This window comes from Eleutherodactylus coqui, chromosome 9 (assembly GCF_035609145.1).
Source record: "Eleutherodactylus coqui strain aEleCoq1 chromosome 9, aEleCoq1.hap1, whole genome shotgun sequence".
Taxonomy (NCBI): Eukaryota; Metazoa; Chordata; class Amphibia; order Anura; family Eleutherodactylidae; genus Eleutherodactylus; species Eleutherodactylus coqui.
The window spans coordinates 41,673,149-41,745,237 of NC_089845.1; the positions used below are offsets into that span (position 1 = coordinate 41,673,149).

Genomic DNA, 72,089 nt, shown 5'->3' on the forward strand with positions numbered 1-72,089 from the left:
AGGTGGTGGTGGTGGGTGCGTGGGAGGGGGGGTAATGGGAGCATGTAAGGTGGTGGTGGGTGCGTGGGAAGGGGGGTAATGGGCACATGTAAGGTGGTGGTGGTGGGTGCATGGGAAGGGGGGTAATGGGCACATGTAAGGTGGTGGTGGTGGGTACGTGGGAGGGGGGTAATGGGCGCATGTAAGGTGGTGGTGGGTGCCTGGGAGGGGGGGGTAATGGGCGCATGTAAGGTGGTGGTGGTGGGTGCCTGGGAGGAGGGGTAATGGGCGCATGTAAGGTGGTGGTGGGTGCCTGGGAGGGGGGGTAATGGGCGTATGTAAGGTGGTGATGGTGAGTGCCTGGGGGGGTAATGGGCGCATGTAAGGTGGTGGTGGTGGGTGCCTGGTAGGGGGGTAATGGGCGCATGTAAGGTAGTGGTGGTGGGTGCCTGGTAGGGGGGTAATGGGCGCATGTAAGGTGGTGGTGGTGGGTGCCTGGGAGGGGGGTAATGGGCGCATGTAAGGTGGTGGTGGTGGGTGTATGGGAGGGGGGGTAATGGGCGCATGTAAGGTGGTGGGTGCATGGGAGGGGGGTAATGGGCGCATGTGTGGTGGTGGTGGGAGAGGGAGTAATGGGCGCATGTAAGGTGGTGGTTGCTGCGTGGGAGGGGGGTAATGGGCGCATGTAAGGTGGTGGTGGGTGCCTGGGAGGGGGGGTAATGGGCGCATGTAAGGTAGTGGTGGTGGGTGCCTGGTAGGGGGGTAATGGGCGCATGTAAGGTGGTGGTGGTGGGTGCCTGGGAGGGGGGTAATGGGCGCATGTAAGGTGGTGGTGGTGGGTGTATGGGAGGGGGGGTAATGGGCGCATGTAAGGTGGTGGGTGCATGGGAGGGGGGTAATGGGCGCATGTGTGGTGGTGGTGGGAGAGGGAGTAATGGGCGCATGTAAGGTGGTGGTTGCTGCGTGGGAGGGGGGTAATGGGCGCATGTAAGGTGGTGGTGGTGGGTGCGTGGGAGGGGGGTAATGGGCGCATGTAAGGTGGTGGTGATGGGTGCGTGGGAGGGGTAATGGGTGCTTGTAAGGTGGTGGTAGGTGCGTGGGGGGGGGGGCGGATAATGGGCGCATGTAAAATGGTGGAGAAAGGGAGGGGAGAGAAAGACCGCATGTAAAATGGTGGAGGGAGAGAGGGAATGGCCGCATGTAACATGGTGGAGGGAGAGAGGGAATGGCCGCATGTAACATGGTGGATGGAGAGAGGGAATGGCCGCATGTAAAATGGTGGAGGGAGAGAGGGAATCGCCGCATGTAAAATAGTGGAGGGAGAGAGGGAATGGCCGCATGTAAAATGGTGGAGGGAGAGAGGAAATGGCCGCATGTAAAATGGTGGAGGGGGAGAGAGGCAATGGCCGCATGTAAAATGGTGGAGGGAGAGAGGGAAAGGCCGCATGTAAAATGGTGGAGGGAGAAAAGGAATGGCCGCATGTAAAATGGTGAAGGGAGAGGGGGAATAGCCGCATGTAAAATGGTGGAGGGAGAGAGGGAATGGCCGTATGAAAAATGGTGGAGGGAGAGAGGTAATGGCCGCATGTAAAATGGTGGAGGGAGAGAGGGAATGGCCGTATGTAAAATGGTGGAGGGAGAGAAGGAATGGCCGTATGTAAAATGGTGGAGGGAGAGAGGGAATGGCCGCATGTAAAATTGTGGAGGGAGAGAGGGAATGGCCGCATGCAAAATGGTGGAGGGAGAGGGAGAATGGCCGCATGTAAAATGGTGGAGGGAGAGAGGGATGGCCGCATGTAAAATGGTGGAGTGAGAAAGGGAATGGGCACATGTAAAATGGTGGAGAGAGAGAGGGAATAGCCGCATGTAAAATGGTGGAGGGAGAGAGGGAATGGCCGCATGTAAAATGGTGGAGGGAGAGAGGGAATGGCCGCATGTAAAATGGTGGAGGGAGAGAGGGAATAGCCGCATGTAAAATGGTGGAGGGAGAGAGGGAATGGCCACATGTAAAATGGTGGAGGGAGAGAGGGAATGGCCGCATGTAAAATGGTGGAGGGAGAGAGGGAATGGCCGTATGTAAAATGGTGGAGGGAGAGAGGGAATGGCAGCATGTAAAATGGTGGAGGGGGAGAGAGGCAATGGCCGCATGTAAAATGGTGGAGGGAGAGAGGGAATGGCCGCATGTAAAATGTTGGAGGGAGAAAGGGAATGGCCGCATGTAAAATGGTGAAGGGAGAGGGGGAATATCCGCATGTAAAATGGTGGAGGGAGAGAGGGAATGGCCGCATGTAAAATGGTGGAGGGAGAGAGGGAATGGCCGTATGTAAAATGGTGGAGGGAGAGAGGGAATGGCCGCATGTAAAATGGTGGAGGGAGAGAGGGAATGGCCGCATGTAAAATTGTGGAGAAAGGGAGGGGAGAGAAAGACCGCATGTAAAATGGTGGAGGGAGAGAGGGAATGGCCGCATGTAAAATGGTGGAGGGAGAGAGGGAATGGCCGCATGTAAAATGGTGGAGGGAGAGAGGGAATGGCCGCATGTAAAATGGTGGAGGGAGAGAGGGAATGGCCGCATGTAAAATGGTGGAGGGAGAGAGGGAATCGCCGCATGTAAAATAGTGGAGGGAGAGAGGGAATGGCCGCATGTAAAATGGTGGAGGGAGAGAGGAAATGGCCGCATGTAAAATGGTGGAGGGGGAGAGAGGCAATGGCCGCATGTAAAATGGTGGAGGGAGAGAGGGAATGGCCGCATGTAAAATGGTGGAGGGAGAAAGGGAATGGCCGCATGTAAAATGGTGAAGGGAGAGGGGGAATAGCCGCATGTAAAATGGTGGAGGGAGAGAGGGAATGGCCGCATGTAAAATGGTGGAGGGAGAGAGGGAATGGCCGTATGTAAAATGGTGGAGGGAGAGAGGGAATGGCCGCATGTAAAATGGTGGAGGGAGAGAGGGAATGGCCGCATGTAAAATGGTGGAGGGAGAGAAGGAATGGCCGCATGTAAAATGGTGAAGGGGGAGAGAGGGAATGGCCGCATGTAAAATGGTGGAGGGAGAGAGGGAATGGCTGCGTGTAAAATTGTGGAGGGAGAGAGGGAATGGCCGCATGTAAAATGGTGGAGGGAGAGAGGGAATGGCCGCATGTAAAATGGTGGAGGGAGAAAGGGAATGGCCGCATGTAAAATGGTGAAGGGAGAGGGGGAATAGCCGCATGTAAAATGGTGGAGGGAGAGAGGGAATGGCCGCATGTAAAATGGTGGAGGGAGAGAGGGAATGGCCGTATGTAAAATGGTGGAGGGAGAGAGGGAATGGCCGCATGTAAAATGGTGGAGGGAGAGAGGGAATGGCCGCATGTAAAATGGTGGAGGGAGAGAAGGAATGGCCGCATGTAAAATGGTGAAGGGGGAGAGAGGGAATGGCCGCATGTAAAATGGTGGAGGGAGAGAGGGAATGGCTGCGTGTAAAATTGTGGAGGGAGAGAGGGAATGGCCGCATGTAAAATGGTGGAGGGAGAGGGAGAATGGCCGCATGTAAAATGGTGGAGGGAGAGAGGGAATGGCCGCATGTAAAATGGTGGAGGGAGAGAGGGAATGGCCGTATGTAAAATGGTGGAGGGAGAGAGGGAATGGCCGCATGTAAAATGGTGGAGGGAGAGAGGGAATGGCCGCATGTAAAATTGTGGAGAAAGGGAGGGGAGAGAAAGACCGCATGTAAAATGGTGGAGGGAGAGAGGGAATGGCCGCATGTAAAATGGTGGAGGGAGAGAGGGAATGGCCGCATGTAAAATGGTGGAGGGAGAGAGGGAATGGCCGCATGTAAAATGGTGGAGGGAGAGAGGGAATGGCCGCATGTAAAATGGTGGAGGGAGAGAGGGAATGGCCGCATGTAAAATGGTGGAGGGAGAGAGGGAATCGCCGCATGTAAAATAGTGGAGGGAGAGAGGGAATGGCCGCATGTAAAATGGTGGAGGGAGAGAGGAAATGGCCGCATGTAAAATGGTGGAGGGGGAGAGAGGCAATGGCCGCATGTAAAATGGTGGAGGGAGAGGTAATGGCCGCATGTAAAATGGTGGAGGGAGAAAGGGAATGGCCGCATGTAAAATGGTGAAGGGAGAGGGGGAATAGCCGCATGTAAAATGGTGGAGGGAGAGAGGGAATGGCCGCATGTAAAATGGTGGAGGGAGAGAGGGAATGGCCGTATGTAAAATGGTGGAGGGAGAGAGGGAATGGCCGCATGTAAAATGGTGGAGGGAGAGAGGGAATGGCCGCATGTAAAATGGTGGAGGGAGAGAAGGAATGGCCGCATGTAAAATGGTGAAGGGGGAGAGAGGGAATGGCCGCATGTAAAATGGTGGAGGGAGAGAGGGAATGGCTGCGTGTAAAATTGTGGAGGGAGAGAGGGAATGGCCGCATGTAAAATGGTGGAGGGAGAGGGAGAATGGCCGCATGTAAAATGGTGGAGGGAGAGAGGGATGGCCGCATGTAAAATGGTGGAGGGAGAGAGGGATGGCCGCATGTAAAATGGTGGAGGGAGAAAGGGAATGGGCGCATGTAAAATGGTGGAGAGAGAGAGGGAATAGCCGCATGTAAAATGGTGGAGGGAGAGAGGGAATGGCCGCATGTAAAATGGTGGAGGGAGAGAGGGAATAGCCGTATGTAAAATGGTGGAGGAAGAGAGGGAATGGCCACATGTAAAATGGTGGAGGGAGAGAGGGAATGGCCACATGTAAAATGGTGGAGGGAGAGAGGGAATGGCTGCATGTAAAATGGTGGAGGGAGAGAGGGAATGGCCGTATGTAAAATGGTGGAGGGAGAGAGGGAATGGCCGCATGTAAAATTGTGGAGGGAGAGAGGGAATGGCCGCATGTAAAATGGTGGAGGGAGAGAGGGAATGGCCGCATGTAAAATTGTGGAGGGAGAGAGGGAATGGCCGCATGTAAAATGGTGGAGGGAGAGGGGGAATGGCCGCATGTAAAATGGTGAATGGAGAGGGGGAATGGCCGCATGTAAAATGGTGGAGGGAGAGAGGGAATGGCCGCATGTAAAATGGTGGAGGGATAGAGGGAATGGCCGCATGTAAAATGGTGGAGGGAGAGAGGGAATGGCCACATGTAAAATGGTGGAGGGAGAGGGGGAATGGCCGTATGTAAAATGGTGGAGGGAGAGAGGGAATGGCCGCATGTAAAATGGTGGAGGGAGAAAGGGAATGGGCGCATGTAAAATGGTGGAGGGAGAGGGGGAATGGCCGCATGTAAAATGGTGCAGAGAGAGAGGGAATGGCCGCATGTAAAATGGTGGAGGGAGAGGGGGAATGGCCGCATGTAAAATGGTGGTGGGAGAGAGGGAATGGCCACATGTAAAATGGTGGAGGGAGAGAGGGAATGGCCGCATGTAAAATGGTGGCGGGAGAGAGGGAATGGCCGCATGTAAAATGGTGGAGGGAGAGAGGGAATGGTCGCATGTAAAATGGTGGAGGGATGGAGGGGAGAGAATGACTGCATGTAAAATGGTGAGGGAGGGAGGTGGGGGTAATGACCACATGTAAAATGGTGGAGGGGGGGAACGAAGGGAATGGCCGCATGTAAAATGGTGGGGGAGGCATATTGGCCTTTTACTCCCCACCTCTATATGAGCCAACCCAAATAACCAATCACCGTGAATGCATAAATCCAAACAACAAATCGGGTTGCGAATGGTGTGGAGTTGGGGAGTGAAAGGCTAATATGCATGGGGGAGGGAATGGCCGCATGTAAAATGGTGGAGGGAGAGAGGGAATGGCCGCATGTAAAATGGTGGAGGGAGAGAGGGAATGGCCGCATGTAAAATGGTGGAGGGGGAGAGAGGGAATGGCCGCATGTAAAATGGTGGAGGGAGAAAGGGAATGGCCGCATGTAAAATGGTGAAGGGAGAGGGGGAATGGCCGTATGTAAAATGGTGGAGGGAGAGAGGGAATGGCCGCATGTAAAATGGTGAAGGGAGAGGGGGAATGGCCGCATGTAAAATGGTGGAGGGAGAGAGGGAATGGCCGCATGTAAAATGGTGGAGGGAGAGAGGGAATGGCCGCATGTAAAATGGTGGAGGGAGAGAGGGAATGGCCGCATGTAAAATGGTGGAGGGAGAGAGGGAATGGCCGCATGTAAAATGGTGAAGGGAGAGGGGGAATGGCCGCATGTAAAATGGTGGAGGAAGAGAGGGAATGGCCGCATGTAAAATGGTGGAGGGAGAGAGGGAATGGCCGCATGTAAAATGGTGGAGGGAGAAAGGGAATGGGCGCATGTAAAATGGTGGAGGGAGAGGAGGAATGGCCGCATGTAAAATGGTGGAGAGAGAGAGGGAATGGCCGCATGTAAAATGGTGGAGGGAGAGGGGGAATGGCCGCATGTAAAATGGTAGAGGGAGAAAGGGAATGGGCGCATGTAAAATGGTGGAGGGAGAGGGGGAATGGCCGCATGTAAAATGGTGGAGGGAGAGAGGGAATGGCCACATGTAAAATGGTGGAGGGAGAGGGGGAATGGCCGTATGTAAAATGGTGGAGGGAGAGGGGGAATGGCCGTATGTAAAATGGTGGAGGGAGAGAGGGAATGGCCGCATGTAAAATGGTGGAGGGAGAAAGGGAATGGGCGCATGTAAAATGGTGGAGGGAGAGGAGGAATGGCCGCATGTAAAATGGTGGAGAGAGAGAGGGAATGGCCGCATGTAAAATGGTGGAGGGAGAGGGGGAATGGCCGCATGTAAAATGGTAGAGGGAGAAAGGGAATGGGCGCATGTAAAATGGTGGAGGGAGAGGGGGAATGGCCGCATGTAAAATGGTGGAGGGAGAGAGGGAATGGCCACATGTAAAATGGTGGAGGGAGAGGGGGAATGGCCGTATGTAAAATGGTGGAGGGAGAGAGGGAATGGCCGCATGTAAAATGGTGGAGGGAGAAAAGGAATGGGCGCATGTAAAATGGTGGAGGGAGAGGGGGAATGGCCGCATGTAAAATGGTGCAGAGAGAGAGGGAATGGCCGCATGTAAAATGGTGGAGGGAGAGGGGGAATGGCCACATGTAAAATGGTGGCGGGAGAGAGGGAATGGCCGCATGTAAAATGGTGGAGGGAGAGAGGGAATGGTCGCATGTAAAATGGTGGAGGGATGGAGGGGAGAGAATGACTGCATGTAAAATGGTGAGGGAGGGAAGTGGGGGTAATGACCACATGTAAAATGGTGGAGGGGGGGAACGAAGGGAATGGCCGCATGTAAAATGGTGGGGGAGGCATATTGGCCTTTTACTCCCCACCTCTATATGAGCCAACCCAAATAACCAATCACCGTGAATGCATAAATCCAAACAACAAATCGGGTTGCGAATGGTGTGGAGTTGGGGAGTGAAAGGCTAATATGCATGGGGGAGGGAATGGCCGCATGTAAAATGGTGGAGGGAGAGAGGGAATGGCCGCATGTAAAATGGTGGAGGGGGAGAGAGGGAATGGCCGCATGTAAAATGGTGGAGGGAGAAAGGGAATGGCCGCATGTAAAATGGTGAAGGGAGAGGGGGAATGGCCGTATGTAAAGTGGTGGAGGGAGAGAGGGAATGGCCGCATGTAAAATGGTGAAGGGAGAGGGGGAATGGCCGCATGTAAAATGGTGGAGGGAGAGAGGGAATGGCCGCATGTAAAATGGTGGAGAGAGAGAGGGAATGGCCGCATGTAAAATGGTGAAGGGAGAGGGGGAATGGCCGCATGTAAAATGGTGGAGGGAGAGAGGGAATGGCCACATGTAAAATGGTGGAGGGAGAGAGGGAATGGCCGCATGTAAAATGGTGGAGGGAGAGAGGGAATGGCCGCATGTAAAATGGTGGAGGGAGAGGGGGAATGGCCGTATGTAAAATGGTGGAGGGAGAGAGGGAATGGCCGCATGTAAAATGGTGGAGGGAGAAAGGGAATGGGCGCATGTAAAATGGTGGAGGGAGAGGGGGAATGGCCGCATGTAAAATGGTGGAGAGAGAGAGGGAATGGCCGCATGTAAAATGGTGGAGGGAGAGGGGGAATGGCCGTATGTAAAATGGTGGAGGGAGAGAGGGAATGGCCGCATGTAAAATGGTGGAGGGATGGAGGGGAGAGAATGACTGCATGTAAAATGGTGAGGGAGGGAGGTGGGGGTAATGACCACATGTAAAATGGTGGAGGGGGGGAACGAAGGGAATGGCCGCATGTAAAATGGTGGGGGAGGCATATTGGCCTTTTACTCCCCACCTCTATATGAGCCAACCCAAATAACCAATCACCGTGAATGCGTAAATCCAAACAACAAATCGGGTTGCGAATGTTGTGGAGTTGGGGAGTGAAAGGCTAATATGCGTGGGGGAGGGAATGGCTGCATGTAAAATGGTGAAGGGAGGGAATAGTTAGCAATGATCATTAAAAGGTGACTAGATTTTGTATATCGTGTAAACATTTTGGGTAGAGGTGCCCCTGTAAAAAAAAATCCCACGTGAAAATTGACATTCAATGTGGAATATATAATATGCTGTAATAAGCCACACCCTAACCACGCCCCTGGCCACACCCCCTTTGGTAGGGGTGCCGCACCATAAAATTTTTTTACCAGGGGTGCCCCAAGGCTGAAAAGGTTGAGAATCACTGGTGTAGCATGAAATCTGCTCTGGGTACGCAACTGATTTCCAGTCAAAATCTGCATCAATGGTACCCCAGAGCTCCAGCTAGGATAAAGAAACACTCAGCATTCTTCCCTGTCTATTTTGAAACAGCCCTGTTGTTTTTATAATGACGAAAGTAAAAACCATACATCACGATAAGCCCCGCCCGCTGATGTCTTGGCACTTTGCTATAAATAAGTGGGTTTTGGGTGGAGGTTTGGGCACTCGGTCTCTAAAAGGCGGTGTGGGAGAATATTCAGACGAATCTTCGGAAGACGGTTCAAAATTTCAACTGGGTGGCGGATATTAGTCATTCTGAGGGTACTACTTTCTTGGTGGGAGACTTGGTTTGGTTGTCGACTAAGATCATAAAACTCAAACAACAGTCCTTAAAGTTAGGTCCACGGGTTACCAAATAATTGAAAAAATGAAACCGGTATCGTTTTGTTTGGAGATTCCCAGCTCTATGAGAATAACTAATGTGTTTCATAAATCTGTTTGGAAAAAGTTTGTTGATTCAGGAAATGGCTCACCTCCCCCTGCTCTGGTTGATGGAGAGATTACATTTTAGATAAGTCGCATAGTGGACTCTGGTCAGGTTAGGAAACCTCTACAATACTTAGTGAACTGGCGTGCTTATGGTCCTGAGGAGAGGACATGGGTTCTGGTTGCAGATTTCCATGCGGATGGTCTTGTAAAAAATTCCATAGACTGAATCTGAATTGACCTGGCCCTAAGGGTCCTGGGGCCCCTTCTAAAGGGGGAGTTACTGTTGTGGTGGTTCTGGAATAATTTCCTTTCTAGTAGTCTGGTACGGGTCTTGTATGTGTTTCTCCATCTTCTGGCTCTGGGGGAAGTGGGATTAGCTAAAACTTGCTGGGTCTTACCTTTGGGTAATTTGTCAGAACTATTTAACTTGGCCTAGTGCTTAGCTCAGTACTGTTTAATTTGAGTCTTGCTGTGACTGTGATATTTGTCAGAGCTAGGTGCTGGGTCTCCTGTTTGCCTGAGTCTTCTCAAAGTTAAAGGGGTTGTCCCGCGCCGAAACGTTTTTTTTAAAATTCAATAGGCCCCCCGTTCGGCGCGAGACAACCCAAGGGATGGGTTTAAAAAAAAAAACGTTTAGTACTTACCCGAATCCCCGCACTGCGGCGACTTCTTACTTGCCTTACCAAGATGGCCGCCGGGATCTTCACCCACGATGCACCGTGGGTCTTCTCCCATGGTGCACCGTGGGCTCTGTGCGGTCCATTGCCGATTCCAGCCTCCTGATTGGCTGGAATCGGCACACGTGACGGGGCGGAGCTATGAGGACCAGCTCTCCGGCACGAGCGGCCCCATTCACCAGGGAGAAGACCGGACTGCGCAAGCGCGTCTAATCGGGCGATTAGACGCTGAAATTAGACAGCACCATGGCGACGGGGACGCTAGCAACGGAGCAGGTAAGTGAATAACTTCTGTATGGCTCATAATTAATGCACGATGTATATTACAAAGTGCATTAATATGGCCATACAGAAGTGTATACCCCCACTTGCTATCGCGGGGCAACCCCTTTAAGTACTGTAGTTGTTATCCTTTTCATCTTATTTTCTGTGGTCTTCTCCTATGCCACGTAGAGTCTGGTAGTGGCCCAGGTATGTGGTCAGGTTCGCCCTTGTTGGGGCGGGTTATCTGCGCATAGGCAGGTCCCTTCCCTGGGTAAGGGTCTTTAGGGACAGTGTTTTCCTTATGGCGATTTTCTTTATTGTTTACCACAGTTTGGTGTGCAGTTGCGTAGAATTTCAGGTTTATGGATCCAGAGCGTCCTCCTCACATGACATTTAGGATTTGAGAAAATCAGTTCAAGTATGTTTGGCTGATGTGTGAAGATGGCTGGAATAGGGAAAAAAGTATCTATCATCTGATAATGACACTGAGATTATTAAGGGTAATATTGTGTGCTAAATATATTATTTGAAGCTTAAAGGTGTTTTCCAAGCAGCATTGACTGTTAGGGCTGGTATACACTGGGGTCGGAGAGGAAACACTGCTCCAACCCTGTGTGGTGGCCGTAATTGCAAGTGCAACTCTCATTGAAATCAATGGTACCGGTGCTTGTAATTTTAGGTTGGGACCCCATTGATTTTAATGAGGGTTATGCCTATAATTACAAACGCCAGCACCTAAACAGGGGCCGGAGCTATGCTTCCACTCCGATCCCAGCATATCATGGCGGGCACTGCCTGGATACCACCTTTAGGCCCAATGTCTACGGGCAAAATAGACTTTTAAAAAACGCGTGGGTATCCCACACGCATAATCCGTGGCCATAGGTAAGTATAATCTGTCTTCTTGGCCTCATGTCTGGGGGGCCAGGAGGGACCCATTGCAGGATTCTGCACGGGGAATCTGTGCGGGCCCAAATTTCCCCGTGGACATGAGACCTTAAGGTAAAAGAAACTTTTTCTTGCAGTTTTAATAAGCTACATGTAGTTTGGAAAGCAGATAAGCTTCGAGTTCAGAAATTTGGGCCAACTGCCAAAATAAAGGATAACCACAATTTCAATCAGGTTGGAACCATAACAGAGCATGCTAGAAATGACATATCCAACTAGACATAAACAACATACTGTTTTGCAATGCGGGATTCATATCACCAATATCTAGCCAATACAATCTGATGCTGATTGTTATTAATTAACTTTTTGAGTACGAACTGCAACTGAAAGGCCTTTGCCTTTATCCCTTTGTTTTTGAGGATTAAGCTATTTTAAGTGTTTAGTTAATACATTCCAAAGAGCTGAAAACTCCAGCAGATTGAATGGGAGTATTCGCTTCAGTGATTAACTAAGAGCCTTGACTTTTTTTTTGTTGCTGCAGCTATTGTGTATTACATAGGATTCTAAAAAAGAACCACTAAAATGCTAACCGCTATGGTAGTATAGGGTGCAAACCGGAGAGCGCTATCTATTGTCACTAAGCTGCTAACCTGACCGCTAGTGTAGGGTATAAACCATGCATAGCTCGACTCTATCTATTGTCATTTGTAATTCATTGGAAGAGGATGGGAACTGAAGTGCACCGCTCTTGTTTCCCAGGGAATGCAATTCAGCATGAAGTATAAAGCACCAAAGTCGATCCAGTGATAACATGCTCTGTGCATTGGATGGATGGACCTGCAGTAGGCTGCCTCCCGGATTTATCTGCATGCACGTCTCTATCCACAAGGATGATATAATGTAACTGACTGGCTGCCTTGTTTACATTTAGAAGCCTTAAAATAGATACATTTGCTATTTGATAAACAAAGACTGATACATTGCAAGACCCATTGGATACAAAACGGACCCTTAACATGTCAGGTAAGGAAACTAGTTGTATTCTTCATTGTCAGGTAAGGAAACTAGTTGTATTCTTCGTTGTCAGGTAAGGAAACTAGTTGTATTCTTCATTGTCAGGTAAGGAAACTAGTTGTATTCTTCATTGTCAGGTAAGGAAACTAGTTGTATTCTTCATTGTCAGGTAAGGGAACTTCTTAGTGGTGGATAGTTTCAAAGGTAACATTTTAATGTTCCATCATCCATAGATGGGAGCTCTGACCAGTATCGTGTCTTGCTTTGTCATAACTGCAGATATACATTTGTCGTTACATTATGCACGGGGCAACAGATTTAGACCTTTTTGCAATAGGCTGTTCGGTTATGTATACTATAGGGGACTGTATCTTAGCATTGGAAACCTACAATTTAAGCACAGCATATTTTATCCGTTAAGCCTGAGCCTTGATACATTAGTGGTAAGGTGAGCTGCACTAAGGTTGGCTGCACACGACTAGGATCCCGCAGCGGAATCTGACCCTGTGCCTGGCCAGTGACTCCGCGTACCTGTCAATCGTCTGCTTTTTTTCTGTAGTGCGAATGGTCCAGACGGTTCACCGTCTGACATGTGCAGTAGAGATTCGCCCACGCCGTCGCTAGGTGATGACACGAATGTTAATTGCAGACAGCCAGTGGTCGGACAGCTTCCATTGACAAGAATGGAGCATGCTCACGTGCAGGAAAAAGGCGCTTTTCGATTACATGTTATGGGCGGTATTTGCTGCAGAACTTGGAGGCGGACGCCCGCCCCGCATTCCGCAATGCAAATCCGGTCTTGTGCAGCCGGTCTAAGTCAGGGCGCTTTTACATCTAACGAGAAAAATTTTGACCTGAGCACATTATGACAGTTTGCACGTTCGCTCGGTCGGTTTAAACACAAAGAAAAAAAAGCTTTATAACAGGATTGTTCAGTTTACCATACTACTGAATAAGAAGGACTGAATGATTGATGTTTAAGGGTTCCTTCGCACAAGCGTATGAGCATTTGTGCGCGCCTCAACAGTGCTATGCTTTTTTTACGCGCACATCAGCGTATGTTACTGACAGGGTATGTTTATTTGTAAAAAGACGCAATTGCAAGCACAGCTCGCATTGATTTCAATGAGAGAGGCGCCTGCAATTTTCAGCACCGGACACTACACAAGGGACATAGCAGCAGGTTCCACTCCAACCCTGGTGTAACGCAGCGTCGCTGCCTGGAAGGCCCCTTTAACTTAGTTAATGGTGCTCTTCGGAGGAGACAAGGTCCTTTTAACCAATGTAAGAGTAGGTTCCCACGTTGTGTTTGCTGTAGGCTACCGTTGTCTGACTGCTCATTGTGTATAGCTGCACAGATTCCCTTAAAGAGAACCTGTCACCTCTCTACAGGGTCATAAACTAAGTTATAAATATTACTTACCGGGTTCCCTGTCACCCCCACCCCACCCCCTAACAGCACCATAACTTAGTTTTGGGAGATGACAGGTTCCCTTTAAACTGTGCATCCATTTTCGAACAATCAGTAATCATTAATGAGCTGCACTGGTTGCATTGAGCTATGTCTTACGACTGTCCCAGAGTTTGGGGATTGTCCCACTGTCCCAGGCGGCAGGAGACATGTCCAACAGGGGTGCCAGGAATGGGGTTAAGAAAGGGGGAAGAAACAACAACTTCTTATACTCGCCCTTTTTGCTTCACTGCTACATCAGTCTGCATCTCTGCAGTCCATTCGCGCTCGCTTTCAGGTAGCACTAACACAAGATCTCTGCCATCAATCCCTGTCCTAAGTAGTGCTACCTGGAAGTGTGCAGGGGACACTAGGGGTGTGAGGGCTCACTCACATGAGCGTATGAGGACTGTGTGCTATGCAAAGTATTTTTCATGCACGTTGTACGCAGTACACAGTTAAATATGCATATAACGTGCACATTTACTGCATAGTTTAACCCCCCCATAACCTATAACGGGTGTATTACGCACCGAAACAGCATATGCTCCCTTTTTTTATGTGCATGATGCACATGTGAAAAAAACCACATGTATGACTGGCCCAATATAAATCAATGGGTTTTGAGGACTACGTATTATTTGAAAATGCAGATGACACCACCCTGCTTGTGTAAAAATTGAAAGGGACCTGGAATACCTTATCAATGGGTGCAAAAGGAAAGCAAACACATGGGACTGTACCTCAACAACAAGAAAACGGAAGTCATGACTGCGATAAGCAACGGTACAGTGAACATAAAAATTAACAACGAAGTAGTCAAGTTGGTCCAAGATTTCTTCTTCCTTGGACCCAAAATCGATTACAATGAGTAATCTGGACCCGAGATCGAGAGACGGATCACACCTGGTAGAAATGCGATGCAAGGAATGGAAAAGATCTGGAAAAGCAAGGATATTAACATTGCAACAAAAACCAGACTGGTCAATACAATCGTCTTTCCCATAACGATGTATGCTTGTGAGAGTTGGACGCTCAAGAAAGCAGACAGAAGGAGAATTGATGCGTTTGCGCTCTGGTGCTGGTGGAGAATGCTGCGGATACCTTGGACCGCCATGACAACAAACAAGGTATTATTAGATCGCGAAAACCGAAAATATCACTAGAGGTCAAAATCATCAAACAGCGGCTCTTTTTATGGCCACCAAACAGTACTGATGCTCGGCAAGGTCAGTGGGAAGAGAGGATCAAGACGACGAAGAACAAGATGGCGAGATACAATCAAGGCCACCACCAACATGTCAATCGCTGAACTGAAAGAAGCCGTGAAAGATAGAAACGCTTAGAGAACATTGATTCATAAAGTGACCGAAGATTGGATGCGACTGGACGGATCATCATCAGATGTCTTTTTAAAGCACTATCATATTACAGCATATAGACATAGGTTGTTAATCTGGGTCTTGGAATCAGGTAGGAACCTTCAAACGTTACTCCGGGGATTATTCTGCCATTATGGAGTCGGGAAGGAAGTTTTTCCTCCAAATGGGCTAAATTATCGTCTGCTTCATTGTTGTTTTTTTTTGCCTTCCTCTGGATCAACAAGGGGGGTGTAAACAGGCTGAACTGGATGGACATTTGTCTTTTTTCAGCCTAACATACTATGTTACAATGTAGAGATGAGCGAATGTACTCGGCCACGCCCCTTTTTCACTCGAGCACTGCAATTTTCGAGTACTTCTCTACTCGGGTGAAAAGATTCGGGGGGCGGGAGAGTTAGAGAGAGAGAGCTCCCCGGCGCCCCCCAAATCTTTGCACCTGAGTAGCCAGGTACTCGAAAATAGCGATGCTCGATCGAGTAATTACTCGAAACGAGTACGTTCGCTCATCTCTATTACTATGTAATTGTTAATGCAGTTTTTTTGAGCCATAGCCAAAAATAAATTTAGAAATCTAAGGGAATGACTTGCACTTCTTCCTGCTGGATCTATTTTTTGCTTTGACTCAAAACAGTGCAGCAAAAACCGCAGTTGTACATCTTATAAACAGGGGTGTGAAAGGATCCACCCTGAGGCCACACTCACACACACCCCTTTTTACAGCGATTAGCGCCGCGCTAACCGCAGTACAAAGTTCTTGGATAACACTGCGATTTTCAAGCACTGTCTGTTCTATCTTCCAGTATTTTTGTGTTTTTTTAACGCACCCCATCACTCATCACAATAATGGGGTGTGTTAAAAAGCCCTGTCAAATGCTGTTATGTGCATTAAAAAAATGCAGCTCGAATTTGCGGTAAAATGCTGCGTTCCCAAGCAAAATTTAACAGAACGCATGTGTAAGAGTGGTCTTAGGCTAATTTCACACAAGTAAGAGTGATATCCGGCCGCGAAACTCGGTCCAAATATCGCGCTCTCGAATGTATGATTTCCCTGTGGATGCAAGGCATTTTTGTGTCAAACTCCTCGTATCGCTTCAGGAAAGTAGCGATCCTCTGGGATCAGCATGTGTTTCCCATTGTTCTAAATTGGAAACCTTACATCGCATTGCACTTGCGTGCACCTTGCATGCTGTGCAATGCTTTTGCCGTCCTCCATTGAAAACAATGGGTGATGCATTCCAAGGGATTGCCTAAAAATGGGACATGCCACAATTTTTTTTATTTATTTTTTACCCGCACCACGATGAGATCAAAGAATTGGGGTTCATATTAATGCGCCTTGTAATGCACAAATCTTGCGCAATTTTCTTGGTCTTGACACTATCAAGACTGGGGTTGTACCACTGGATTGGCGCATTGCCAATGTAGTTCCAATATACAAAAAGGGGTCCAAAAGTGAGCCTGGTAACTACAGGCCGGTAACTCTCACTTCAGTAACTGGAAAAATATTCGAGGGGTTTCTGAGAGACGCCATCCTGGAATACCTCAAGGAGAACAATGGTATAACTCCACACCAGCATGGGTTCATGAAGGGTCGATCATGCCAGACCAATCTGATCAGCTTCTATGATGAAGTAGGTTGTAGGCTGGACCTGGGAGAGTCTATTGATCTCGTATATCTGGATTTCTCTAAAACAGTGGTCCCCAACCCTTTTCCCTCCAGGGACTGGCCTCAAGCAAGATAATTTTTCCATGGCCCGGCAGGGCGGGGTGGGGGCGGGGCAGGGGTAGGGCTTTGGTCATATGGGGGCGGGGTTATGCAGCGCTATACACCAAACGGCGCTGTAGACCGGGGGGTGCTGCTTTGACCACTCTGCTGCCCTGCTACACTCCCTAGCACCCTCAGATATGCGCTCACCGGATCTGAAGCACTGTCCGTGTGGCCATGTCCCCACTGCTCTGCAAGAACTCTAGGGACCCCATCAGTTCTGACGGCATGGTTCCTGAGGTCCCCTGCAGGAAATACCTGCTGCAAATCTGCCCTGTGTGAACCTAGCCTTAAAGGGGTTTTGTCATAAAAAAAATTCTATACTCCCTTATTTCTCCCCCATCAGTCTCCTTACCACATCTTCTCTTCGCTGAGCTTCTGCAGTGCCCCAGGTCACCTCACGGCATGCCGACCGGCTTGTTATGAAGCTGGCATTCCTCACATTCTCTTCCTGCAGGTCAGTGAAGGATCACGTCCCTGTGCTGTAGCGTTCACTGTCTAGGAAGTAATGCTGATCTGTTGTCGAGACAGCTCACATGAGCAGTCTGAAGTAGATCGACACTCCCCCTGCTGGCCTGTGAGCTGTGATGTAATGTATATTGGCTGGCAGGAAGAAGACAATGTGTGTAACCCTACAGGAAGGAGAAGAATCAACAAGCTGGAGGTGAGGTGATTTTTCCCCATCCCCCCGGACTGCAGGAGACAGAAGAAGATTGTTAGGAGGAGACTTGCGGTTGCCAGAGGGGGCATGTGGCGTGGGCATGGTGGCGTGCCGGGGGCCGTTGTGGTGTCACCCAGGGGTCGCCTGGTCGGGTTGGTGTCCGATCTGAGGTCGGGAGTGGGGTCCGTGGCACTGCTGGGCGGAGCGTCTGCGGCCGGACTCGGAGTTCTTCTGTTAGGGGGCGTGGCTGGAGGAGGGCTGGTCTATATGCATTACCAGCCAGCGTGTCACCAAGTCCCGCCCCGACCTAGGCGGGGCTTTTGGTATTTATATTCATAGACCCTGTCAGTCCCTGCCAGTGTTTACTTGTTCTCCAGCTACACCCGCTCTGGTTTCTCTCCGACTTTGATTTAGTCTGTTCCTTGTTTGTTCTTAGTTGGTTACTTGGCACTCTAGTCCTCTGTTATTGGTACTTTTGTCTCACTGGCTACCTGGTCTCTTCTGTCCTTGTCCTGGGGTCCCCATCAGTGCAGAGTAGGGACTGCCGCCCAGGGCGGCAAGTAGGTAGGGACAGGGGAGGGGGTTGGACCTTCAGTCTTCCATTCCTTACTGACCCTGACAAAAATAGGGGAGGTGAAGATCTGGTAAGTTGACTGACAGAGAAGGAATAGGTAAGTATAGAATTTTTTTTAATTTTTTTAATGACAGAACCCCTTTAAGGTTGTTTCAGACATAGGTTTTTTTGTGGCAGTATTTGATGCAGATTTTTGAGCCTGCTGGATCCACTTCTTGCTTTGGAAGGAGAAGTGTAAGTCCTTCCTTTATATTTTCCATTCTTTTTGGCTTCGGCTAAAAAAAACTGCATCAAAATAACAGACGAAAGAAAGGTAAAGATGTGTGCTGACATATCTACCTGTGTATAACAAGTGACAGTGCATGAGAAGATCAAATAAGAGTATGGCCTAATGCCCATGACCGTATTTGCACTGCAGGAACCGGAGTGAGCATTCATCTCTGGATCTCACAGCAAATACTCCCCATAGGACATGCAAGGAAAACGGTTTTCAATGCCCACAAGCGGAAATCAACTGCGATTTTTCTGCTCACTGGGGAAAATTGCAGCGTTTCCTATTCTAGTGCGAGGCTCGCAGGGACAGCTTCCATTGCAGTACCAGCTGTGAGTCGCGGCGGATCCGCGTCATCGCCGGTGTGACTCTCTGCACTGTGCATGTGCGGCAGCTCCCCAGCCAGCACATCCGCAGAGCAGAGAGGAAAGAGAAGTGACAGGTACGCAGGGGTCACTGCCAGGGCACAGGCTCTGATTCTGCTGTGAGATTTCGCAGTCAGAATGCGACCCGGACGTGGGCATGAGGTCTATATTCACACACAGCGGTGGAGGTGTGGTTGAAAATCGCATCTGAAAAAAAACCACATGTAATCGGCTGCATGTCATTTACAAGTCAGAAACGCTATCTTTTCTCCTTAGGGAGAGCACCTAGAAGGTTAGTGAGGAGACTCAAATGGCCATGCACGCTCCTCTGGGTAATATGTAAATAAGGGAGATGGAATTATACCTCCAGAGGGTCTTACCTAATAGGTGGCAACTAGAGATGAGCGAGTATACTCGCTAAAGGCAATTGCTCGAGCGAGCATTGCCTTTAGCGAGTACCTGCCCGCTCGAAACGAAAGGTTCGGGTGCCGGCGGCGGGCAGGGAGCTGCGGGGGAGAGCGGGGCGGAACGGAAAGGAGATTTCTCTCTCCCTCTCTCCCCCCGCTCCCTCCTGCTGACTGCCGCTACTCACCGCTCCTCCACGCCGGCAGCCGAACCTTTGGTCTCGAGCGGGCAGGTACTCGCTAAAGGCAATGCTCGCTCAAGCAATTGCCTTTAGCGAGTATACTCGCTCATCTCTAGTGGCAACCTATTGTCACCTAATTCCCAGTCATTGTTACAAGGCTTGTATAAAGAGTCTAGCTTTGGCTTAAAGAAATGCTGCCTTTCAATAGGTGGCACTGTGGAGGTATTATTCCATCTCCCTTATTTTTATTTACAAGTGAAATGTGTAAAATGTTTCACCTATAAAAAATATGACACCCCCCCCCCCCCCCCACATCACTGCATTCACTTTTTCATACCGCAACACCCGTGGAAAAGGGGCCTAAGCAGTTGTAAACTGCACCTCAACTGCTTTGTGTGAATATACCCTTGAAGAAAGGCTACTGTATTTGGAAAGCTAGACCGCCCAGGTGTTATATTTACTTGTGGATGTATAATTTGTATTCTTGTACAGTGGTACCTCGGGATGCAAGCGCCTCAGCTTGCGAGTTTTTTGACTTGCAAGCAGGCTCTTTCCCGAATTTTTGCTCTGATTTACAAGCAAAAACTTGGGTTCGAGCCTGCTTGCAAGTCAAAACTTGCAAGCTGAGGCTCAGGGGGGGTCTATACCCACCGTTTGCCAGCGTCTCGTCCTCGCGATGGTCTGTGGCGCTGCTGCAGGCTGTCGCACCCTCCTGCACCCCCTACAGAGCATTGCTTTCTGGGTGCAGGCTTGAATGCCCCGCCTCCAGTAAGCTAAACCTCTGATTGGTTAACTCAGCACGGTGTCAGCCAACGAAAGCCTGCGCTGGATTAACCAATCACAGCCATTCAACGATGTCATTGTTTTGACATACGAGTTTTTCTCGGAACGGATTAAACTGGTATGTCAAGGCACCACTGTACTTGTCATGCGACATATAAGTTTTTCTCATTTTAACTTTGAATAGAACTTGCATACAGGTATAAAAGCATAAAAAACATATGGCAATATATACATATACCCTCACAAACTCCCCTAAAAACTTATATGGAGATCAAGCACCAGGCCTTGCACTCTTCCTCGGTCGCCTCTCCCTTGCGTCAGGGTTTCTCCACTGCCCGTAAGTCCCTACTCCTAGGAGGGGGGATCCCTACCTCACCTCAGAGGGAGGCCATGGATTCCCTGGGCTCATTTCTGGGCATCCATACCCTCTATCTGTACAAGTTAACACCCCACAGGGTGTGCCCTCGCTCAAACCTAAGGTCTTCTGCACTATCCCTAGGCAAATGGGAATTCCACTGACAATTCATCTTAGGAGATCGGGGCAGGCGCAGTACTAGTACATTTCTCCATTCTTCTGGTAACGTATGTAGTTGGCATTATCGGAACTGGCTCGTCATCTTTTTCAAACAAGGGAAACGTTGGTGTCACATTATCCAGTCCCTTACTCATACTCTTTTTGATCAAAGGGATAATATACGTACAGGAAGTTACATATCCTACCTCTTTCTGCTAAAATCATATCCAGGGCCACTCTATTTTGGAACGCCATGGATGCAGTGGGCCCTAACTGGTCAGCTAACCCTTGCAAAGCATCCCTGGTGTAGTTTACAAACCTCTGCTGATTGTAATAGATATAATTCATCCAATCTACATTATTATTAACAGTGACAAAAGCAAATAAGGACTCAAAACCTGCTTTGACCTGATCTCTAGAATTAAATTCATCTGGCACCCCCCTTGGCACTCCTATTACATCTATGTGTACATGTGGATCAAAGTTACCATCTGGAGCGTCAACTTCTCTCTCAGCACGATGCGGAGTTGGATTCTCACCCTCAGTGTAGTCTTCATATTGCACATTTGATTGTATTAATTTGTTCTGATCCCTGATACACGGGGCTAGTGTACAGTAGTCAAAGGTGTGTGTTGGAGGAATTGTACCACATTATAGCATGTAAAGGATATGCAGGATCATGAGTTCTTTCAGTGCGAAGTGTGGATCCCAGTGGGCTTTCCTTCGAGCTTGACTGCAGTTTGGGGTGGTGAACAACATCTGGTAAGGACCTTTAAACCGGGTTTCTCTCTCAAACTTTTTCACATAGACCCTGTCACCTGGTTTCAGATTGTGACACTCATCTGTAGGACCTGGGAGAAAAGCAGAGACTGCAGAATGCATTATTGACAATTCCTTGGAGAGGCCTATGACAAAATTAACAAGAAAATCATTTCCCAAACTCGGCTACTGTGGCATGTATCCTCCTAAGAAAAAGAAAAACTAATAGAAGACACTCAATTCAAAATTTGCCCGTTTTCTTCATTGCCTTTTGTATCTACTTTCCCACTACTCTGTGGATGGTAGGGTGTGTGAAAAGCCTGGAATATACCCAAAACAGACATGATGTGTTGCATTATTTCACCTGTGAAGTTTGTACCTTTCTTTGACTCAATCACTTCCGGTACCCCATATCTGCAGATTACCTCATTCATGAGCTTCTGTGCGGTTACCTGCTTATTTACTTTGGTAACAGAGTAGGTCTCCAACCTGAAAAGAAATCAACAACAAGCACATATTCATACTTCCCAACAAGTGGGAGCTGAGTGTAGCCAATTTGCAATCCCTGAAATGGGTAGAGTGACCCAGGCAAGTGTGATGTGGCAAATTTACTTCTGCCCTGCTGCTTACGGCAAAGATCATGCAAAATTGGACAAATGATGCAGCAGCTACAGAAAACCCAGGAGCCACCCGTCCTTGTTCAAGCGTCGACATCATTGCTGCTTTGAGAGGTGCGTCTTTCCGTGCATCAGCTGGGCCATCATGGGGGCACAGGGACAGTGGTAGGCAAGTGCTGTTGACTGTTCGCCATACGCCGTCCCTTTTTAGTCCATTTTTCCTTTTCTTCCTTGCTGGCTTGTAACTGTAAAGTCTTTAGCATATCAAAGTCCAAAGTTTTTATCAAAGTCCAAAGTTTTTATCAAAGTCCAAAGTTTTTAGTCAATGTCCAAAGTTTAGTCAAAGTCCAAAGTTATTGTTAAATTCTTCTTTTCTTCTTTTGTTCCACGGCTTGAGGGCCACTGCCTTTGCTGTGTGATCTGTGATGGCATTGCCTCTCGTTTCTCCGGTGTAGGAATTGGTGTGAGCTTTCCACTTTGTCAGGTAGAAGTAGGGTCTCCATAAGACTCTGCACCGCGGCACCATTCTTAATTGGCTGTCCTACTGAGGTAAAAAACTGTCTGGCCTTCCATATTGGGCCATAATCATGAGCTATGCCAAATGCATACCGGGAGTCAGTGTAAATGTTTGCCGTCTTACCTTCTGCCACTCTACACGCCTCAGTGAGGGCCTTTAGTTCCGCTTCTTGTGCTGCGACATGCGGAGGCATTCTGCTTTTAGGACATCTTGTTGTGTGACCACTGCATATCCAGTGTGGAGTCGTCAATCACCCTGGTACCATCTATAAAAAACAGCTCAAAATATGCATTGTTAACAAGGGCTTTCAGTAACTTTTTAAAACTTAAATTTTCTTGTTGCATCAATGCTAGACAATCAGGCTGGTATTCTATTTCAAAAAGATCAGAATCTTGTTGGGAAAAAATGTAAAAAATGGCTGATTTGCAATACCTAGATCACCTATGCCTTCTCCTCCCCCCCCCCCCCTTTGAACCAGGGTACTCAATTGTAAGAAGAGTAGCCGGGTTTTAGGTATTACAACATTGTAAAAAGATTTGATGGACGCAGATAAGGCCTGTAAGATGTTAGCACCAATAACAGAGACATGAGTTACATCAGGGCAGAATAATCAACATCTATTAATATTGGAAATGTGATATCCTTTAAGCAAATTCATTATTAATCTGTTCCTGCATGCAATGTCTTATCAAAATTGAGAGAGGGAAAAAAAACAAAAAAAACTTTTACTAGCTGCTCAAGATTCTCACCCCCTCCCTTGTGGATAAGAGGGATGAAACATTACATCCTTTACATCATCTAACTCCACCCCTTCGATACTGGCTGCTTGCTTCTTTTTTTCACAACTTCATTTAAGCTTTACAGTCTGCACGTCCACATCACAACCAAGTAAAGTCTTATGCATGGGGGGAACTTTTATTCCCAGTCAATACCTGTATCACACATTTTACATTCATCACAGCCTGAACACGGGTCACTAACTCTCATCCATCCTGGCGCTCAAGTTTGCCCCGTCACCCCCCAGTGAAGGTGTACCAGTACATACAGATGCACAGACAAAAAAAGTTTGACAAACAAACATACATCAGTTGAAAAACATTGAGGTGAGTGCTATAATGTTATAAAGTGCATGATTCTATTGAGATGAGATTGTGAATGAGCGCTATTTTTGACAAATTATGTTAAAAAAGGTTTGCTGAGTGACTGAGACATTCTATCTTTCTTATCTACTGAAGCTATTATATGTTATATTAAACGCTGAAGTATTTTAGTTTCTGTGACCCTGAGCTTAGAATGAAATCTGAAAGCCCCCACCTTTGCAAAATAACTGTTATCTCTCTACGAATATGCAAAACCAACTGAACAGAGTTGTTTTAGTTTAACTATTCCCTGCATTTGAACTAATAAATAATACATATGCTGGGACCTTGCAACATGTTCTTCATTTTCAACCCCTGTATAAGTAAGATTATACCTTAGAAATTGCTATATTTCCTGCCTACTAAGACAGTACAAATAATTAAATTCATTTCAAGCCTCCATTCCATTTAAGCAAGCAAAGATATGGGTTAGTATTGCATTCTCTCTCGCTGTTATCTTCTTGACCTTGGAAAGCTACACAGACTGCAGCTTCAAGTAAATAATCCTTCTCCTCTAAAAGCAAGCTCAGTTAACCATTTGCACACATATATACATATATACACATATATATATCCACCTAGTATGGATTATACATATTATACACCTTTTCCTCTCTCTTTGCCAACAAATCACATGCTTTGTAACTTTCTTCTCGACTTTGCTTGTTCCCCATACTTCTCTCCCTACCTAACTGCCAATGTAACCTTCAATAGACACTCTCCCAACACCCTCTTGATCACTTACTGTACTTTCCAACATTTCACTTACGGATACTTTCTTAAACAAATAATGTGTACATACTTAACTTTCTCTGACTGTCTCTCTGCTTCTCACTTCAACACTTTCTAGCAACCCTTGGTCTTTCAAGGTGCCCTTCTTGGTCCTAAAGACCTCCTCCCAGTCCCCATATTGTAATCTACCATGCGGGTCGATGTCACACATTTTCATAAGAGTTTTATTACATTTTACAAATTGGGACCCTTGTCTCTCCGTCATCAATTGATCCGCACGGCGGCAGCCCTTGAGGGGCTCTGTCTTCTTTAATAAGGTCTTACGCATATTAGAACAACAATGATAATAATAACACGCTCCATAGAATGCATCCCTCTTAAACCAAATTGTCAGCCCCTTATATACTGGCAAAACAACCGAGGGTCCCTTCTCCTATGGAACCAGCCTCACAGAATGCATCTCTCTGAAATCAAATCGTTAGCCCCATATATAAGGCAAAACAACCGATAGTCCCTTCTCCTATGAAGCCTGTCTCACTAAATGCATCCCTCTTAAATCAAATTATTAGCCCCTTATATACTGGAAAAACAACCGAGGGTCCCTTCTCTTATGAGACTAAATGAAAAGAAAGAGAAAAAAAATTCTGCAGATACAACAAACAATCTCCACTATCGTTAAAAACACTATGGACTTCAGCAACAAATAGACTAATGACTAGTCCCTTGGTGAGCGATTGGTGCGCTTATCACGGTCAGTGGTCCGTGATGGCAAACCCGAAGCCCACGAGTTACCGTGTAGAACTCTTAACCCAACCCGTCCGGTCACAAAACACAGATAGTCCCTCCTGCTGCAAGACTCTCAGTGTAAAACACAACATAAATATATGCTGGTCTTACCTGGAGTTCTGTGAGTTGATCAGGCTCGCTTTGCAGCAGGACGGCTTCCCCGTGGCGTGGATCCGGGTGGACTGCGCTGCACGGCTCCGGTTTTACCATCCCACCTTTGTTGGGCGCCATTGTCAGGGAAAATTCTGCGTACAGCACCAATCAGGCCCACCCCAATGCCCCGCTGCCGGTGGTAAAGAAGAGACACCACACACGGAGGTCTGGTATAGTTCCTCACACGGGGACATGACTGCGCCCTTTATTACAGATTACATGGGATCTTATACCCTTTGGTCTCATCACTAGGAATGGGTGATGGGCTCATTGGCTCAAATTCACCGCATAACCATATATGGGAAGTCCGGATTTCCGGCCTGAGACAGTGAAAGTTATATACGTAGTTGAACAGTCGTTATCTAGATATGGCGCTTCTGGGAAAACAGCCAAGCACACGGCCTTCGTGTTCGGTTCTGTATCATCTCTGAATTTCTGGACACATCTCTCTCAGCCTTGCAAACGTTTGGAATATCTGATGTAAGGCGACATATAAGTTTTTCTCATTTTAACTTTGAATAGAACTTGCATACAGGTATAAAAGCATAAAAAACATATGGCAATATATACATATACCCTCACATACTGTATTTTGCTTTTGCTCTAACGTCAGCCTATAATATGAAGTATGTGCTCTGCGCCTTTAAGGGATTTCCCACCCTTGAACACCATTGTGTTTTGTTTGAAAAGTAATTAATTACTTCAGCTGTGTGCACGCCAACTTCGTGGGGACACAGAGGTGGACCAGGACACCTGATGCATATGAAACATAGCTCCTTGGACTCGGATCCCTCACCTTTGTGCCCCATAATGTACTTTATGATTCTCAAAGTTGATGACACGTTCCTTTTAAAACATAAATTCACTTTCAGATGACTTTCCAGGATAAGCTGCTGTCTGTGTATTCATGAGGAATAGCAGAATTTCTGGCCTTTAAATAACTCATATTCTGCATTTATCACCAGTTTTTCCATTGGCAGACTGCATCTCTAATTTTTAGTTTTCTTTGAGTTGGGAGGGGTGAAAACTGCTGCTATGGTATTTACTGAGCAGTGATGTTATTTCAGTAGCTGTAAATCAATTACTAGTTATCTGCTGCAGTCTCTGAGCCTCTTTTTTGTCATCTTCCTCCTCCCTCTCCATTCTTCATAGACTCCTATGGGCAACATGAACCACTGCCCTCCTCCACTTCCTGTTAGGTGAAGTACTAGACATGGACTTCCATGCACAAGAATATGTCTTTGGGTGTGACCTAGAGCATGATGTGAGCAGTGCAGACAAACCAAGAGAACTCCCACCCTAGCTTGATTCTCTTCCTGAGGCAATGTTTTTGTTTAACTATGTGAGTCTGTAGCATCACGTGCGGAGTTTTTCGAGGGGGGTGAAATATAAACCCTACCCTGAAAATAAGCCCTAGCTGCAGTAAAAAAACCGTTAAATAATAATACATCACCTAAGAGATGCCGTCATCTCCGGTCCATCTTCCTCCCTGAAGCTCCCCGACACTTGTTTTCAGTCTTCTGCCAGCCCTTCCTGGATTAGAGAATCAAAATCCCTACCTGGAGGAAGGGCTGGCTGTGATTGGTTTCTGAGTGTTGTGGCTCAGAAAATCAGAGCTGGCGCTTGATGAGCCAATCACAGCCATTCATTAATTTATTGAATGGCTGTGATTAGTTCCTCCAGTGCTGGCTCTGATTGGCTGAGCCGCGTGCTCGGAAACCAATCGGAGGCAGAGTTGTCTGGAGGCGGGGATTTTCAAAGTCCTGACCAGGAAGCTATGTAGGAGAATTTCAAGCAACTGACTGCCAGCTTCTGGGGAGACAGCGCTGGAGAGGTGATGTTTAAGTGAACCAGTGAAAGTCCATGCATTTCAATGGCCACATATTAACGCGTATTGTCTGTGTGGACGGTAATCGCGGTATTCGCAATTCAAATCCAATCGTGTCCACTGGGTCGAGGCAGTGAACACGCTGGCCAGATTTGAGGAGATGAGGGCAAAGGAGGATGCTACGGTTGAGAAGTTTTACGCAACATGGAGGCCATGGTTAGACTTTAGGTCGTCCCCTGGTCTGGGGGACTGGATTTCCAGGACGACAAATGCGTCGTAAGCACTCAATATTCTGACAGCCTCTCGCGAGCCGAACGGGCCACATTGCTCTCTCTTTGGCGCAGGGGATATCAGATGTGATGATACCGGAACCCACCCACCCGTGGAGATGCCTAACCAGATCATAAGGCTCACGCAAGTCGGTCTCTAACATGTGGGCATAACCTATTTCCCAGACCACCCACACCCCATCCCCACCCCCCCGAATCCCCCTATGGGCTCCCCGGAGCCTCTTCCTTGTTTAATTCTTTTTAGTTTTTCTCTTTGTTTCTCTCTATCCCACCTCGCTGACCCCTACCTTGAGGTGGGATTGAATTTTGTTAGTTAAAAGAAAAAGGTTGGGCGGAGGCGGGCCAGCAACGAACTCCACGGAGGCGAGGTAGTGGAGTGGGAAAGTGGGCGCATCAAAAAGTATGTATACGTATTGATTGTACCAATGCATGTGATGCACTTCTGGCTTGATTATTGTTACATGCCTTTTCGTCCAAAGAAACACTTATTTGAACAAATCCAATCGTGTGAGACCTCCTTTAGGTGTTTTTTTTTTTTCTTTCATTTTAAAGGGGTTATCCAGTTTAAAAATGAAAATGAAAAATGGCAGCGAATGGGTAAAAGCAGGGGGAAAAAAACACTGCTCACCTACTATCCGCCCCGGTGGTATAACACCACAGCTCCTGCAGTCCCATGTACTTCATGATGTCAGTAGCATGGGGATATGGCCGTTGCAGCCACTGATTGGGGGTATAGGTTACATGGTGTCCACATACCTACAAAGAATGGGAGGACAGTGGAAGCTGCAGCCCTTGCATTCCTTTTTTTTAAACCAGATAACCTTTTAAAGAGAACCTGCCAGGTCCCTTATGGATCCTTCTCTACTGGCAGCATGGTATAGGGACACTCTGATTTCAGCCGCTGATTAGTAGGTTTCTCCATGTTAAGGTGCATATGGAGAAAGTTGTCAATCCTTATTTGGAAAGAGGAGAAGGACGATCACGGGGCGGGCCTCAATCTTCAAAAGGGGTTATCTTTATGAGATTGTCATTTCTATTCAGGACGGATTATGTGGAATCTTTAATGCTCAAGGAATCCAAGATTGAAAACGTTTCTGAGGCATGGGAAAGTTTATACTCCATTATTTTATGTGGTCTCCTTTGAACTGAAATTTGAGTATACAACAAAACAAGCTTATTGTTTCTTTCACCATTTTATTCACAAATGCCCGAACCATACCTCATTGCGCATACATATTTTTATTGGTTTTTGTTTATAAAATGTTGCATTGGAAAATTCTTGAGAAAAAAACCCATAATAATATTATTGCAGAGCAGCTCAATACGGTTAAAAACTATCTAAACTGGTAAAATTGCACAAAGCAGACCCATAAAAACAGCTGTACCATCAAAAAATAAAGGCGGGTGTTTTTTGTTGTTTTTGTATACTGCAGCGATACCTCAGTGTTTTCTTGCTTGTAAGAAAGTTTTTTGTTTTTTTTGTTTTTTTTAAAATCTCTCTATCCTTTTATTTTCCTCCACAGGCAGGAGCGTTCTGATTGTGTATGCTCACCAGGAGCCGAAGTCCATGAACGGTTCCTTAAAGAACATTGCAGTTGATGTTCTAAGTGAGATGGGATGCAGCGTTACCGTCTCTGACCTGTACGCAATGAAGTTCAATGCAGCAGCAACCAGAAATGACATCACAGGTGACTCTTGTGTGATGATTAAGATCTTGGAAACTGGATGTAGTTGATGGAATGATTCAAAAAACATACAGTACCGCGCAAAACTAGGCAGGTGTGGGAAAAAATGCTGCAAAGTGAGAATTTTTTTTCCAAAATTGGAAGGTGTCTGACTCCAAATTTATTCTGCAGCGGGACAACAGCCCCAAATTTAAAGCCCAATGTTGTTAACAAACTTTCTTCAGCCTAGGGGCTTATTCACAGGAGCGTATATTGGCCACCGTATCACGTCCAGCCGATATACGCTACCATCTTAGCTGTCTTCCCTCCCCCTCACCGACTCTCTGCCCCACTCCTCCACTCCCGCTATTTGCAATAGGAAGGGGCAGGTGGGGGCGGGGCTAAGATGCCACCCTCTTCCCGCCCCTTGTCCGCAGCCAGCAATGTGAGTGGGCAGGGTGGAGCTTAGCTTTGCAGGGTGTTTTATATTTCAATAAGACATTTTGGTGTAAATATAACTTATTAACTTTTATTACATTCACCCTCTTATTATTTCAGAGGAGAACGTAGGAAAACCGTGTGATGTATTTATTTTTTTTACACTCCCCCACTTCCGTGATCCAGCATCGTCACCCGGTGAAGTCGGCGCGCCGCAAAAAATCTGACTTTTATTAAATTCCTGTGTGCACGAACTCTCCCATAAATTGCGGGAGCGGGTGAATATATAAAAAAAAATACATCACCCGCCTCCCTATCATGGCCCCTAACAGCACCATAAGGTATTTATGGTGCTGTAGGGATGTAACAGGGACCATTTAAGGACAACATAGGAAAGGTAATGGTGTGGCCATCACAAAGTCCTGACCTCAGTCCCATAGAAAATCTATGTGCAGCATTGAAAAAGTGTGTGCAAGTTAGGAAGCCTACAGACTGACTCAGTTACAACAGGTCTGTCAGGAATGGGCCAAAAGTTATTATGGCAGACTACCTGAAACGTCTGATCCAAGTTAGACAATTTAACCCTTTCCAATCCACTGTCTGACGTCTGAAGACATTATGATTTAAGGCTGTACAGCTCCGATGTTGGAAGACATCCATCGGGGTTCTCTTACTGTATATTGCCAGCCTCTCTGCTGTCGGAGTCTATCCAACGTGTCACCTCATGCAGTACTGGCTTTAGCCAGCAGATAGCGCCGTTGTAAAATGGCAGAAAAAGTGTAAGCCCCCTAGGAAAACCAGGATACAAATTGGATTGGAAAGGGTCAAAGGCAATGCTACCAAATGCTAACCACATGTATGTAAACCTCCAACCACTGAGAATGTGATGAGAGAAATAAAAGCTGAAATAAATCATTGTCTCTAGTCAGTGGCGTACCTATAGGGATTTCACTTGTACCCGGGGCCCAGGGTCCTTAGGAGGCCCATAAGTTCTCTCCTCTCCATATAGGGAGCCCAGTACTATGAATTATAGTTGGGGGCCCTGTTACAGGTTTTGCATTGAGCCCCAGGAGCTTTAAGTTATGGGTAGAGGTAAAGATGGGGGGAGGGCCCCTGAGCCTCTTATTCTCATATAAACAACAAAATTAAAGTGCCAGAACTCCCATAATAATATTGAACACTTAGCGCTTATAGCAATTAACCAACATACATCACAGGCTCTAATACTAGTCAATACTGCCTGAACCTCTCCACCAGAGGTCACTCTTACTCAAGTAATTCCCAAAATGACTTATTCTCTTCTAAGCTATCTTTTCTCCTAGGCGGTGAGTGAGTGAAGTGACTTATAAGGCCATTCATGCTCCTCTGGGTAATATGCAATTCCCAGTCATTGTTACAAGGCTTGTATAAAGAGTCTAACATTGACTTGCAGGAATGCTGCCTTCCAATAGGTGGTGCTGTAGAGGTATTGGTCTATCTCCCTTATTTGCTTATTCTCTTCTAATAACAGATTACTGATAGCTTAAGAGGTGCTCCAAACGGGATTGCTCCCATTGACGGCACAAATGACCACTCCAACACACCCCTAACATGACATAAAGTAACAGTCAATGTTGAAGAAAGTTTTTCCAGCACCTTAAAAAAAAATTAAAAATATGTATTCTTCTGTATTAATCACATGCGATTAAAATGTAATGGCTAAAAATCAATATGAACTCATTTCCTACAAGTTTCAAGAGTATGGCGCTTTTAGTCATAGCAAAATTAAAATGCACACACAACACATTAAAAACAAAGCCAACCAATTAGAAACAATGTAGAAGGTCACATGATGCATATTATCCTATTAGGATATCAAGTCAATATGAAACATCAATATAAAAACATCAAATTGTTTCTGTAATTAAGACTGCGGAGGTATCTAGCATTTACCTGCTGTATCAAATAGGCTTTATGCCGTAATAAGAGGGAGAGCCCACATTTGGACTTAAAGAATAAGCCCCGTCCACCTATGCTTTAGGCTGAATGCCCACGGACATTTTTTCGCTGCGGAATTTGCGGCCAGACACCTGCTGCAAATTCCGCAGCAATGACCGTCCATAGACATGCTAGGTTAAACGTTTCTCACCTGCCCACCAGCGGAAATCAACTGCGATTTTTCCGCTTGCAGGAGAGAATCACAGCATGTTCTATTCTGTGCCGAAAATTGCACGGACGGCTTCCATTGACTGCAATGGAAGCTGTCCATTCCACGATACTTCCGCAGTGAGCACTGTGTAAGTATTGCGTGAATTGTGTCATAGCAGTGGCACATCATGCGCTGCACTGTGCATGCACGCCGGCCGAGGCACGCGCAGCGGATCTGGACAGGTGAGTATAGGGTCTCTGGGGGGCGCCGTATCTGATTCCGCTGCGAGAACTCGCAGTCAGAATCGGACCCAGCCGTGGGCATGAGGCCTAGAACTGCTGTGCAGGATGTTCTGCTATCCTGGATTTGAGTTTCTTCATGCCCTCATACTTCAAATTGCACAAAGTGCACTCCGAACCCATGCTCCTCCCATGCCCTGCATCACAGTCATCTAAGGAATGTGAAGAGCAGGTATTGGTGAGCCCGAGCTTTTATCTTGCATATTGAAGGAGAGTAGCCGTGACCGACCAGATTTGCAATAACAACGGTATGATGTACAATATCCACTGAACGGCCAACTGGCAACTCTTCGGATAACGATGCCCAAAACCTTGTTCTGGCTTATCAAACAGGTTGTGCCTTTCTCTACAATAGCCTTGACTAAAATCCAAATTTGACCCAAAAATCTCAAAATATATATCTCGATTTGGTGAAGCTGCAGAGCACAGCTCCATCTTCATCTAAATCCTTACAACAAGGACTAAAATATCACTTACAGACTAAAATCTATTACCTGCAGGACCATCTGAAATCTGGGGTCATTCAATTGCTGGCAGCTCTGCCCTTCTTCTAGCTTCCCCTGCTGTTTCTAAATGACGATCGCCACCTAGTGGTGAATAGTTTAGTTGCTACAATTAAATTCTGCCATACATAAAGGAAGACGACTGTTTGTCACTGCGGCAGTATCTCATCCCAGGCAAAGCAAATAAATAACTGCAGACCTGTCAGCAAATTCTAAACCTGGTGGGATCCACCTAACATCACACCACTCGTTTCGGGTCCTCCCACGCAGCCACCTACTGTGGCCATGTAGTCACAGAGCTGCCTTGTTCCGCACTGTCACATTCAGCTATCAATAGCGTCAGCTTTGAGAATTTAATGTAACCCATCGCTTCAATTCACCTGCCATTCTCTTTTTGTGTAAATGGCCAGAGGAGGCCGCAGGAAGTCCAAAATTCCACTTAATTGCACCTTAAACAGGTCCAGAAGATAAACCAAAAGCTGTCGCTGAACTCCTCCAATCTCTTATTCCATACATTGCATCTTTCCATATGGAACTGGATGGAGCCCACTGGGCTCTAGCGGCACAGTGTAAAGATGGTCCCCCGCAAGATATCATGTGAAACCTCACTACTACTCTATTAAAGAGAAGGCCATCCAAGCTTCCAGAGCTAGAAGTTCCATCACCATCGAAGGACATGAGGTTCAAATTTTCACTGATATTCCCCCAGGGACAATACAGAGGCGCAGGGCGCTGAAGCCCCTCTTGCTTTGTCAAATAGAGACATTTGCTATCGATGGTCCTTTCCTTTTCGTCTTTGCTTTTTTCCTACAGCAATAAGCAATATGGCTTCAACTCCATCACAGAAGGTGAATCTCTTCTCCTTCAACTTGGCCTCCTATCAAATCAGCTCCCCCCACCAACTAGCTCTACTGACGACCTGAGACCAATCTTGCCACTTTGGAAGACTAAGACAAAACGGAAGGCAGAACCCACAACCTGAATTGTAGTGGCCAGGCCTCAACAGAAGGGGCCTCTTCTACTTTGCTTTATCCACGGAGAGCTGACTTTTTCCTGAACAGATCATCATGCGCTATCAATCAACTCTTTATGGTTGGGTACGCCTCACGGGCGTCCTTCTAGTTATTAGTTTTGGTCTGTTGTTTACAAAGGGGTTTGTTCATTATTTTTTTTTCTTTACATCTGTACCTGAAGGTGATATAGTTGCATTTTTAATGTGATATGTGCTCCAGGAGCGTCTGCTCCCTACCAAGATGGCTTGGCGGTTGATTGGCTGGAATCGGCACATGTGACGGGGGTGGAGCTACGCGATGATGCGTACAGGGGGTGGAGCCAGAACGCCGCTGCTGCCGGAGAGAGCCGAAGGGAAAAAACCCATCTGCGCAAGCGCGTCTAATCCGGCGATTAGACGATGAAACTAGACGGCACCATGGAGACGTGGACGCTAGCAACGGAGCAGGTAAGTGAATAACTTCTGTATGGCTCATATTTAATGCACGATGTATATTACAAAGTGCATTAATATGGCCATACGGAAGTGTATACCCCCACTTGCTTTCGCGGGACAACCCCTTTAAATCTATCTATCCTATCTAGTCATCAAAAAATTTTCTAGGCCAAGAGATCATTGCATCAGGCAATTCACTAAGAAAACCACAGGCCATGCTAGATTCCCAAAGATTTTAAAATGCTTCTTAATTCCTTACTTAACCAAACTTTATAACCTAGATTTCCAACACTCCATAACAATAGATATATTCACCAAAGCGAGGAACTATTCTTATCCCTAACCCGGGAAAAAAACTGATGCTCCTTGACTCTTATCACCCAATAGGATCTCATAATCTTGGTCCAATAATGCTATCAAAAACTATAGCCACTAGACTGCAATTAATTCTCCCTCCAATATTGATAAATACTCAGCAGGGTTTTCTCAACAAGACAGGCAAACAAAAATACTCCAAAAACTGTTACGGCCACAGTTAACATACAAAATCATGACATACCCCCAATTATGCTTTTTAGTTTGGATGCCCAGAAGCCCTTTGATCAAGTCTTGTGGCCCTTCCTTTATACTAATTTACCTAGATGCAACTTTGGCCCACATTTTATAACCTATACAACACATTAATGAAGGAGGCTATACTTCTCTGATGATAAATGAGTAAAATTCACCGCCTGTAGACCTACTCAAAGAAACATAACAATATTGCTCCCTGTACCGTTGCTTTTCAGCCTTTAAACCAACCCCTTACCAAGACATATTGAACACTCATCTCGCTATGAAGGGATCATCGTAGCTCATAGCTTAAATAAATTAGCAGCATGTGCCGATGACCTACTACTACTGCTTACGTCTCCTAGAAAAACACTCTCCATAATTTTACAAGACTTACCAAAGGTCAGGCCTCCGAGTGGTTCTACACTAAATCTTAGCTAATGTTGAAAGGGCCACCTCAACCAATATGGGCATCCTCACTTCCTATAAAGTATTTAAAAGTTTTATATTTAGGAATAGAGCTTGCCACATCACCAACAGGCTTATACGCAACTAACATCCTATGTTCAAGATTTAAAGATCAACCCTGACTTTGAAAAAGTTTTGGCTCACCTTTTATAGGTAGGGCGTGCCTGCTTAAAGTGATTGAAATCCCAAAGTTATTTTATCTCTTGTGATTATTTTAACTTTTTCTCAGTCCCACGGATAAAAAGAAAATGAACTTTCTCTTCAGACAAGATAAGTTATGTATGTAAGTCCCTCCACATAATGTCAAAATCCGGGTGGAACCAAATCTTTCACTGTTCTCTAAACTCTACATTTTACCAGAGGCCAAAAGTTGACCCATTATAAATAAATGTACGCCCCAGTTATCTACAACACGAAGACTACAAGCCTTTCTGGCTAAAGATCAGCCATACCACAATTCACTAGATCGGATCTGTTAAAAAAAGCAGATGACCATGAAGATCCTACATAGATCTTATATATCACCAACAAGAGGCCGGAAAATAAGTATTTATCCCTCAGCTGTTATACAGCCGAGCACTCCGAGCGGGGGATGAAGAACACAGCTGGACCGCTGTGTTCTTCATACCCCGGCTATTCACGGAGCGCTCCGCTGGTATACAGCTGTGAGCTCCGTGTTGAGTATGAAGAACACAGCTGGACTGCTGTGTTCTTCGTACCGTGCCTGTGTTCAGGTAGCGGGATACAGCTGAAACAATAGTATAAGCTGTATCCCGCTGTGAACTCCTGATAACTGATCGCTGATCTGTCAGCATGCTGAAGGACAACTATGAGCGAATGCTTAATGAAAACTTCACGATGTCAGTGCAGTTATACACAACGATTATCGCTCAAAAGACGGCTTTTGAGCGAATTTTGAGTGATTATTGTTGTGTCTAAATGGGCCTTTTAGTCAGTTTGGTCTCCTATTATATACAATTGGACATTTTTGGATGCATAGGTCCAACAAAATGGTAAATGCTTGAAAGGGGCTAGAAAGCTTCAGCATTTGGTCTCTGCTGATGCAAAAAGCGATGTTTTCCAGCCTTGGATCTCTCCACATGCTTATTAATGCAAGCGTTTTTTGGAGAAACTCTTTAGGATGGATTGAGTAGAAACCAAGAAGAAGAAACAAAATATAACAACATAACAACATAGTGTGTAAGGCTGAAAAAAGACATAAATTAATCTAGTTCAGCTTGTTGGCACCCGGTGTTGATTCAGAGGAAGGCAAAAAAGAAAGCCCAAAAGGCAGAAGTTGATTTTTCTCATTTTAAGGGGAAAAAAATAAAATCCTTCCTGACTCCAATCTGGCAATCGGAATAAATTACTGGATCTACAACCCTCTTGAAGTAACTAGTGACTATAACATGTAATATTATTATTCTCAAGAAAGGCGTCCCGACTGCTCTTAAACTCTTTTAGTGAGTTCGACATCACCCCTCCTCAGACAGCGTTCCATAGTCTCACTGCTCTTACAGTAAAGAACCTCCTATTATGTGGTGTAGAAACCTTCTTTCCTCTAGAAGTAGAGCGCACCCTCTTGTTACAGTCATAGTCCTTGGTATAAATAGATGATGGGAGAGATCTCTGTATTGTTCCCTGATATATTTATACATCGTTATTCTTGAGTACCGGTGCCCCAAACTGTCAACAATATTCTATGTGTGGTCTGACCAGTGACTTATAAAGAGGAAGAACAATGTTCTTGTTATGTGCCCCTATACCTCTTAATTCACCCGAGGATGCTATTCGCCTTGGCAGCAGCTGCCTGACACTGGTTGCTCCAGTTAAGTTTACAGTTAATTAAAAATCTCAAGTCCTTTTCCATGTCAGGGTTACTTAGTGTTCTCCCATTTAGTATGTAATGGTGACATGTACTTCCTCTGGCCATGTGCAGAACATTACAGTTATCAGTGTTAAACCTCCTCTGCAACTTTTCTGCCCAAGCCCCCCAGTTTATCTAATTCTATTTGCCACTACATTCTGTCCTCTTTTTAAGGCATCTCTGTACTTCTTCCTTGGTTAGACTGGTCACTAGAGAGTTTACTTTGTCACTCCGCATTTCACCGGACATTTCATTTTCTTGAGTGAATACACTTGTGGAAAAACTGTTTAACAGATTTGCTTTCTCCTCATCAACCTCTACAATTTATCCTTCATTATTTTTTAAAGGTCCAACACTTTTCGTTTTCAATCTTTTTACTATTGATATAGTTGAAGAACAGTTTAGGGCTGCTAGAACACTTTTTTAAAACCTAGGTAAGTTTTATTGCCACACTACCTTATAATACAAGATAAAATTAAATCTCACTTCCAGGACACTGTGTGTATTTGGAACAAGAAATTGGAGGCAACTCTTCCATTTAAAACCTACACAGCACCTATTTCTAGAGTATCTGGGAGTCCACAGAAGTCTTTCCTTTTTCTCTTCTTTTGTCTTTCTCTCTCTCCTCTCTTCCTTTTTGTCACCTGTTTTGATTAAAGAGAGATTGTTGTTAATATTGTGTGTAATTATGATGTGCAAGATTACAATAACCTACTCTGACCAGCTCAATATTGTCTTGGGAAGAATAGAATATTGAAAACTGAAATACTTCTATATAGCGGTGTATTATGCTCATCAGCATAATGCTGACAGTCATTTTATTAGGCCCCGGGTGCCATGAGAACTTCTCAGCACTCTACGATCACACTGCATGGGGGCAAAGGGATTATAGAGGGAGCTCCCCGGATTTAAATAACCAATTACTGTAGATGTCATGGACAGTACTGACGATGTGGTCTAAGGGGTTGAAGGGTGATGATTAGTGTTATTTCCAATCCCAGCTGTTAGAATGGTGTAATGGCTGTATAATACAGCTGGAACCCGAAAGCGGTGGCACGAGCACAGCTCCTGGATTTCTACATTTTCTAAGTGGCAATTTTAGTAGAAATAAGGTTTTTGCAATTCATATTTATTAAAAAAGTAATGCTCTAGTTCACTCTGTACATGGAGTTTCTCCTCCGCACCATACATAGAACAGAGCACAACTTCTTCCAACAGTGCAAAGACAATTGGATGGTGCAGGCAGATCAATAAATTATGCGTTTCTTGAACAGAACTCTGTTTTCTACACTGTATGGAGAGAAGGGGGAAATGGGCTCTTTTTTATTTTTCAAGACATAGATTAATAATAATATATACTAATATAGGACAATATTTATTACCATTTTTTAAAAATACGGATTATTGATCTATTCAATATTACTAAAACATACCAGGAAATTCTACCTTAGATTAGTAATTGCCAATCCAACTATAAATTTTATAAAAGTTTTATAAAAACTTGATTAATAAAAAAAATAAAATAAATAAAGTAAATGCATTGCCATAATATCCAATCCAAATCTAGTTCTCATTTCTCACAATGGGGCTTTTGCAATGTATATTTCTTATTAACAGGAGACCTATGTAATCCTCAGCATTTCAGCTATGGAATGGAAACAATGGAAGCTTTTAAGAAAGGCTGCTTATGTGAGGATATCCTTAAGGAACAGAAAAAAATTCAAGAAGCCGATCTTGTGATCTTCCAGGTAATTTAAGATTTAACTTTAGATTTTATGACTTTTAGGGCACTGTCATGTATGTACAGTAAAGAAAATGTAGTTAAGTGTTAAGGCAGCAGAAATGTAGTCCTAAGCTCTCTCTCACGACCTGAAGGTTGCGAGTTCAATCCCTGAATTGTTCAGGTAGCCGGCTCAAGGTTGACTCAGCATCCCATCTTTCCAATGTCGGTAAAATGAGTACCCAGCTTGGTGGGGGGGAGGGGGTAATAAATTACCTGAATGCGCTGCAGAATAAGTTGGTGCTAAACTAAAATAAATAAAATAGTAGCCAAGCATCTTTCTTGGCTCCATCATTTGGCAGATCATAATAAGGTGATCATCACTTATGGGCTGTTCACATACACTTTCCCCTGTCATAAAATCACACTGAAACCACCAGGATCTATTGTCTTTTATACTGTATAATGTGTCTGATGAGGTTAAAATGTACCTCCAGGGGTTAAAAAAAAGTTGAGGGTCCCCAAGATAAGCTTTTGCACCCGGGTCCATGAGCCTTTAGCTACGCCCCTGCCTCCTACATACCTTTTGTGAAGCATTTCCCTTCAAAGCTTAACAGTCTGTGTTAGAGAAAATACCCTAACTGTATATTCACCTATATCCGATGCAGATTCCGTCCCTAAAACCATGGCAGAAGTCCACGGCTAAGCCACATATTTCTGAACGTATGTTTTGCTGTGGATCCACTTGTAGACTTAGCCCTGTCAATGGGCAAAATCCATGTGCAGATCCACATGAAGAAGTGGTATATCGCTTCTTTATGCAAATCCGAAATTTTTGATGCAGTTTTTTATGCTAAGCTCAGTTACAGATACAAAAGAAAGGAGAAGAAAGTCTTTCCGTATAGATATCTTCACACGGTAGAATCTGACTTAGATTTTTCCATGCGGATTCCACTTTTAAAACCACATTAGAAATCAGCAAAGCACACATCAAAATATGCGGATTAACCACTGATTTCTAATGTGGTTTTAAAAAACAACATAAAAAATTGTCACAAAAGGTGGAATCACACATCAAGGTCTAAATTCGCACCAAAAGGCACCTGCAGATTTTGATGTGGATTTTGGTTCGGATTTTCACTGCAGGATTTACTCATTGAATTCAATGGATGAATTCCGCATTGAAAATTAATGGCATTTCAGCAACATATAGAGCGTGCTGCTGATTCTCAAATTCGGAGTGTATTCTATTTTTCACTTCTTCAGATTTTTTTTGCTGTGATTGAATGGTCTTTTGTTAAAACCTCCGTCACTTATACTGCATTGTGTATTGCTGCCTGCATTTCACTGTGTGTGAACTCCCAAAAAATTGCATGTGATTCCAGCCAAGAGGCTGCTGCCTGACTTCCATGGGTGGCTTGTAGAAGAACCAAGAATAGTAGTTGTGGAACCGGTTTAGCACAGAGTAATTTACTTTAACATATACTGTAGAATTACAGTCTAGAGGTGTTCATATCATTATGTAAATTTATAGGGGTTATCCCAAAATCAGAAGTTATCCCCAATAGGGGGGATCATGTCAGATATTGGGATAACCCCTTTAACTTTGCCAAAATGTATTATCACATAGGGTTCCTTCAAAAAAAAAATCTGTGTTTTTAAAAAGCTATTGTACTTCAAGCAATTTTCTTAAAGCTAAGGTGTTTTCACATGACAGTTTTAGTGCTCAGTTTTTTGTGAGCCAAGACCAGGAGTGGGTCCAAAATATGGAAGTACTGCAAATCTTTCAATTTATATTTTCTCTCCACTCATGTGTCATGTGAAACGCCCTCAGTTCCATGGGGGGGGGGGGGGGGGTTGACATTTTTTCTTAATATTATTACTACATTTTGTGTAAGCATTTTTTTTCTCTGCTGTCCTATTGGGCCTTCTTCCCACGGACGGATTTCCGCCACGTAATACGCGGCGGAAATCCGCTGTGTTGCCCACTGCTATTAGGTTCTATTGAACCTAATAGCCCAATGCCACCGCAGAATTCCGCACCGTAAAATCACCCGTCCTCACCCGCGGCATGCTCTATTTGCCGCGGGTGTACGCGCGGACGGCTTCCATTGCAGTTAATGGAAGCCGTCCGTCACGCTATCTTCCGCTGTAGCACAGCGGAAGATAGCGTGAAACCACTTCTCCGCCTACCGCCGCCGCGTCATTTGACGAGGCCGGCGCGTCACATGATGCTGCGACGCGCCACGTGCTCTATTGCGCATTCGCGCCGAAGCGTCATGTGGGACGTGGGACGACGGATCCAGAGGTAAGTTTGGGGTCTCTGGGGGGTGCCGTGTGAAGCCGGCCTTAGTTGAATAGCCATTTGAAAGAGTTTTTTGGGTAAAAAATGTAGCAGTCTGTTACTTTAGAATCTATGGCAAAATATTGAAAAGCCTATATACACAACATTTTTGTTTTTGCCATTTTTGGAGCTTGTGGTGGTTTTAAGTTTTGTGGTAGCTTTTTTCCATAGGATTCCTATAGGACTTGAAAATTGTCAGAAAAATATTGTCAAAAAATTCGGTAGAAATGTAACAAAATGAAAGCAACCAACAGCAAAAACGCTTGTACAAATGCTAGAAATCCATGTAATCTTTCACAAGGATTTCAAAAAGTGCTGAAAACACAAAAAACTGTCTTATTCAGCACATGCTGCACTTTGGGCAAAAAAAGCACCCACAATGCCACAAACCAAAATACTTCTCATCTAGTGGTCTGTATATTTCACTGTAGTCCTTTATAGTAACTTTTGGCCAAAGTGTTTTTGACCTACAAATGAACATTATGAAAAAATTGCTGCAAAAAAGCCTCAAACTGCTCTGTGTATTCAGCCTCATTGTGCCTGTTTGTTTTCAGTTTCCCTTGTACTGGTTCAGTTTCCCGGCAATCATGAAGGGCTGGATAGATCGGTGCTTTGTACAAGGCTTTGCCTTCGACATCCCACGCTGTTATGACACTGGATTACTTGGGGTATGCTATGCCAGTACAACTATATTGCCTCACGATATATAGTGTGTATATGTGTCTTTCAGTGTGGATAGGTGGCATCCAGATATATTTATGTTGCAGATACCGCATTAGTTGTGCACTGTATTCAAACGCATGTAAAAGAGTTTTTCATAGCTGTTTGTTATAAGCGTTTTAGTGGTGTTTTTTTCCTTTTCTTTTTTGTGACATTTTGAGAACTCCTTTCTTCTGGCTTTTGTGAAGTCTTATAGAGGAGTCGATAGAAAAAAACAACAGAAGATACAAAAAAATGACTCAAAAGCGCTTCAACATGTTTACCACTCATGTCTAATAGTATAAACCTAGATCACAGTGACTAATGCTGGATGATACATTTCATGCATCTTTATTTAGACACTTTTAGCTGACTTGTATCTGTTAGTATGCAGCAATTTTGGCACACAGTCACATTTAAGGGCTCCTGTCCACGGGTAATCTTGCATTGCATTACTCATTCCGGTCACGAGTAACGCAGTGCATGCTTTCCCTAGCGTCGCTATGGAAAGCGCAGCCCCCTGTCCATGAGCGGAGAATCATAGCGATTCTGCGCTCGCGGGACTCAAATCGCAGCATGCTGCGATTTGCTGCAATTTTCCACGGTCAGCCTATCTGTCAGATAGGCTCACCGCAGAGAACTCACAATTCTCTCCCCGGCTCCCGGGAGCTCTATCGGTAGTGATATTCCGCCTCGTCTGTGGACAGGGGGCCTTAGCCATGCCCCTTTCCCATTAATCCATTCTTCTTGGTGACTGAGGGGCAATGGATTTTCCTTTTTGGTGCGTGTATTACATAAATAAGTCTAAAATTTGATGCAACATTAAGCCAAAAATGCAGCAAATTTTAGAATATTCCATGAAAGGGTATAGGTGCAATCACATATGTTAATCTGACCTGCTGCATTTATAGATCATTGAATAATCTATAGGCTTTAAAGCAATATTTGGCAGGAGTATTTTTTTTTTGTATTATTGCTCTACCTTTTTCTATCATTTTGTACTGGTGACCCTGAAGTTTTTAAAGTTAGTAAAGGTTCGCTTTTGGTTATACTACTTCACGTGATTTGGTCATTTCTGCAACATTCAATTTCAGTATTAGGGTATTCAGCGACTAAGTGAAAAGATATGATCATAGAACCATAGAATGGTAGCGCTGGAAGGGACCTCCAGGGTCATCGGGTCCAACCCCCCGCTCAATGCAGGATCATTAAATCATTCCAGACAGATGTCTATCCAGTCTGTTTGTAGACTTCCATTGAAGCAGAACTCACCACCTCCCGTGGTAACCTGTTCCACTCATTGATCACCCTCACTGTCTAATATCTAATCTGGGTTCCTCCCTCTCAGTTTCATCCCATTGCTTCTAGTCTTTCCTTGTGCAAATGAGAACAGGGCTGATTCCTCTGCAGTGTGACAGTCCTTCAGATATTTGTGTTATTGTTGTTAGCCGTTTAGTTGTTCACGACCCTTAGTGACCCTAAAGACGAGCCCCCTCCATGTTTTTCGGTTTTGCACTGCTTCTTTCAGTTATGTCATATCCATACCAGTAACAGCTTTGACAGTATCAAGCAAATATTTGTAGACGGCTATTAAGCCTCCTCTTAGCCTTTTTTTGCAAGATAAACATTCCCAGATCCTTTAACTGTTCCTCATAGGACATGATTTGCAGACCGCTTACCATCTTGGTAACACTTCTCTGAACTTGCTCCAGTTTGTCAGTGTCTTTTTAAAATTGGAATGTCCAGAACTTGACACAGTATACCAGATGAGATTTGGCCAAGGAAGAGTAGAGGGGGATAATGACCTCACGTGATCTAGACTCTATGCTTTTCTTAATACATCCCACAATTGAGTTTGCCTTTTTTTGCTACTGCATCACACTGTTGACTCAAGTTCAGTCATGATGACAATAAAAGAAGGACATTGTAAGTGAAAGTCTAAATAATTTGTAACACAAATTAATTGTATGCTCTAATTAAAAAAAATAAAAAATTATAGAAAGCGGCCACATACTCACTGATACATTGATACAAGAGGGAAGGCATACAAACCACATATCCCACAAACATGCAAAGTCCAGACTGATATATGGAGGAGCCAAAAACAGACACATGTGATGACACTGATAAGACAACCACTCACACCCATCTTTATAATGAGGGGGGTGGTTGCTTAGTGTTAATTCCTGCACAAGAAAGTCAAATACAAGATGTCAGACCACATGATATGTGTAGTGCACCATGCAGGATTGCAACCTATCAATGTCACCAGATTTGAAACCAGCAAGCTGCCCTGAGGAGGAAGAATAGAGGGGTATAATTACCTCACGTGATCTAGAGTCTATAATTTTCTTAATACATCCCAAAATTGATTTTGCCTTTTTTGGTACTGCATCACACTGTTGACTCATGTTCTGTCATGATGACAATAAAAGAAGGACGTTGTAGGTAAAGTCTAAATTATTTGTAACACAAATTAATTGTATGCTCTAATTTCTGTGTTGCCCAGGGTAAAAGAGCATTACTTTCATTTACGACTGGTGGAACAGAAGATATGTTCAGTAAAGAAGGCAAAAGTGGTGACATCCGATACCTTCTTTGGCCTATTCAAGTAAGTATTTGCAAATGAATATATATCCAATATACCTTATGTAGCAGAATCTAAAGAAGTACATTGCATGATATCTGCATTACACTTGACAATAGTACAGGATCTTTAGGCCTCATGTCCACGGGGAAAATCAGATCCGCTGCAGATTCTCCATGGAGAATCTGCAGCGGGTCCCTCCTGCCCCGCGGACATGAGCGCTGAAAAGGAGAATAAATAAGAATTAACTCACCTCCCATCCGCTCCGTTTCTTCTCTTCGCGGCGGCGTCATCTTCTCTCGTCACGGCCGGATCTTCATTCTTCGGCTTGGCGGATCTGCATGATGACGTCGGTGACGTGCCCCGCGCATGCGCCGGGCCGAAGCAAAATGATCCGGCCGCGACTGAGAGAACATGGCACGGCGCCGAAGAGAAGAACCGGAGCGTGTAAGTAAAATATGATTTTTGTGTCCCGCGGATCCGGACAGCTTCCATAGGCTTCAATAGAAGCCCGCGGGAGCCGTCCCCGCGGGAGACCCGCACGAAAATGGAGCATGGTCCAGATTTTTTCATGCTCTATTTTTTTTTTTAAATCACTTTTATTGACCATCCACGGGTATTTATCTACCCCGCGGGTGGTCAATGCATCCCTATGGGGTGCGGATCCGCTGCGGATTTTAATTCTTATTTTGCCCGTGGACATGAGCCCTTAGTCAATTTCACATTAGCATAATACAGGCGCATTTTTTGTGTCCATATTTGGCTCATAGAAAATTGGCTTTAACCCCTTGAGTGGCTTGCCTGGAAATTTTCCAGGATGAGCTCCACGTCCCATAGCGATATAGCCCGGAAGATTTCCAGGCTATGTATCACTATGGGAGCTGCAGAGCACAATGCCACAAGCTGTGGCATTGTGCTCTGCCTGCACAGTCCCACAGAGAACAAAGCAGGACATTGAGAAGCAGGAAGATATTGCCGATATACAGGTTGCTATAGAGCCCATCGGCTTGTCAGAAGCAAGCCGATGGTCTCTGTTGCAGGGAGAGCTGGTGCTTGGCTGTCAGAGGACAGCTAGGTACCAGCTCTTACAGCAGAGATCAGAGAAAACCTCCGATCTCTTCCTGTGTTAACCCTTTACATGCTGCAGTCTATGTGACTGCAGCATGTAAAGGACTGTCACCATGGGACCCCCCAGAATGTGATCAGGGAGTCCTGATGGGTCTCTGTGGAAGTCCCCTAAAGGGCCAAAAATAAAAAAAAAGTTTAAAAAAAAGTAAAAAATTATAAAAAATAAATAAAATTAAAAACACTTGTCTCCCTTTACTTTGTGAAAAATTCAAAATAAAATTAGACATGTGGTATCCCTGCGTTGTAATGACCCAGAGAAGGAAGTTAGTACATTATTTAACCCCTTACTGACACAGTCCCTTTTTTTCTTCTTTCCCCATTTCTTTTTTTCCTCCCCCGTTTAAAAAATCATAACTCCTTTATTTATCCATCAACGTCGCTGTCTGAGGGCTTGTTTTTTGCAGAATGAGTTATATTTTTCAATGGTGCCATTTAAAGTACCATATAATGTACTGAAAAACTTTTACAAAAATCTAAGTGGAGTAAAATGAAAGAAAAATGACATTCCACCATCCTTCAGTGCGTTTTGTTTCTACGGCACACAAACTGCAACAAAAATGACCTGATAACTTTATTCTACGGGTCAGTATGATTGCTACGATACCAAATGGTGTATACTTTTTTTTACTATAGCACTTGTATTTTTTTTCAGACATTTAATTTTTTTTAATTATTTTCTGCTGCATCTTCTGCGCGAAATAACTTTTTTATTTTTCCATCGACGTACTTGAACAAGGGCTCATTTTTTTGCGGGACGTCCTGTAGTTAACGTTGGTACCATTTTGGAATACATACGACTTTTTGATTGCTTTTTATTGCATTTTTTCTGGGAGACAGGATGACTGAAAAAGTGCATTTCTGGCGTTCTTTTTTTTTTTGGATTACGTTCACCGTGGGGGGTAAAAAATTCACTATTTTGATAGATCAGACATTTACGGACGCGGTGATACTGAATATGTATTTTTCTTTTATGATTTAGATTTTTTTATTATAGATATGGCAAAAGGAGGGTGATTTACCTTGTATTACTTTTTTTCCCTAATCTCCCTACAAATTTTTTCACAAAAGTTATGCAATACATTATATATACCTAAAAATGATGCCATCAAAAAATACAACTTCTCCAGCAAAAAACAAGCCCTCACATGGCCGTGTCAATGGGAAAATGAAAAAGTTATGGCTCTTGGAACGCGACTGCAAAATTAGTTGAAATTAAATGATTGGCCCTTTTAAAAAACCTGCCCTGATGGGCACACAGGGGGGTAGGAAACCCGCCACTCAAGGGGTTAAACTTTGTGTAACGGCTCAGGTATAAAAACTGAATATTTTATGTGTGTGTGTGTATATGTGTGTATGTATATGTGTGTGTGTGTGTGTGTATGTATATATATATATATATATATATATATATATATATATATATGTATATATATGTATATGTGTATATGTATAGATATATAGATATATAGATATATATAGTTGCAAATCAGAAAATAAAGTCTACATGTTAATTATATTCACTTTTGCATCCCTCAGCATGGCATAATGCACTTCTGTGGATTTCAAGTCCTTGCTCCTCAAATATCCTATGCACCAGAGTATGTGAGTGAAGACAGAAGAAAAGAAATGCTGAATAAATGGGCCCACAGACTAGAGAACATTTGGGATGAAAATCCTATAGATTGTACACCGCCTTGGTACTTCCACTAGATATTTGGTGCTTCTGTGAGGCCTTCGTCACACGGGCTTTTTTTCGCGCGATTTGCGGATCGCATGACGGATGCGCATCCGCAAATCGCGTGACCGATGCCCAAAAATCGCCCGAAAATCTGCTCCTAGCCGCGTTTCATTAGAAACGGGCCGGAGCTGTCCAGCACATTGCATTCAATGGAGCCGGCAATACAGCCGGCTCCATTGAAAGCAATGCGCTGCGGGCGAGCGCAGGATGAATTGTCGGGAAGGGCTTAAATATATAAGCCCTTCCCTGCAATTCATCCAGAAATGTGTTAAAATAAAAAAAAAATATATACTTACCTTGTCCCGGCAGACGGAGTTCAGCGCGGCCGGCCTGCAGTGGGTGTGAAGGGGGTGTGTCTCAAAGCTGCCCCTGATTGGCTCAGCCTGAGCCAATCAGAGGCAGGTCTCACTCACACCCATTCATGAATTCATGCTGTATTGCCGGCTCCATTGAATTCAATGGGCAAACATTGTTCTTCTCTGCCACAGCTGTTACAGCTGTGGCAGAGAAGAATGATTTGTCTTCTATATGTTCTCAATGGGGTCGGCGCTGCTGCCGCCGGCCCCATTGAGCGCATATAGAGAAGAGAACAGGAATCGCAGATCGTAGATAGGTGCGATCTGCGATTTCTGTTCTATAATTTATCGGACGAGCGCATAAAAAGCGCTCATGTGTCCGATACAATTGCAAAGCAATGGTTTTAAAAAATCGCCATGCGCATGCGCAAATCGCGTGAAAAATCGCCCGTCTGACTGAGGCCTGAAACAGCAGATTAGGTAGAAGAAAACATCCATCTGTTGTTCTACACAACGTGTTAACCTCTTTCCTCGCAATAAGGGTGCATTCACATGGGCGAGAGCGAGTCGCATCCAACATTCTGGGGTGTAATTGATATTGCGCAGAGCACTGACACCCTGTCCGTGTGCTGTGTGATGTGCGGGAGACCGAACATCTGTATGTTCTGTTCTAGTGCAAGATTCGCCCAGAAATAGAAAATGCTGTGATTTTATTGCCCATGTAAATACCATCATTGCAAATAATGGGTTGTATTTTTGTGCGTATTGCAACGGACAAAACCAGCATGTTTTTTTTTACCATGGAATTGCACCCTTAGTGCTCTTTAGACACCAAAGATAGCGAGCAGAACATAGTGATCGGGTTCCCATGTTATGAAAGCACCAGCTATGTATTGCATTTATATTCATATATTATTAGATGGAAAAAACTAAATACATTTAATTGTAATAAAATTGTAATAAATCTCTATCAGTTTCTTGAGTATGTAGTACTACGGTAGTTGACATTCCCAGCTTCGCCCAAGTTAATTTGGTACAGGTATAATTTTATGGAGTCATGGATACTTCAGAGGAACCAAGGAATAAAATATGTATACACATAAAGGAGTGTTAGATTCTCCTCAGACTGCATGTATTGATGTCCCTCTGCAGAATGTACCACCCCTCCCACTGTCCTCACTTTTTACTCTTAAAGGTAACGCCCCTTTTTATTCAAATTTACCCCTAGACTGGAGGTTGCAGCTCCTTCTTACCCTTAAAGGGATGCTCCATCCCTGCAGTCCATGGCTGCTTCTTTATGTACTTTACAGCCTGTCAGTATATGCACATAGAGGTCAGTTAGGTTCTCCTCAGTATATACACATTGAGGTCAGTTAGATTCTCCTCTGTATATTTACATAGAGGTGAGGTAGATTCTCCTCAGTATATATACACAGGTCAGTTATACTCTCCTCAGTATATATACACAGAGGTCAATTATATTCTCCTCAGTACATACACATAGAGGGGAGATAGATTCTCCTCAGCATATACACATAGAGGTGAGTTAGATCCTCCTCAGTATATACACATAGAGGTGTACACATGGTATGTAAGGCCGAATGAAGACAATGTCCATCTAGTTCAGCCTATTTAACCTCCTTGTTGATCCAGAGGAAGGCAAAAAAAACCAAGAACCAAAAGCCAATTAGCCCTATTGGGCGAAAAATTTCTTCCTGACTACCTAATGGCAGTCAGACTAATCCCTGGATCAACCTCTAGTAGTTCCTACCTGTTTATATGCCCAGATCAACATCCCTCTGGTCACCTAAAATCTATATCCTGTAATATCTTTCTGCTCTAGAAATACATCTAGTCTCTCTTAAACTCCTCTATGGATTTTGCCATCACCACGTCCTCAGGCAGAGAGTTCCACAGTCTCACTGCTCTTACAGTAAAGAACCCTTTTCTGTGTTGGCGATGAAACCTGCTTTCTTCAAGATGTAGTGGATGCCCTTTTGTTACCGTCACAGTCCTGGGTATAAACAGACCGTGGCAGAGATCCTTGTATTGTCCCCTCATGTATTTATACATAGTTATTTGATCACCCCTTAGCCGTCTTTTTTCCAGGGTAAATAATCCCAATTTTGATGCCTCTCTGGGTATTCCAGTCCCTTCATTCTATATATTAATTTAGTTGCCCTTCTTTGAACCGGCTCAAGCACTGTAACATCTTTCCTGAGCACCGGTGACCAGAACTGTGCGCAGTATTCCATGTGGGGCCCGACAAGTGCCTTATATAGTGGAAGTATAATGTTCTCATCCCTCGCCCCTATACCTCTTTTAATGCACCCCAAGACTTTATTTGCTTTTGCAGCAGCTGACTGGCATTAGGTACTCCAGTTTAATTTACAATCCACTAATACCCCTAGGTCTTTTTCCATATCACTTTTCCCAAGCTGTACCCCGTTTAGTGTATATTGGTGACATCCGTTTCTCTTGCCCATGTGCATAACCTTACATTTATCAACATTGAACTTCATTTGCCATTTTTCTGCCCAAGCCCCCAGCTTATCTACCTCAGTTTGCAGCTGTCCCTTGTCTTCCGTTGCATTGATTATCTTGTATAATTTTGTGTCATCTGCAAATATTGATATTTTACTGTGCAGCCCCCACTATCAGGTCGTTGATAAATATATTGAACAGAATGGGGCCCAATACTGAACCCTTTGGCCCCCTACTAGTGACGGTGGCCCAATCTGAGTATGAACTGTTGGTTACCACCCTCTGCCTTCTATCTCTGAGCCAATTCTTTACCCAGATGCACACGTTTTCATCCAATCCGAGCTGTCTTATTTTATATATCAGCCTATTATGTGACACGGTGTCAAATGCTTTAGAGAAGTCCAGATATACAAGATCAATAGACTCTCCCAGGTCCAGCCTAGAACCTACTTCATCATAAAAGCTGATCAGATTGGTCTGACATGATCAACCCTTCATGAACCCATGCTGGTGAGGAGTTATTCCGTTGTTCTCCTTGAGGTATTCTTTAATGGCATCTCTCAAAAACCCCTAGAATATTTTTCCAGTTACTGAAGTGAGACTTACCGGCCTGTAGTTACCAGGCTCTCTTTTGGACCCCTTTTTGTATATTGGAACTACATTGGCAATGCGCCAATCCAGTGGTACAACCCCGGTCTTGATAGTGTCCATAAATATTAGAAATAGCAGCTTAGCTATCACATCACTTAGTTCCGTTAGATCCCTTGGGTGTATTCCATCAGGCCAAGGCGATTTAGCGGTTCTGCACTTCCTCCTGCGTTAGGTATGTAATATATTGTGAGGGGTTCATTTCATTTCCCTGCATCTCATGTAACATCTCCTTTTCCTTTGTGAATACACTTGAAAAGAAACTATTTAATAGGTTTGGCTCCCCCCCATCGTCTTCTATGATTTCTCCTGCATTATTTGTTAAAGGGCCAGTGCTCTCAGTGCAAATCTGTTTGCTGTTAATATAGTTGAAGAATAGTTTGGGGTTGTTTTTGCTCTCTTTGGCGATCCGTCTTTCTGCCTCCTCCTTAGCAATTTTGATTCTCCTCAGTATATACACATAAAGGTGAAGTAGATTCTCAGTATTTGCACACAGAGGTGAGGTAGATACTCCTCTGTATATACACATAGAGGTGAGGTAGATACTAGAAATGAGCGAACGTGCTCGGCCCCGCCCCTTTTTCGCCCGAGTACCGCGATTTTCGAGTACTTCCGTACTCGGGCGAAAAAATTCGGGGGGCGCCGTGGCGGCGCGGGGGGTTGCGGCGGGGAGTGGGGGGGAGAGGGAGAGAGAGAGGGCTCCCCCCTGTTCCCCGCTGCTACCCCCCGCACCGCCGCGCCTCTCCCCGCCCCCCGGTGCCCCCCGAATCTTTACGCGCGAGTACAGAAGTACTCGAAAATGGCGGTACTCGGGTGCGTAAGTACTCATTACGAGTACGTTCGCTCATCTCTAGTAGATACTCCTATGTATATACACATGGAGGTGAGGTAGGCTCTCCTCAGTATATACACATAGAGCTTAGATGGATTCTCCTCAGTATATGCACATAAAGGTGAGGTAGATTCTCCTCAGTATATACACACAGAGGTGAGGTAGATTCTCCTCAGTATATGCACAAAGAGGTGAGGTAGATTCTCTTAAGTATATAAACATAGAGCTCAGGGAGATTCTCCTCAGTATATGCACACAGGTCAGTTAGATTCTCCTCAGTATATGCAGTGCCCCGCACAGAAATGTCACTCATCCGCCGCCGGCTCTGGTCTGCCCATGCGCTGGCTGCCTGGCAAGCCAGCACATCAAACAGCCGGAGCCGGTGGGCGTGCATGAGTACGTGCTGGTCGCCGCAGGATCCGACCCGCCCGTCTGCAGGCGGCCATAGATAGATATGAGAGAGACAGATAGATATGATAGAGACAGATAGATAGATATATCTGTATCTCTCATCTATCTGTCTCATATCTATATCTCATATCTATCTGTCTCCATCTATCTAACAGATATGAGATAGACAGAAAGACATATAGATAGACAGATATATCTGTCTCATCTATCTGCCTCATATCTATCTGTCTCATATCTGTCTATATATCTGTCTCTCTCATATGGGACAGATAGATGAGAGAGACAGATATGAGATAGATTGATTAGAGACAGATAGATAGATAGATAGATAGATAGATGAGAGAAACTAATAGATACAGATAGATAGATGTGAGAAACTAATAGATAAGAGAGACAGATAGATTAGACAGATATATGAGAGAGAGATAGATAGATTTAAGACAGATAGATGAGAGAGACAGATAGAAAGATAAATAGATATGAGACAGATGAGCGAGATAGATGAGAGATAGACGGATATAAGACAGATAGATATGAGACAGATAGATGAGAGGCAGATAGATAGATATGAGATAGATGATAGATGAGAGAGACAGATAGATAGATATTAGACAGATAGATATGAGAGAGACAGATAGATGAGAGAAACAAATAGATGAGAAAGACAGATAGATTAGACAGATTGATAAATATGAGACACAGATATGAGATATATCTGTCTGTTTCTTATCTATCTATTTGTCTCTTATCTATCTATCTGTCTGTCTCTTATCTGTCAGACTCTTACCTGTCTGTTTCTCTCATATCTATCTATCTCTTATCTATCTATCTTGGACAGATAGATACAAATAGATATGAGAGAGAGATATGAGACAGACAGATATGGGACAGATAGATACATATGGGATAGATAGACAGACAGACAGACAGGGGGCGGACAGGTGCGGAGCTTGTCCATAGCCATTAATGGGAGGAGGCGGGTCGGACTGGGGCTTAGCTCCGCCTCGTCCCGCCCCCTTCCATTGCACAGAACGAGTGGGGAGGAAGAGAGGTGAACCTGCACGGGAAAGGGGAGGTGAAATGGGAGATGGCCTGGTGAGGTCAGCGCACTTGCACCGGCCTCACCAGGCCATATGAACGGGCGCAAACGGTTGATTTGTGCGCCCTTTTACCTGTTTTTTTGCCCCGAACGCAGCGTATATCGGCCGGCCGTGAAAAACGGTCCTGTGAAAGAAGCCTCATACTGATAGCCTGGTCTATTATGGCATAGAGAAGATAAATAACAAGAGAAAACAAAATGCTGATCGATTATTGGTACTAAGAGAGGGTTTTTGGATTCTGACATTGGAAACTAGGTTTCCAGTAGACATGAATGTTAAAACTGACCTACTATACATTTATTAAAAAAACCTTTTTTTTTAAATATCCTGTATGTTGTAACTAACGAATTAATTATTCCTAATAGTTGAGGATTTTACATATAATATTTAATATTCATTAAGCATGTGCTATTTGTCTCATATGATAAATAAGGTTGTTTACATATTTAATATATTTTTAAAAAAGGGATCATTAAAGATTTATAACATCCATATTTGTAAAAAGACAATTTATTATGTATATCTATCTTATAATAGTAATAGCTATAGAAGGAACATACTAATCAAAATTAAATTAATACAGAAGTACAAATACTTTGTGAACATTTCCATTACAGGTATAGTATTAGGCATTATATATTATATATGATGGCACATAATATTGAGTATAAGTTTATTAAATTTTTGTACAATCCGTGGGAGAGGCTTAAACAAATCTGTACAATGTTAATCTAGAATGATTCGGTCAACTTTTGTTAAATGCTTTAAATATCTAACCATGCAGAAAACCATCCAAAAAAGTGTAAAAAAAAAAAAATATATATATATACTCACCTTTTTGCAGCCGCCCAGGATCAGCCATGTCCAGCCGACTCTTCTCCTGAACTGCTTTCTGTAGTATACAGCAGGCGGGATTTAAAATCCCCGCCTGCTGAATGGGCTGCCTCTGATTGGTTCCAGCCCTCAGCCGATCAGAGGCAGCACTCACTCATCCATTCATGAATTCATGAATGGGTGAGTGAGTGCTGCCTCTCATTGGCTGAGCACTGTGACCAATCAGAGGCAGCTCTCAGCTGTTATTTTTTGGATGCTTTTCAGGGAAGGGCTTATATTTGAAGCCCTTCCCCGAAAATTACTACAGCGCTTGCCAGCTCCATTGAATTCAATGGGAGAACAATCTTTAGTATATGTTCTCAATGGGGTCAGCACTGCTGCCGCCGGCCCCATTGAGCGCACATACAAGAGCACAGATTTGCAAAGAGCGCAGTTACATGCGCTCTGCGAATCGTTGTGTCATATAATTTGCGGCACATCCGCATAAAAAAACGGACATGTGACCGATCCCATTGCAAAGCATTGGGTGTATATATATATATGCAGATCGCAAGCGCATCTGCAAATCGGGCAAAAAAAAACGCCCGTGTGACTGAGCCCTCATACTGATTGGCCCATATTTGCCCAGTTATTTATGAGTTAATTATTTTAATGCATTGCCAGCACATTGGATTGTTTTGGTTATAACTCTACTGAGGACTTTGAATTCCCAAGATTGTCTCCGCAAACCTTGTTTATGTTAGATTATGTGACACACTCAGTGATGACTGATACAGGCCAAATATCCGCATATGCAGGCCCAGTTACAGAATATAGCAAACTCACAATATATTCACATTAAGTAAGTTTTCATCCTGGGCACATGGTACTTAATGCAACAGGACATAAACTGACATACTGTGGGTCTCACAGTGGGAGCTGGCCGTGACAACGGGCCTCCCACTGCAACAGCCGGGATCGATGAGAACATTGATCTTTGCTTTTAACTCCTTACATGCTGCAATCAATGAACATCGCAGCATGTTAAAGGGGTTGTCCCGCGCCGAAACGGGTTTTTTTTTTTTTTAAACCCCCCCCCCCGTTCGGCGCGAGACAACCCCGATGCAGGGGTTAAAAAAACCACCCGCACAGCGCTTACCTGCATCCCGGCGGTCCGGCGTCTTCATACTCACCTGCTGAAGATGGCCGCCGGGATCCTCTGTCTCCATGGACCGCAGGGCTTCTGTGTGGTCCATTGCCGATTCCAGCCTCCTGATTGGCTGGAATCGGCACGTGACGGGGCGGAGCTACACGGAGCCACACGGAGCCCCATTCAGAAAAGAAGAAGACCCGGACTGCGCAAGCGCGGCTAATTTGGCCATCGGAGGGCGAAAATTAGTCGGCACCATGGAGACGAGGACGCTAGCAACGGAGCAGGTAAGTATAAAACTTTTTATAACTTCTGTATGGCTCATAATTAATGCACAATGTACATTACAAAGTGCATTATTATGGCCATGCAGAAGTGTATAGACCCACTTGCTGCCTCGGGACAACCCCTTTAAGGGTTCACAGAGGGAGCGCACTCCCTCTATGACATGACTGGAACTCTGTACACTGGTGTCTGGGCCTGCCACAGCCTGCGATCACTATTGTGAGTGATAAGGTAATGAAGTACAGGAGTAATGCAGTGCATTGACATAGTGATCAGAGGTTTCATTGTTCAAGTCATCTACAGGGACATAAAAAGTGTAAAATAAAAAAAAACATACAAAAAAGAACCACCCCCTCACCACCAAAAAACCCTTTTTTACTCACTTTTTCCCATTTGTATTAAAAAAAAACACATAAAAAAAAATACATTTGGTGTTATCGTATCAGTAATGACCTGTTCAATAAATTGATCACACAATTTTTTCTGCGCGGCAAAAAACGTAAACAAAAAAAAAAACCCTTAACAACGGAGGCAAAATGGTTATTTTGTTCATTTTGCCTCCTAAAAAAAACGATAAGGCCTTATTCACACGAGCGTATATCGGCTGCGCTTTCACGGGCGGCTGATGTATACGCTTCCTATCTGATGCATTGGTTTACAATACATCAGTTCAGATGGACGTATTCCCGCAGTGTAAAAGCCCTCGGTCAGCCATGATAGGGCATAGGAGCGCATTTCGGAACTCGAACTATCTTCCTGGCCAGAATACGGCGGCGGCTTCCATAGTCTCTTATGGGAGCCTATGGTAGCTGCTGGAGAAGGGAGGTGGGAAGAATTTTAGCAGCGTGTCTGCTAAAGTCCCAACCCCTTCCCTCCTTCTCCCAGCTCCTTGCTGACTGTTTGAAATGGGAATGGATGGGGCGGGAGATAGTTGCTAAGCTCCCACCCCGTCCTGCCCCCTCCCATTGCTGGCAGCCAACAAGCAGCGAAGCGGGAGCGAGAGCTTAGCACACTAGGTCCCACCCCATCCCATCCTCTTCCCTTGCTGAGAGCTGGAAAGGGGGAGGCAGTTTAGCAGAGCTAAATTGTCTCCCCCTATCCAACCGCAATCTGGACTCGGCGCATATGCGCCGGACCCAGGCCATCTAAACAGGCGTACAAACAGCAGATTTGTGCACCCATTCACGTGATTTTCAGTCGCGCTGTGGCCGTGATACAGCCGACCAAAAATCACTACACTCGTGTGAAAGAGCCCTAAAAGTGATCAAAAACGTTGTATGTATTCCAAAACGGCAACAATAAAAACTACAGCTCATCACACAAAAAACAAGCCCTCACAGAGCTCCTTATGTGGAAAAATAATACAATGATGGGACCTTGAATGATGTAGAAACAACATTTCCAAAAAAAAGGGGTTTTATTGTGTAAAAGTGGAAAAACCTAATAAAAAAAGCAAGGATTTTGGTATTGTCATAATCATAGCAGCCTGAAGAAAGACATTATCATGTCATTTATACTGAGTAACACTATAAAAAAAACAATGGCCGAATTAATGCTTTCTCTCTCTGACCTCCAAAAAAATAATAATTTAATTAAGTTTTACTATACATTATATGTACCAAAAAATGGGTAATAGCTACAGTTTGCCACACAAAAACAAGCCCTCATACGGCCATGTCAATAGAAAAATAAAAAAGTTATGCCTCTTGAAAAGTGGAGATGAAAATCCAAATAAAATCATTGCATACAGGCAAAATAGGCCTGCATGCGCTATAAAATGTCATTAATGAAGAATAGCCGTGATCTTGTCCAAAGCTTAACTGGCATGTTCTCATCCACTCACACAGGCATATAGCAGGAAAAATATGCGGCAGCACGGAAATTCTTCATCCAGCAGAAATCCTCGGAATGGCTTCTAATAGCTTCAATAGCTTAAATAACGTCAGCTGTCTTCATTTCCAGGCGTTGGACGCAGTTAAATGCCCTCCCCCTCCCTTCTTTTGCAGCTCCCATAGAAGTCTATGGAAGTTTTCTGCGTCTTTCAGCAAAAGATAGGACAAGACCTATTTTTTCACGAAGCGAGAAAAATCTGCAACCAAAAACGGCCGCTGATGTTCTCTTTTTGATGGTGCAATTTTTTCATACACCCAAAAATCGCTCATGTGAATGAATGCACTGGCATCCAATGCTTCACATGGTCGCGATTTTCGTCCGACGTAATTCCGCAGCTAAGTAGCCGCGTAAAATTGCACATGTGAATGACACCTTAGGAGGATATAGGACTCAGTTCACTTACAGAGCTATTACATGCATGCCACTAAGGCTATGTTCACATCTGCATTAGGAACCTTAGTTTGGAGGTTCCGTCGCGAATATGGCACTAAATGCCGGAAGAACACGTCCTGCATGTAAAAGACTTTTTGTTCAGTAAAATGCCGGACAGCTGAATGAAGAACACATGGACATCATTAAATTCAATGGGGACAATTATCTCTGAAGATCACTCATTTGAGCGATTGTTCGGGTAAGCCTAACCCTCAAAGAGTTCCACAGAAAGTAAAAACTGATTAAGGCATTCTGTAGGGGTTCTTCCCTTCTGTTGAACAATAACCTGTTACTATTCATTACACTTTGGGTGCTTGGGCATGACATCTGGCATGACATAGGGCTTCTTCACACGGGTGCTGCAATTTTTGGCTGCCCGCGTCACGGCCACATCACAGCCGAAAATCACAGGAACGAGAGGCAGTAGCAACCAAGTCTCCCATTTTCACGCCTATTAAGACAGGCAGCCTGTGGCGCATATACGCCATAAGCCTGAATACCATCGGGCGGGAGAGTTTGAATCTGCTAAACTCCCTCCCCCTCTCCGCCACTTGCCGGCTGCTGGCAAAAGCAGGGGACGGGGCGGGAGTTAGTGTGTTAAACTCTCGCCCCCTCTACGCCGCTTGCCGCCTGCCGGCAAGCGGAGGGGGCGGTGTGGAGCGGGAGCTTAGCAGAGCTAGTGTGCTCATCTCCCACCTCATCCCGCCCCCTCTCTTTGCGGCAGCCGGCAAGGGGCGGAGAGGGGGAGGGAGCTTAGCAGAGTCGCTGCTAAACTCCCTCCCACCCCCCTTTTCCGGCAGCTGTCATAGGCTCCTACCAGAGTCTATGGCAGTGATGGGCAACCTTTTGAGTACGGTGTGCCAAAATTCGCCAAAAAAAATGAGCATAACTCGGATGGTGTGTCACTTAGAGAAAAAATCCATAAATTCACAATATTTATAGTTTAAATAACAAAAAAAGTATAATTGTAATATATAACTGTATTTAGTAAACCTAAAACACCCAAAGCACAGGCCCTCGCCTCTCCTAGCCTCCCCTTATCACTTATCTTAGTAATGATGACCCCCAGCAGTGACAGTGCCCCCCCACAGCAGCCCCCAGCGGTGACAGCAGACCCCCCCAGCAGCGACAGTGGCCCCCGTCAGCAGACCCCCCAGCAGCGAAAGTGGCCCCCACAGTGGACCCCGACAGCGGACCCCCCCCCAGCAGCGACAGCGAACCCCCCCAGCAGCGACAGTGGACCCCCGAGCAGCGGACCCCCCAGCAGCGACAGCAGACACCCCAGCAGCGACAGTAGACCCCCCCAGCAGCGACAGTGGCCCCCAACAGTGGACCCTCCCTGCAGCAACAGCGGATTCCCCAGTAGCGACAGTGGCCCCCACAGCGGACCCCCCAGCAGCGACAGCGGACCCCCCAGCAGCGACAGCGGACCCCCCCAGCAGCGACAGTGGCCCCCGAGACCCGCGTACTCACCCCATCCATGTCCTGAAAGCTCCGCGCCCTCCAGCAGCGATGATCTCCGGCGCACACTGTGACGTCAGTGTGTTGCAGGACGCCTTCTCCCCCGGACGCTCCCACGGAACCAACAGGTAGGAGACGTCGGGGGACGGGGAGAGGAGGATCCTGGCTGCACACTGACATCACAGTGTGCGCCGGGATCAGCGCTGGTTAGTGAATACCAGCAGGGGAGCCGCGGCGGCCCCTGCTGGTATTCACCAACGGAGTGAACGTCCGACAGCGGCCGCGTGTCAGCGGGTCTATGGGTACCAGCTGGCGTATTCTGGCAAAAAATAGGTCCAGACCTATGTTTTCTGGCCAGTGTAAAAGCGCCCATCTGGGATAACCACCGTGTGTGCTCTTTTAAAAAAAAATTGCCCATATGAACAAATGCATTTGAATCCAGTGCATGAGATGGGCGAGATTTTGGCCAGCGTTTTAGCGCTGCAAAACTGCCACAATAAACCGCTCGTGTGATTAAAGCCCTATACAGTACAGGCGGAATACTGCATGACCCGGATGAAAGCTAAAAGGGGTTGTCCCGCCGCCCAAAGTGAATTTTTTTTTTTTTCATTAATGCCATGTAGAGTAAAAGCATCACACACTACAGCAGTACACATTAAAAACCACATTCTGATCACCTTTTTATTTCTTATCTTCTCCTTGTAAAGCTGACTTGCAAAATCATTCAAAGATGGCGCCGCCCGGGTAGTTCCCATGATGCACTTCTCTCTCTCCAACTCAGCATGCACGCTCCCGATGACGTCGGTCAGACTGGAAGACCAACGTCATTATGAGAGGCGCACGCTGTGATGGGAAGAGCGATATTGGGCTATGCGTGACGGCCCGATATAGCTCTTTCCATCCGTGTGATTTCCCTGGATGCCAGGCATTTCATGTGAGAACAGCCACCAGTGATGAGGGGACATGCCAGGTTGATGAAGGAATCTCCTGCTACTGCCCTCCCATTAACCCCTTGAGTGGCACGCCCGGAAAAGTTCCGGGGACGAGCTCCACTGCTCATAGCAACATAGCCCGGAAGATTTCCGGGCTATGTATCACTATGGGAGCTGCAGAGCACAATGCCACAAGCGGTGACACTGTGCTCTGCCTGCACAGACCCACAGAGAACAAAGCAAGGGCTTTGAAAAACCAGCAGAAGATATTGCCGGCATGTCGGCAATGTCCTGCTTTGTTTACAAGTTGCCATAGAGACCATCGGCTTGTCAGAAGCAAGCCGATGGTCTGTGTGGCAGGGAGAGCTGGTTGTTAGCTGTCAGAGGACAGCTAGGTACCTGCTCTTATAGCAGAGATCAGAGAAAAGCTCCGATCTCTGCTGTGTTAACCCTTTACATGCTGCAGTCTATGTGACTGCAGCATGTAAAGGGCTATCACTGCAGCATGTAAAGGGCTGTCACCATCGGACCCCCGGAATGTGATCAGGGGTCCTAATGGGTCCCTGTGGAAGTCCCCTAAAGGGACAAAAAAAAAAAAATTTTAAAAAAATTTAAAAAAAATTTTTTAAAAAAAAAGTAAAAAAATTATTAAAAAAATAAAAAAACGCTTCTCTCCCTTTACTTTGTAAAAAATCAAAAATACAATCACACATGTGGTATCTGTGTGCGTCGTAATGACCCAGAGAAGGAAGTTAATACATTATTTAAGCCCTTAATGACATGGCCACTTTTTTTCTTTTTTCCCCATTTCTTTTTTCCCTCCCCCCTGTTTAAAAAATCACAACTTGTCCCGCAAAAAACAAGCCCTTATATGGCCATATCAATGGAAAAATGAAAAAGTTATGGCTCTTGAGACGCAACTGCAAAACTAGTTGAAATTCAATGATTAGACCATTTTAAAAAACCTGCCCTGGTGGGCACGACAGGGTGGTAGGAAACCTGCCACTCAAGGGGTTAAAAGTAATTAAAAGTGAAAGCAACCCCACATGCTCCCACACAGTGCCCCTACATGGTGCACACACAGTGTCCCACATGGTGTACCCACAATGCCCACACATAACATGGTGCTCCCACAGTGCCCGCACATAGTGCCCCCAGGTAACAGTGCTCCCACATAGTGTCCCCACACTGCTCCCACATGGTGCCCTCACATAGTACTCCCACATGATAGTGCTCCGACATAGTGCTCCCCCACATGGTGCTTCCACATAGTGCCCCCACATGGTGCTCCCACAGTGCCACCACATAATGCTTCCACATAGTGCCCCTACATGGTGCTCCCATGGTGCTCCCTCAGTGCCCCCACATAATGCTCTCACATAGTGCTCTCACAGTATGCTCCAACATACAACAGTTCCCCCACATAACATAGTGCCCCCACATTGTGCTTCCACACAGTGTCTCCAAAGTGCTCCAACATAATGCTCCCACATGGTGCACCCACAGTGCCCCCACACAGTGCCACATATGGTGCACCCACCATGCCCACACATAACATAGTGCTCTCACACAGTGCTCCCACAGCGCCACCACATAACACAGTGCCCACACATAATGCTCCTCCACAGTGCCCCCACATAACATGGTGCTCCCCCACAGTGCCCCCACATAACATACTGCCCCCACAGTACTCCCACATAGGGTCCCCACGGTGCTTCCACATGGTGCCCTCACATAGTGCTCTCACACAATGCCCCCACATAGTGCTCCCATATGGTGCTCCCCCCCACATGATGCTCCCACACAATTCCCAGACATGATGCCCCCACATAGTGCCCCCACATGGTGCTTCCACATGATGCTCTCACATAATTCCTCCACATGGTGTTCCCACATAATGCTCCCATATGGTGCCCCCACATAGTGCTCCCACAGTGCCCCCACATAGTGCCCCCACAGTATGTTCCAACAAAGTGCCCCCACACAGTACCCCCATATAACATGGTGCTCACACATACTGCTCCCACACGATGCCTCCACATAGTGCTCTCATATGGTGCCCTCCCACATGGTGCTCCCACATGGTGCCCCCACATGGTGCTCCCACATAATGCTCCCACATAAGTCCCCCACATAATGCTCCCATATGGTGCCCGTACATAGTGTTCCCACATAGTGCCCCCCCCCCCACATAGTGCTCCCTCATAGTGCCCCCACATGGTGCTCCCACGGTGCCCCTACATATTAGCCACAATTATATCCACTGCAGTAATAGTGCCCCCACAGCAGCATCAGCCACACTTATATACACTGCAGTAATATTGCCCCACAGCAGCATCAGTGCCCCCACAATTTTAGCCACAATAGCATCAGAGCCCCCACAATACTAGTCAACACAGCATCAGAGCCCTCACAATAGTAGCCACAGCAGCACCAGTGCCCCCACAATACTAGCCACAGCAGCATCAGTGCCCCACAATAGTAGCCACAGCAGCATCAGTGCCCCCACCACTGTAGCCACAGCAGCACCAGTGCCCCCACAATTGTAGCCACAGCAGCATCAATGCCCCCACCACTGTAGCCACAGCAGCATCAGTGCCCCCACCACTGTAGCCACAGCAGCATCAGTGCCCCCACAATAGTAGCCACAGCAGCATCAGTGCACTCAGAATAGTAGCCACGGCAGCACCAGTGACCCCACCACTGTAGGCACAGCAGCACCAGTGCCCCCACAATTGTAGCCACAGCAGCATCAGTGTCCCCACAATTGTAGCCACAGCAGCATCAGTGCCCCCACCACTGTAGCCACAGCAGCATCAGTGCCCCCACCATTGTAGCCACAGCAGCATCAGTGCCCCCACCATTGTAGCCACAGCAGCATCAGTGCCCCCACCATTGTAGCCACAGCAGCATCAGTGCCCCCACAATAGTAGCCACAGCAGCATCAGTGCACTCACAATAGTAGCCACGGCAGCACCAGTGACCCCACCACTGTAGCCACAGCAGCATCAGTGCCCCCACAACAGTAGCCATAGCATCATCAGTGTCCCCACAATTGTAGCCACAGCAGCATCAGTGCCCCCACAATTTTAGGCACAGCAGCATCAGAGTCCCCACAATACTAGTCAACACAGCATCAGAGCCCGCACAATAGTAGCCCCAGTAGCATCAGTGCACTCACAATAGTAGCCACAGCAGCACCAGTGCCCCCACAACTGTAGCCACAGCAGCATCAGTGCCCCCACAATAGTAGCCACAGCAGCATCAGTGCCCCCATAATATCGGCCACAGCAGCATCAGTGTCCCCACAATTATAGCCACAGCAGCATCAGTGTCCCCACAATTGTAGCCACAGCAGCATCAGTGCCCCCACAACAGTAGCCATAGCATCATCAGTGTCCCCACAATTGTAGCCACAGCAGCATCAGTGCCCCCACAATTTTAGGCACAGCAGCATCAGAGTCCCCACAATACTAGTCAACACAGCATCAGAGCCCGCACAATAGTAGCCCCAGTAGCATCAGTGCACTCACAATAGTAGCCACAGCAGCACCAGTGCCCCCACAACTGTAGCCACAGCAGCATCAGTGCCCCCACAATAGTAGCCACAGCAGCATCAGTGCCCCCATAATATCGGCCACAGCAGCATCAGTGTCCCCACAATTATAGCCACAGCAGCATCAGTGTCCCCACAATTGTAGCCACAGCAGCATCAGTGTCCCCACAATTGTAGCCACAGCAGCATCAGTGCCCCCCAATTATTGCCATAGCAGTAATAGTACCCCAACAATAGTAGCCACAGCAACATCAGTGCCCCCACAATAGTAGCCTCAGCAACATCAGTGCCCCCCAATTATTGCCATAGCAGTAATAGTACCCCAACAATAGTAGCCACAGCAACATCAGTGCCCCCACAATAGTAGCCTCAGCAACATCAGTGCCCCCCAATTATTGCCATAGCAGTAATAGTACCCCAACAATAGTAGCCACAGCAACATCAGTGCCCCCACAAATATAGCCACAGCAGCATCAGTGCATCAACAATTATAGCTACAGCAGCATCAGTGTCTCCACAATTGTAGCCACAGCAGCATCAGTGCCCCCACAATTATAGCCACAGCAGCATTAGAGCCCCCACAATACTAGCCAATGTAGCATCAGAGCCCCCACAATAGTAGCCACAGCAGCATCAGTGCCCCCACAATTATAGCTGCAGCAACATCAGTGCCCCCACAATAGTAGCCATAGCAGCATCAGTACCCCCACAATACTAGCCACAGCAGCATCAGTGTCCCACAATAGCTGCCACAGCAGCATCAGTGCCCACACAATTATAGCCACAGCAGCATCAGTGCCCCCACAATTGTAGCCACAGCAACATCAGTGCCCCCCAAATATTGCCATAGCAGTAATAGTGCCCCCACAATAGTAGCCACAGCAGCATCAGTGCCCCCACAATAGTAGCCACAGCAGTATCAGTGCCCCCACAATTATAGTCACAGCAGTAATTGTGACCACACAATAGTAGCCCCAGCAGCATCAGTGCCCCCACAATTATATCCATTTAAGTAATAGTGCCCCCACAACTGTAGCCACAGCAGCATCAGTGCCCCCACAATTATAGCCACAGCAGTAATTGTGACCTGACAATTGTAGCCACAGCAGAATCAGTGCCCCCACAATAGTAGCCCCAGTAGCGTCAGTGCCCCCACAATTGTAGGCACAGCAGCATCAGTGCCCCCACAATAGTAGCCCCAGTAGCATCAGTGCCCGCACAATTGTAGGCACAGCAGCAGCAGTGCCCCCCAATAATTGCCCCAGCAGTAATAGTGACCCCCAATAATAACCCCAGCAGTAATAGTGACCCCCAATAATAACCCCAGTGGTAATAGTGACCCTCAATAGTTGCTCCAGCGGTAATAGTGACCCCAATAATTGCCTTAGCGGTAATAGTGACCCCTAATAGTGGCCCCAGCAGTAATAGTGACCCCCAATAATTGCCCCAGCACAAATAATGACCCCCAATAATTGCCCCAGCAGTAATAGTGACCCCCAATAATTTCCCCAGTTGTAATAGTAACCCCCAATAGTTGCCCCAGCACAAATAATGACCCCCCATAATTGCCCCAGCAGTAATAGTGACCCCTTATAATTGCCCCAGCAGTAATAGTGACCCCCAATAGTTGCCCCAGCAGTAAAAGTGACCCTAATAATTGTCCCAGCGGTAATAGTGACCAACAATAATTGTCCCCACTGTAATAGGAACCCTCCAAATAGCTGCCTCTGCTGTCATAGTGACCCCCCAATAGTTGCCCCAGTAATAATGGTGACACACCCCTCCCCAACACTGCCCCAGTAGTAATGGTGATGCCCCCAGTGTGACAAATTACTGTGACAGTACCCTGCGCGACAAATTACTGTGACAGCCCCCCCACCCCACATCCCTGGCGCGACAAAACACAAACAGTCACATACATAAGTCCCCCATCCCAAACTTATGCGCGCGCACAAAACGCACCTTCACGGGGCCCGATCAGCCAACAAGGGCTACTGACACCGCTGGATTTGTCATATCCAAGGATGATGGACAGGTAAATATAGAGGGGGGGCACTTGGTCAGGTAAGTATATATCTTCTGTATGGCTCACTTACAAAGCACACAGTATATTACAAAGTGCTTTGTAATCGCCATACAGAAGTGTATAATACATTTTTCACGGCAGGACAACCCCTTTACACGAATCTGTCAGGTGAAAAATGCCTGCCAAATGACTCAGAGCTTGGCAGGGCACTGACAGACATGTAGGCACACACCTTTTCTGCAGTTCATAGCTTATTTGTTGTAGAATTAGCACGTCTTTACAAGTGTCCAAAGGTGGCCTGAAGTCACTGTGTACTGGTTATGTGCCGCACGCGTATCTCTCAGGCCTGAACTCTGCAAGATACGTTCGTGTGAGCCCGGCCTAACAGGCCGATGCCTGTGGCAGAGCAGGATGACTATGCCAGGTCTCTAGCTGCTATTGAAGCTTATCAGTACTGTGCGATTGCTTTGTGGTCCCTGACTGGCTGAATGAGCCTCTTTCCTCCTTAGATGCCGCACTCGCTATTGACCATGGCATTAAAGGGTTTAAACAGCTGACCGCAGAGGTTTCTCTGATCCCAGTTATCACAGCAAGAGCCCATCTATCAATCATTGCCAGGCTCCCTCTTTTATGATGTAGATGTACAGCATGGAGCCTTTAGACAAGGTATTCCTTGATGTATATGTATATCAATGTCTCACAGAAAGGGAAATAAAAAACAATCAATCACTGAAAACAACCATACATTTACTAACACAGGAGGGCAAACATGTGCACCAGCCCCAGCATGCAGGCAGGCATGTGCCAAATGAGGGAGCCAATTACACCTGTGGAGGACACCGATGAGACAGCCACTCACAAACCTCCTAATATAGAGGGGGTGGCTGCTTAGTGTATACTTCTGCACAGAGTAGATGCAAAGTGTCAGACCATCCTGATACATGCAGTGAACCATGCAAACAAGCAACCTATTACTGTCGCCATAATAGTTCTGTTACCATACGGCGGTTGTGCGTCTCCCCGGCTTGTTGTTCAGCTGCCGGGGGCGTGGGTGCCTGGCCGGTGTGGCACGGGTGGCGCGCAGCGCCGGGCACGCGCGCGCCTGTGAGTGCAGCTGCTGTGCACAAGTTCCTTTTTATTATCTTCAGTTGGGAGTTGGCTGTCTCCCTCTCTCCGCCTCAGGCCGGAGGCTTTTGTTTAACGGTCGGGCAGAGACTTGCAATCACTGCCAGTTATTGGTTTCCCTCAGTGTGCTAGCTAGTCTGCCTCTGTTGTTCTGCTTCTGTCATCTTGTCTGCTATACTTTGCTATCATCCGCCAGGTTTTTCCATCTGCCTCAGTTCTGCTTGGTATTGTTCGTGTTGGTTGTTTACATCTGCCTTTTCTGTTGGTATTCTACCCTTCCATCCAGGTACGCCAGCGTCCCTTTTTCAGTTCCAAGTTAGAGTAGGGACCGCCGCCTAGTTGCCCGCCTGGGGTTAGCCAGGAGTGGAGGCAAGCAGGCAGGGACAGGGGTTGTGGGTGAGATCTAGGATACTCGGGCTGGCGTATCACGGGTAGTATACCGTAACAGTTCAGCGGGCTGCTCTGCACCTTAAAAAGTGAACCACATTGGTACTGCCACCCTGGGCTCCCCTGGCATTTAACCCTTTCCAATCCACTGTCTGACGTTTAAAGACATGATTTAAGGCTGTACAGCTCCGACGTTGGAAGATGTCTGTCGGGGTTCACTTAATGTATATTGCCAGCCTCTCGGCTGTTGGAGTCTATTCAACGTGTTATCTCATACAGTACCTTTGCCAGCAGATACCGCCATTGTTAATGGCAGAAAAAGAGTAAGCCCCCTAGGAAAACCAGGATACAAATTGGATTGGAAAGGGTTAAAGCCACACTGCATGTAAATAATACATATTTTATCAGAGGTATTAGTTGGATTTTGGCCAAAATACTTGAGCTCACAAGCCAATTATCAAGGCTCTTCACGTTTTGTGAGTCCCTACACTAATATAAATGAATCACAGAAAGGTAAATATAAAAACAAATAATCACTGAAAAAGGCCATATACTTACTGATACTGACACAGCAGTGCAAATGTGCACCAACCTCTGCATGCAGGCAGCCATACTGCCAAATGGGGGAGCCAATTACACCTGTGGAGGACACCGCTGAGACAGCCAGTCACACAACCTCTTGTATAGAGGGGGTGGCTGCTTGGTGTATACTCCTGTGCAGTCATTGTGGTTGGTTTTAGTAGGATCGCTCTCGATTGCTGGTGCCAGAGGCGGAATTGGAAGAAAGACAATGCCCTCGGCAACTTTGGAGTCTGGTTGACATGCATCGTGTCATCCGATCCAAGGGTCGCTGGCGGCGGGCACGTCGACAGCCTATGAGATGGCGTAGTGTGTGTGGGAGCATTGAAAAGAAAGGATAGAGGATTGTAAGTTCAGACAAGGATAGGACTGGAGCGTTATTGTGGTTAGCTTTGATTGGAGGTTGGTCTGTGGCAAAAGTTGACAGTATATTGGTGGCGTTGGCTTTTGGTTTCAAATTACGAGGGATGCAGGATGTAACAAAAACCTTTATGGTTAGACAGGCCCTTAAGGGTTTTAAAAAAGGTAGAAAGTTGAAGGATAAACCGAGACCAATTTTGTTTGCAATGTTGGGGTAGCTGGGTAGGGCATTGGAGAAGGTTTGTCATAATGGTTCAGAAGTCATTTTATTTTAGTTGGCTTTTTCGTTGGCCTTTTTTTGGAGCTTTCTGAATTAGTGAGTTGATATTCCCTAGTACAAAAGTAGGTGGGGATTATTGGGATCGGACGTGATGTTGGCTGAGGATCGTTTGCAGATTTGGTTAAAAAAATCAAAAACGGACAAGTGTGGAAGGGGAAAGAGAATCATTTTAAGAAAGGTGCCTGGGGTGGAGACTTGTCCGGTGCGTTGTTTTGGGGTTTTTATTTCAGGCTTCTCAATTGATTCAGGTCCATTATTGCATTATGTCGATAGATTTTTTCTATCAAGATATCAATTTGGGGCGGTGCTTAATAAATGTCTCGGAGTTTTGTGTTTGGAAAATTTGTGGCATTCGTCGCATTCCTTTAGGATTGAGGAGGCAATAGAGGCCACTTTGTGGGGCTTGAGTCCAGCAGTGGTTAAAAAATCGGGCGGTGGGAATCCAGTCGTTTTTGGTTATATGTGCGGCCGGACGGTTGGTTCAGGAGTTTGGATTGAGATAATTTAGTGGGGGTAGTGGTATAGAGGAATGTTTTTGGTTATACGATGGGTGGGGCATCATTTTGTTTCATGGTCTTGTCTTTAACAGGTCATGGTCCAACATTAGTGTGAATTCTTGGACACTTGTTTGTCTTCTGGGCTGCCGAGCATGCAAAGATTTGACCGGAAGGGCGCCAACTAGACATTTCCAGGAGGGATGCGATTATTCGCTTGTTGGGATTCAGAGGCATGATGTGGGGGAGGGTCCTGCGGGAGGTAACACACTTTGCAGAGCTGGACAGGGCTCCAGACATTTTGGTACTACATGTTGGGGGCAATGATTTTTGTGGTCGCCCAGCAAGGGAGTTGCATAGGGACATACAACACGACTCTCTGAGTTGGTGCAGGCTATTTCCAAGCATGGTGGTTGTGTGGTCGGAGATGCTTCCTAGAAAGTCATGGAGGATGGCCAGGTCTGTGGAAAAATTTAGTATAAAAATAAGCATATATCGGCATTTGTCACATGAAATGGGGGGGTGAGAGTTTGGCATGTTAACTTGGAAGAGGGGAGGGGGGATGGCGGTTTTTGGTTAGGGGATGGGGTACATTTAAATTATGTGGGGACTGATATGTGGACACTGGCAATACAGGAGGGAATAGAGAGGGCGCTGCTTTTGTGTGAGGTGGCGCAGACTTAGGGGGTAAGTCATGGTGGGTGTGGGGTACGTGGAGCCGGGTTTTTTGAGTGGAGGGAGTTTGGTAGGTATGGGCTCACCTTTAGGACTCCCCCTTGTGTATTCATCGTGGTTGGGACTGGTGCGTTGGGTAAGATCGGGGAAGGGATCCTGGTGGTCTGGATAATGTTTTCATATTCTAGCCCCCCGGCATCTGACTTGTATCAATAGTCTTCTCAGGTGGGAATAATTGGAAAAAAAGAGAACTTGTGGTTTCCAGATAAAGTGAGACAATTGAGGGCAGAATCAGAGTTGTAGGAACTTTTGGTGCCCACGATGAAGGCAAAGAAATTAACCCCTTAATGGGCATCCATATGCCTTTTTACAGCCCGTCATTAAAGTGCCTTATTCTGATGTATGCGCTTTTTTTTAGGGTGCTGCATCGAAATACTGACAAGGATCTCACATGTCGGTAGGAGCGTGGCTCAGAGACCTTCCAACATATCTTTGTGCATTAAATCTGTGACATGGAATTGGACTGTTCGTCTATGCATATCAGTTCCTATGTAAGGGATGTTTTGAAAGTTTGGACAAGTGGACTATTTTTATGCCAAGTTCCTTTGTTTTGTAACTGAAGTCTTGCTTTTAGACATCTGCATTGGTTAACCTTAGCTGTAACTGAACTGCTTCTGTAAATCTGCACTGAATGACTCACATAATTGTACTTTATGTGACAACTACACTGTGCACGTGATATCCGAGTAGTAGAGATGTTTGTTATTAAGATGTGTTTTTTTTTTCTTTCTTTGAGTAATGAGTCATTCATCTGTATTTGGTTAGTAGGTGGCACAATCACAATCCAAGTAATAAGCAAGGGATTGTGTTTTGTCCCTTTGTACATCATTCTATCAATAATATACGATTTGCTTATTTGGAGCTGACTGCATATTTTTGCATTCCAGCATATGCATGCGGAGTGCAGCTGTGAAGTGTAAACTCTATGGCAGTGGTTCCCAAACTTTTTCAGCCATGGAGCCCTCTTTTGAAGCAGGGACAGAGGGTGTGTCAGGTTTGTGCTGCTGGAGTCTGTTGTTCTACAGGGTTCCAGGAGCACACCTTCACAGGTAAGGGATAGTTTAGCTGGGTGTGGTTTGCTCTTGCCAGCCAATCCCCAGGATCTTAGCTCGCATATAAATACAGGCCTCTTGCAGTGTCTGTTTGGTGTCCAGGGTGAGCAGTCATGTTTTCTTCTGTGTGCAGCTTATCTTATGTTACTTCTGTGTTGCAGCTTGCTGTGTGAACTGTGTCCTGTGCTGCTGGATCATGTGTCTCGTTAGAGTAGGGACCGCAAGACACGAGGACCCTTGATCGCTGGTCTCGCAGCTTAAGTGACTTGGCCAATTCACAAACTAATTCCTCATATTTATTGCAGCAATTCCATCTGTTTATGCGTGCGGGATTGTTTAGCAAGTGTGTTGGCAGTGTTTTAGTTCAATCTTATGTCTATCCGTGAGTCCAGGTTCCTTTTTACAGTTCATGGTCACTGTGGTGTCCCAGTTGGGCATCCTGTGGGAACGCGATACCACTTTCGCGTCTGTGCTGCGGCAAGGTGCGCCCAGCAGACGTAATATGACCAGGCTTACCTGTTGCTGCAGACCCAGTACTGAATGTACTGGTGTTTTATCCCTTCTCCTGCTGACTGTCTGGCATCCGCACTAGGCCCGTATGGATAAGTCCTGTGCACGCTATGTCAGTAGGGAGGGTTGCAATTTCCCCCTCTGGATTGGTGCTCTTTCTATGCAGACTACTGTTTAGTGGCTTTTTGTTTAAAGCACAGTAGCCCTGCTTAGTTATGCACAATATGTTACTCTCTCCTGTATGGTAGGCATGTGGTAGGCTCAGGCCTGTAGAATAAGTCCTGTATTACGCGTGCATGGTTGGAGGAGTTGCATAATTTATTTTAATTTTTTTTGCCTTAAAGGAGATGTCCCGCGCCGAAACGGGTTTTTTTTTTTTTAAACCCCCCCCCCCGTTCGGCGCGAGACAACCCCGATGCAGGGGTTAAAAAAACCACCCGCACAGCGCTTACCTGAATCCCGGCGCTCCGGTGACTTCTCTACTCACCGCTGAAGATGGCCTCTTCCTCCGTGGACCGCAGCTCTTCTGTGCGGTCCACTGCCGATTCCAGCCTCCTGATTGGCTGGAATCGGCACGTGACGGGGCGGAGCTACACGGAGCTACACGGAGCCCCATAGAGAACAGCAGAAGACCCGGACTGCGCAAGCGCGGCTAATTTGGCCATCGGAGGCCAAAAATTAGTCGGCACCATGGAGACCAGGACGCTAGCAACGGAGCAGGTAAGTAAAAAACTTTTTATAACTTCTGTATGGCTCATAATTAATGCACAATGTATATTACAAAGTGCATTATTATGGCCATACAGAAGTGTATAACCCCACTTGCTGCCTCGGGACATCTCCTTTAAGGGTCCAGAGGCCTCTTTTTTAAGGGGAGGTACTGTCAGATTTGTGCTGCTGGAGTCTGCTGTAGTACAAGAATCCAGGAGCACACCTTCACAGGTGAGGGATAGTTTAGCTGGCTGGGTGTGGTTTGCTCTTGCCAGCCAATCCCCAGGGTCTGAGCTCATAGATAAATACAGGCCTCTTTCAGTGTCTGTTTTGTGTCTAGGGTGAGCAGTCAAGTTTCCTTCTGTGTGCAGCTTGCTGTGTGGCTTGTCTTATGTTACCTCTTTGTTGCAGCTTGCTGTGTGAACTGTGTCCTGTGCTACTGGATCAGGTGTTTTGTTAGGGTAGGGACCGCAGGAAATGAGGCCCCTTGATCGCTGGGCTCACGGCTTAGGTGACTTGGCCAATTCACGAACGAATGCCTCATATTTATATTTCAGCTATTCCATCTGCTTTAGCGTGCAGGGATGTTTAGCGAGTGTGTTGGCCCTTTGTCCTAGGTTATGTCTGTCCGTGAGTCCAGTCCGCAGTATGCAGTTCTCTGTCAGTATGGCGTTACTGTCAGCATGTCCAGTCTGTTTGTTTTTGGTCCCTTCACCCTAACCCGTGTCATTTGGGTCACATTCGTGTGGGCCTGGAGCCTATTTGCCCACATGACCTAACAAGGTGTGGTTAGGGGCATGGCTTATCACAACATATAATTTTTTCCTCAGTCGTTATAAA

The 72,089-nt window shown here is 45.8% G+C and overlaps 1 protein-coding gene across 1 annotated transcript; it reads left to right on the forward strand.

Moving 5' to 3' along the window:
• The first annotated feature begins 11,791 nt into the window (after positions 1-11,791).
• NQO2 (N-ribosyldihydronicotinamide:quinone dehydrogenase 2) lies at positions 11,792-46,700 on the forward strand. Its single transcript, XM_066578934.1, has 6 exons — positions 11,792-11,952; positions 28,639-28,803; positions 38,099-38,229; positions 41,100-41,213; positions 43,754-43,855; positions 46,496-46,700. The coding sequence occupies exons 1-6, from the start codon at positions 11,946-11,948 to the stop codon at positions 46,667-46,669; spliced, it is 693 nt and encodes a 230-aa protein (XP_066435031.1). The 5' UTR covers positions 11,792-11,945; the 3' UTR covers positions 46,670-46,700.
• The last annotated feature ends 25,389 nt before the right edge of the window (positions 46,701-72,089 follow it).

What these genes read in the sequence shown, in the direction of transcription:
- NQO2 (XM_066578934.1), top strand. An exon ending in AACCAGAAATGACATCACAG is followed by an intron (nt 28,804 to 38,098) that starts GTGACTCTTGTG and finishes TCTTATTAACAG; the next exon opens with GAGACCTATGTAATCCTCAG. An exon ending in CCGATCTTGTGATCTTCCAG is followed by an intron (nt 38,230 to 41,099) that starts GTAATTTAAGAT and finishes GTTTGTTTTCAG; the next exon opens with TTTCCCTTGTACTGGTTCAG.